Genomic DNA, 72089 nt, shown 5'->3' on the forward strand with positions numbered 1-72089 from the left:
CATTCGACGATCGTGTTCAGAATTTGTTCAGACGTTGCAATGACGTAAAATCAAAAGAACAAGTTATGCTTGTCCCTTGGAACCATGGGTAAGTTTAAAAAGTTGTCATTTTTCCGACCCATATCAATAATTTCTTTGTTTAACATTTGAGCTATAATTTTGCTGTTTTTCTTATACAGTGAACATTGAATGTTGCTTATTTTGGCACCATATGCATATCATGTTTATTGTTGTGATCCGGTGAATTCAGAGCTAAATAACCGTGAGGAGATTGTATCAGTGATCGTCAGCGCTTTCAATCTTTTTTTCTCTATGAATCTTCCTGATGTCGAGATCCCTGATACTCTACGCATTAAGCAACCTCAGGTAAGTAACTTCAGCATAAATTTTTGAACATTTATAATAATTAAGTAGAATAATATGTATGCATTTTTTAAAAAGTTTCAATTTAATAATAAATTACTCATATTTTTAAATAATTAGTGTCCACACCAACCGGACAATGTGGCATGTGGATACTACTTAATGAGGATGTTGAAGGATTTGATTGAACATGCGAGTCCCGGGCATTACTTGAGAACGGTATTATTAATTAAAATTTACAAATTATTTTTGAAACTATAAATGTAATCAAATAATTAATTAATATATTTTACTTTATATTTCTTGCAGCTAACAAGCACATCATATACAGAGGCACAAATTGATGAGTTGCGACAAGAATGGGCGACATATATGTTGCCGATAATCCAAAGTTACCGACCTCGTTGATAGGTTTTTTTTTTATTTTTTAACTCTTTCTTCATACACAATGCAATATTTGTTCATTTTGAATATTTCTAACAAATATTGTATTTCTTGTATATGTCTAACAAATATATTTTTTTCTTTCAATTTAATTGATTATTAAAATAATTTCAATTTAAATTTAGATTAAAATAATATTAATTATAAATTTATTTAATATTTTTTTTTAAATGTGGGAGACTTTCAATGTCTTCCATTGGGAGAGGTGGGAGACTTCCCACCTCTCCCACTGGGAGACGTGGGAAGTGACTCACCTCTCCCAATGGGAGACGTGGGATGTCTCCTAGGGACTTCCCACGTCTCCCATTGGGAGAGGTGAGTCACTTCCCACGTCTCCCAGTGGGAGAGGTGGAAAGTCAACGTTTGACTTTTCACCTCTCCCATTGGGAGACGTGGGAAGTGAGGCACGTCTCCCAATGGGAGACGTGGGATATATACCTACAATGACCCTAGCAACAACGTCTCCCCAATTGGGAGACATTGTAGACTTCCAATGTCTCACAATTAAAGTCATAAAACCTCTATTTTGTTGTAGTGTGAGGTCGAACCTTAGAAGATAGGAGTTGTCGCCGGAGAAGAAAGCTATCACTGGAGAAGGGAGTGCCGAAGATGGAACCAATTGCAGAGAGTTACGTGCTTTTGGCGAAGGCTTTGATCGTGTTTCATGCTTGAGCAGCGGACTATTGTATTAGTAATTCACTACAACAAAATAGATGTTTTATGACTTTAATTGGGAGACATTGGAAGTCTACAATGTCTCCCACTTAGTGAGACGTTGTTGCTAGGGTCATTGTAGATATATATCCCACGTCTCCCATTGGGAGACGTGCCTCACTTCCCACGTCTCCCACTGGGAGAGGTGGAAAGTCAAACGTTGACTTTCCACCTCTCCCATTGGGAGACGTGGGAAGTGACTCACCTCTCCCAATGGGAGACGTGGGAAGTCCCTAGGAGACATCCCACATCTCCCATTGGGAGAGGTGAGTCACTTCCCACGTCTCCCAATGGGAGAGGTGGAAAGTCAACATTTGACTTTCCACCTCTCCCGTTGGGAGACGTGGGAAGTGACTCACCTCTCCCAATGGGAGACGTGGGATGTCTCCCACATTTAAAAAAAATAATTAAATAAATTTATAATTAATATTATTTTAATTTGATTTAATAATTAATTTAAATTGAAATAATATTAATTTAAATTGAAATTATTTTAATCTAAATTGAAATTAATTTAATAATTAATTAAATTGAAATAATATTAATTTAAATTGAAATTATTTTAATCTAAATTTAAATTAATTAAATTGAAATAATATTAATTTAAATTGAAAGAAAAAAAAATATTTGTTAGATATATACAAGAAATACAATATTTGTTAGAAATATTCAAAATGAACAAATATTGCATTGTGTATGAAGAAAGAGTTAAAAAATTAAAAAAAAAACCTATCAACGAGGTCGGTAACTTTGGATTATCGGCAACATATATGTCGCCCATTCTTGTCGCAACTCATCAATTTGTGCCTCTGTATATGATGTGCTTGTTAGCTGCAAGAAATATAAAGTAAAATATATTAATTAATTATTTGATTACATTTATAGTTTCAAAAATAATTTGTAAATTTTAATTAATAATATCGTTCTCAAGTAATGCCCGAGACTCGCATGTTCAATCAAGTAATGCCCGTTCTCAACTAATCGTTTATTATCCTAAATAATATCGGGCAGCATTTCCCCTATAATAGTGACCTAACCATCTGCATGTGAATAGCAAAACAAACAATTCAAACAACATACAATAAGTTTCTTCCTTATAGAATGCCTATATAAAATTAATTGTTTATTATCCTAGATAAAATCGGGCAGCATTTCCCCTATAATAGTGACCTAACCATCTACATGTGAATAGCAAAACAAACAATTCAAACAACATACAATAAGTTTCTTCCTTATAGCTCCGCAGCACACAGTCAAATTTCTCAGAACCTACTTCACTAATACACACAAGTTCTCAACCTTCCGTTATCACCGCAGCACACAATTTTAATCTCAGAACTTACTTCACTATGGATGAATATTTAAGATATTCAAACTCTTCTAACATTTGTTTAATAATATTAAAAGTAGAAGTAAGAGAATATATATTTATCTCTTGCAATTAATAATTCAAAAGCTAGCAAAATTACTTCAAGTAGTAATCGAATTCGGTATTAAATCCACAAACCAATATAAATAAATTAATAAATAATAAATAAAATATCACTAAATATCTAGCAATATATAACTTATTATTATAATTTTAGAAACTTAATTACCTCAAATGTGTGATTGATAGATATAGAAGTTTTGATGCAAAGTACTCTCTAAAATCTCACCACCAAAATCACAACCTACGAAATTAAATTAATTAATATGTTAAACATTACTAAACAAATATCACTAAATTCCTAATAAGTAATTGATTGGTAAACAAATAAAAAAAAACTCCAATGAGCCACTAATTATAACCTAAACAAAAAATCAATAAAAAATTCCATAACCTAAAATCTCAATAATCAACAAAAACATAAATTTTTTCATATATTTATATTTTTAAAATTATTTAATAAATTTATTTTAACATAATAACTATATATATATATATAACAAAATAGTTAGAATTTAAAAAAAAAAGAAGTTTAAATATACATACAAAAATATATCTAAATTTCGAAATAAATAATGATAAAAATTAAAAAAAATCATGAACATATATATTATAATGAAATATATACAATGTGATAGGTTAAATTAAAAAAAAACTATGAAATCTTAAATCTATAAAAAAACCTCCATGGAAAAACAAATAAATCTAACAATGTATAGAAAAAAATGCATAAAAATGTAAAACTAACACAAAATCATGTATATTACTCATCCTAATGCTAAACCTATGATTTTTTATCAAAATAATTAACTAAAATTCATAAAAATTAAAAAAAACTAACCTTGAAAACCCTAAAATCGCAGCCCCTTTCGTGCTCTCTGTTTGGTGTGCTCTCTCTGTTTGGTGTTATGAGGAAGAAGAAGACCCAAAATTCATTAAATGGCCAGGGGGACATCCAATGTCTCCCACTGGGAGACGTGGGACACGTGGCACGTCTCCCACTGGGAGACATTGAATGTATAGAGGGGTACATCCAACGTCTCCCACTGGGAGACGTGCCACGTCTCCCACGTCTCCCAGTGGGAGACGTTGGATGTACCCCTCTATACATTCAATGTCTCCCAGTGGGAGACGTGCCACGTGTCCCACGTCTCCCAGTGGGAGACATTAGATGTCCCCCTGGCCACTTCTCAACCTATTTCCAACGTCTTCCACCATTTTTAATGTCTTCCAATTGTAGTCATTAATAAAAACTTTCAATGTCTTACACCATTAGACATTTAAAACCCCTGATAAGTTTTAATGTCTTACACCAATGATGTAAGACATTGTAGGGAGTCATTGTATATCAAATTTGTTGTAGTGATTACATTTGTGCCCCTGATTGTGCGTTGTGTTTTTGTTTAAATTTCAATTGGCCTATGTAGTTAGTTTTCCCATAAGCTAAGTTTTTCTTAATTAAAATTTTCCATACATATTATAAGAAGATTAATTCTCATATTTTTGCACAAAGATGGCTAAAAAGCCATATTTTTTAAAAATCCCCAATAATAAAAAGGAAATTTTATTCTTAGTATCAAAATAAAATAAATAGAGATCGAAGAATATTTCAAATAATAAAAAATACAAAAAACAACTAATTCCCATAATAACAGCCAAATGACACGGATCTCACAATATATTCGTTCATACATTATTACAGTGGAAAAAGATTTAAAAATATTTAATTGCTTAGCAGTGACTAAAACCTAACACATGTATTAATTAACTGTTTTATAACGGTATAATTATAATCTTATTTTCTCTTATTAACCATAACTACTACAAGTGCAAATCTGATTTTCTCATCCCCATTTTCCTTAATTATTCTCTTATTCTGGTTCTTTATCACATTTATTTATGTCTTGGTATACTTAGACTGAACCAATTCAAATTTTTTCTTTTCTTTTCCTCCAAACAGATTATGTGAAAGAAAATTGTAGAAACTTTGGTATCTAAGAACTGAGATAATTCCTTTCTTTGTTTATAAAGGTCCAATGGGTGTGGCGATCTTGATTTTGATCATCTTTTCTCTCATCGGCTCCTTTTCTTCACCTTCTTGTAAGTATATCGTTTCCTTTTCATGAATTATTTATATATATACTTGAATTATTATTTTAATTTTATTTTAAAATTGATTATATTGCAGATGCGTATGATCCACTTGATCCTTATGGTAATGTAACAATCACATGGGATTTTATTCTTCAAAATGGCAATACCTATGACGTGAGTTTTATTTTATTAATTTTTCGTTTCCATTGACAAAAAAAAATACTCAATTAACTAATCACTTTCTCGATCGGTTCTGATAACTATATTGTAAGCTGTTTAATTATTATATATTGAAGAATATAATATTTAGTAGTGTTGGAAAAATTGTTTCAACTCTAACAACACCATGATTGAAACAAATATAGAAGAGGAATGTTTCCACTCTAACAAGTTAACAACACCATGAGTGAAAGCAGACAAACACAAAAACAACACATTAAACATATATATACTCGAACATAATGGCTGGCCGATACAAATATTGGGCCCTTTATTTTTATAAATTTTAATGATTTTTTCATCAATCTATTGTAATTTCAGAATTATTACAATATTAATATATACTTAGCTCAGCGTAATATATTGTCTACATCGATAGGATGAGACTTATTATTAATGTATAAAATACAAATTAGAGCCCATATACCTAGAAACTCTAGTGATCCTGACTCGAGTCTCTTTTCTCACTCTCTAAGACACCCCTCAAAATCCTCTCATCTTTCTCCTCACACATCACCAATATTCCAAATATGTTTCATTGCCAATAGGACTCATCTTATACAAATTAATAGTTACTCAAACTCGTTCAAACTTATGTGATAACTTATAAAACAAAAATAAAAAACTAATGATAGAATTAGCCAAAATAGGAAAGCAATTTGAGTCAATACCCAACAATCTCCACCTTCCACCATCTTCATGCTTGTTGGAGCCTTGATAAATCTACTCAGAGTGCTCTACCTACAACAAATTAATGTCTTCTCTTGTGTGTTTTCTCATCAATTTTATTCATCTTCATTTTACATCAAGATATCATGTAACCCTAGAATTCCTCATCGGGCTACCATGCAATATTATTGACACCTTCATAGAGAGTGAAAACCATAACGTTACCATATAACTACAAAATAACAATTGTATTATTATCATATAACCATGCATTTTACTCTTTTCACTATTAATCACTCTATCGAGCACTTGACCAGAAATAATTCTACAATATAACCAAAGAGAACATAATCTATTGCGTACTATGAATGCACATGAAACCACTCGAGAATAATCCACTTACACGTACGCCCCATCTCCATCATATATAAATATATATATATATATATATATATACATACTAGGTAGAAGTAAGCTGTAATGTACGTTTGCTTAATTTTAAAATTATAAACATTATTTATAATTTTAATAAAAATTGATTGATTGTTTATTTTTTTTAAATATATATATATATACTAGATACAAGCAATGTTCAATATGCATTTTTGCTTAGTTTTATTTATAGAATTTATTAATGATTTTTATTAAATTTATATTAATGTCATATAAATTTTGAAATAAATATCCTATTTTAATGAAATAATTTATTTATTTCTGTTTAAGTTTATGTTTGTTTTAGTTTTTAAATTTAGGAGTGACAACAAGAGATTATATATTATATGTTTAATGTAATATTAAATATTATACATGAATTTTAAATTTAAGTTTATTGCTAGTTTTTTAAAAAAAATTAATTTTTTGCTAATTCACAGTAGATTATGTTACATGTTTAATATGATATTATTCTAATAAGTAGGTTTAAGTTTAATTAAATTTTATTTAAGTTATAAAAAATTTATTATTTTTAAATAATGATCATTGTAAAATATTTCAAAAATATCATATTTTAATTTGTTTAATTATTTATTATTTTAAAATAATTATTATGGTAAAATATCTTTAAAATATCATATTTTAATTTGTTTAATTATTTATTATTTTAAAATAATTATTATTGTAAAATATCTCAAAAATATCCTATTTTAATTTTTTTAATTATTTATTTTGTGTTATTTAAGTTTAAGTATTTACAAACTACCGTTAAATATAAGAATATTTTGTTAAATATAAGAATATTCCGTTGAAGTTAACATTAAAAAAATAAAAAACTGTTAAAATTAAGAATTTCCGTTATCTACACACTTATTATATAAAAGAGAAAATAGAATGAATTATAGTTCTATAGTATATATATAAATATGTATATCAATAATCTCTACATATATGATATCTAAATACAACATTGACAGATATATATATATATATATTTACATAGTTACATGACATATATATAAAATACAATAATCTTTAAAAAGAAATTAATAATAGAAAAAGTCATAGTGTAGATAGTAGTATATACACATCAACTATTTTTAGTTTTTAATATATTACGCAATGTCCTTTGGTGAATTTAATGAAGAAAAAGAGCTTCAATCACTTGATAAAAAATAAACTATCACACAAATTTATAAGATAAAAAAATGATATGTATGTTTTTACTATTTTTAAATAAATATGATTTAATTATTTAAAATATCTTTAAAATATCACATTTTAATTAATTTATTTTATTTTATTTTTTTAATTTTATGTTTGTTCTAGTTTTTGAATTTGACAGTGACAACAAAATGTTATATATTATATGTTTATATAATATTAAGTTTAATTAAAAAAAATTAAGTTATAAAATGTATAGTTTTATTATTTTTAAATAATTATCATTATAAAATATCTTAAAAACATCATATTTTAATTTGTTTAATTATTTATTTATTTAAGTTTAAGTCATGTTATTTACAATCTACTGTTAAATATAAGAATATTTAGTTAAAGTTAATAGAAAAAAATAAAAAACCATTAAAACCAAGATTTCCTTTATCTAGACACTTTTTATATAGAAGAGATATTTATACCAACATCACTATATCAGCTTAGATTTCTTCGATTGACCTACTAATATTAGAATATTCACCATAAGCTTTGTTATATATATGATATTTACCTGAAACCCTTGTTGAGAAAAAGCATATTCCCACTCCAAGTACAACACCAAGAACAAACTTAAACACCATACATAAGGCACACAACGCTACTAGAAAAATGAAATTTCATGTCAAATAAAAATGATGAGTAATTAACCTCATTATATCGGTTATAATAAAAGAATTATGTCATTTAATTGAAATGAATTGGCTAATTTAGGCTAATTTGATGACAAGTAGTTTTTATTGTCCTTCTAAAATCAAATAGAAATATTCTTTTGTGAATCCTCAAATAACAAGAATTTTTTTTTCAGATAACAGTATCAATTAGAAACAACCAATTATACCGCCACGTGGAGAGGCCAGGTTGGAGAGTTGGTTGGGAATGGAAAGGTGAGGAGATAATATGGAACATGTGGGGAGCTGAAGCAAGAGAGCAAGGGAATTGTGCCAAGTTCAGTGGTGGACAACTTCCTCATTGTTGTGGTAAGAAGCCAGAAATTGTGGATCTCATGCCTGGATCGCCTTACAATCTCCAAGTTTCCAATTGTTGTAGAGGAGGATACTTGGGTTCATTCATTCAAGATCCCACAAACCATTTATCTTCTTTCAGAATGATTGTTGGAGCTACTAATAATGGCATAAATATGCCTGAAAACTTCACTCTTGGTCTCCCTGGCTACACTTGTGGAAACCCTTTTCAAGTCTCTCCTACTAGGTTTTCCCAAGATGGTGGTCGACGATACACACAAGCTCTTGGTATGTATACAATCTCTTTCATTTTTCAACTCTAAACATCTTATGAAATTACCTCTCCGGAGGGGCTCCTTATTTTTTAGCCAAGAAGTATTTAGAGAGTCATTTTTATTCATCTCGCTCCAATCGCATGTCCAATATGTAATTAAAATAATTATAAAGTTACTTTTCATTATAATATTATAAAATCATTAGGAAAAAGAAAAAAAAAAGAAGCTTCCCCTACATTTGGTTTGAGTATTTCCAAGCTCCTCTCTGAAATAGTTTTTTTAGCTATGATAGAGAGTGAAATCTAAAAAAAAAAAGCACTCCAATCACTCTCTTCCCTGTATTCATTCTACAAAATAGAGACATAAAGGAACTAGCTCGATGTAAAGACCTTTTATTATAATAATATAAAAAAAAATTAAAAATAAAAAATAAAAAGCTCTCCACATCTGGTTAGAGCATTTTCAAGAGGCTTTTCAAAATAGTTTTTAGACAATGATATTGACAAAAATGACTCTTTAAAACAACTTTTAAGTCACTTTTAAAAAAAGTTAGAGATTGTTTTTTAGCTCATTAGTCACTCTCTATTGGAGAGTTAATTTGAAAAGTAGTTGGAGTATAGTTATTTCAAGGGATCTCTCTAAAATAGCTAACCTCAGAGCCCATGGATTTGGTATTAGAGCACTTTCATCAGATGCTTTACTTTATTCTTTAAAATATTTTACCAAAATATTAGTTTTTTTTGTTATTTTACCTTTAATTTTAACGTTACATCATACATTAACTTCTTTATTTTTTTATATCAATTTATATTATTATTTATTGTAATTTTTGTTATTCATTTAAAAAATATATTTTACTATCAATATCAATAGTATTTCTACATATTTTAATGTTATCATATAAATATATCTTATTTTTAAATTAATCAAAATTATTCATATATCTTTTCTAGTTATTAATATTATACAAATTATAAATGATTTAAATATATTATTATATATAAAATATATGTTATTTGTGGTGGAATAAATATTTAAAGATTTTCATTTTTGCAAGTAGAGAAAGAATATATATATATATATATATGTATGTATATATAGCAGTAGGGGGATAGAAAGTGCCCCTACGAGATCATTGTTTATTTATGGTATTTGGAAAAATTATAACTAAGTTGTCTTCTTTTGACATTGTATATTATAGTTATAGCAGACATCCCACTAATTTTCAGAAAAATCCAAATAATTTACAATGTCCAAATAGTTTGTTTTCCACGCGTATAAAATTTTTTAGTTACATGTGTACAATTAACTATTTGAACTCTGATTTGGGTACTATAAATTATTTGGAATTTCTCGAAAATTTGTTGGATGTCTGCTATAACTATAATTTACGCATTCATGAAAAAAAATTAATTATAATTTTTCCAAATGCCAAAAATAAAAAACGCTCCTATGACATTTTCTATGCACCTACCACTATATTATAAAAAAAAAAAAGAGAGAAAAAAATAATATAATATTTTTTAGTATATAAATAGTAGGAGGTAAAAATTTTGTATTTTAAAACATCTGGTTTGCTTTAGGTTTTGAGCTATATTTAATATTTTTAGCTATTATAGCTCATTATCAATGCTCTTAGTAGAATTATTGTGCCAATTTTACACATGCCACTATCTTGTCAAAATATAACTTAAATATTTCTATTTCGATGGTCATGTAGGAGTGTTTTTAAAGCCAACACTGATACGACATGTCTATGTAATGTCACAAACACTTTATAACTAAAGTTGTAATCATATATGAATCGAGTCGATTAATTAATGTGCATCAGCTGATACAAAATATATGTGCATGTTTAGGGATGCATTTGATTAGGCTTAACAAACTTGATTAATATTAACTATAATAGTATATAATTTATGAAATAATTTTAAATTTTAATAATATAAATTTTCAAATTAAATTTATATGTAAAAATAATAACAAGAGTTATATATATTAGCTATAAGATGTTCAACAAAATATTGTATTTTTCTAAATTAATACTATAAAATTTTTACAAAAGTTAAAATAAAATGTTAAACAAAATATTGTATTTTTCAAAAAAATACAATAAGTTACAAAAGTAATAAATTTATATTAAAAAAAATCAAAATTAATACCAAACAATACTATTTGTATATTATATATATATAATTGGATGTTTATGAATGTTAAACACAATTGGCATGTTTTATGACAATATTATCATGTTTTACAATTCAATTAGAAAACTCCCTCAACTCTTGAATTACCAAGAAAACAAATAACATTTTATTAAAAATAAAGACTTCATCCACAAATATTCATCATATTTAATTGAGTATCTCAAACGAAATATAAAGATCAAAATATTTTATTCAAATTAAACTAGTCAAAGAAACAACATTGAATCAGGAACAAAAATGGTTAAATACATTGCAAATTAGGGTACATGTCCATCACAAATTTTTAGTCAATGTCCTTTGTTGATTCAACAAATATCATCAAGAACTTGATATAGACTTACATTTTATTTCTTCCTCACATCATTAGCATACATAGATACGAATTTAGATGAGATGTTATAATTTCATTGCTTGGTCTTTTCACTTACTTTTAAGATTCTTGGACTATTTAATTTGATATATTATCACAACTTTTAGAGCTTAGAGTCTCCACTATTTGTATGGTGAAAGCATGGTCACCCGCAACAATGGCATACCCTTACCGATACCAATGACATATATGACATTGCTTATTGTTGATGTCAAAAAATTGTCTTTCTATTTCTTGAAGTGTTCCTTCTCGAAAATTCAACTTAACAATCTTCTTTGATCAAGTTCTTGAATCTTCGATGACTGCTATGTTGCATGAGGTTTCATGCAAGAAGGACACTCTAATACTTAAGTCAGTTCAAGTTCATAAATGAATTCAATCATCAACTATTTATAGACAAAATATGAAGTAAAGAATCATAAGGAAAATCTCCCTGCGATTGGCGGACCAACTAATTTTCCCGTCTAAATGCCTTCTTGCATTTCTCTTATGCAGAAGCTAATCAGAGGACCCCCCCCCCCCCTTCTGATCTCCAGCTTCTGTAATTGTTCCGCCTCCTACACCATGAAACGATGTGTTTCATTTATCCGGTAAAAGGAAACAATTCGTGTCGAATATTTTGGGCCCAAAAATTGCCCCTCGGCCCGTGGCTTGAAAATTGAAAATAAAACATAAATTTTTAACTCATGGGTTGACTCTTTGATTAACACATATTTTCGACTGAAATTCAAATTTGGGGCATTTAATGGTTAACTAATCATCGCTTAGCTTGGCATGCATCACTTCAAACTTGATTGGCCAGTCAGATTTTGTCGTGCTCTCACGAATGGTTCACTACCTTTGCACAAAACTGAAAAGGATTCTCCAAACTCATCTCACTTTACTCTTCATTTTGCCCTAAGAATTTCTTAGAGAAAATTTCAAACGTCGACATTTCTTTGCTTAATTAAAAAATGTCTTCCAAAACGCCCTCCGTTACAATCAACATGAAAAGATACCAATCCATGTTCAAGCACCTTCGTACCACCTGCGACATCCCTGACAATGTTTCAATTCGCATGCTTTTTTATGAACATATTAGAGAATGGCGATACAAAGATGTAGTGAAGCCAGGGGAAATTGTGCTCAACTCCAAACACATTGAGTGGGTTCATTTTCCACTCCCAGCTATTCTAGTCTTGATCGTTTCTTCTTCCAAGGCATATCTGTTGCCATTCATTCCCAACGTTGTGCATACTATCGTGGGAGATCAGAAGCTCGGGGACTTACGAAACGCGAATATCCAAGCGGAGGATATTTATGCCTCTTTTACTAAGTCTAACAATAAAACTTTAGAGAACAGACCATGGAAGACGTTCTACCTGTCTTCGAAGAAGGATATGACCTTCTTTACTGACTTCGACAGTTCCAATAGAAATAGGGACGACTTTTTATTTGTTGTTGATGGGGAATGGTACCTGAGGTTTCTCTCGAAGGAGGTCTTCCCACTTGCTAGTACCTTTATTAAAGGTGCATGCTATGTTTAATCTTATTCCTTATTTTTTTCGTCAATCATTATTATCGTTGTGCTTTACGCCCTTGAATTTGGTTTAGGATAGCTTTTGAATTGTTATACGTACTTTTGTAGATTTTTTCTGGCCAATGTTGATATAAGCCCAAATAGAAAATCTCAGTTAACAAGTAAATGGTTTTTTCATGAGTCAAAGGATTCAATTATAAGTATCAGGGTCGTCCTCAATCCATATTGTATACAAATTATGACTCGCCTTTGTTTTTCAAAAAAGATTGATAGAAGCACAGTTCAAATTAGATCATTCTAGGGTGATAAATCAGAAGCTAAGCTTCTTTCTATATGTGAGAAATCTATGAGAGATTTCCTGAAGCAGCCTCCTACCTCTTACACCTTGGCGCTGACTGACACTGAGATTGATAGAGCCTCCGAGACTTTCAAAGCACGCACTAGACAACAACCTACTCCTGATGTCTAAACGAAAGGAAGTTCTGAGTAGGCACAATCCTCAAATGCATCACCTGACAAGTCGTCTTCCACTTCAACATGTAGATCTTCTCGTTTGAAAAATGGGGTTCTGTCTTCTAAAGAGGTTCTATATGTGCATCCTCTTCAACAAGTTCCTTTACCCAAGGAGAATCCTAAGAAGTGAAAACTTTTCCAAGCTTATTCAAATGATGAGAAAGCCCTGGCACCAAAGTTTAAAATTGTCAAGCCAGCAGCTTCTATTTCCTCAAAGGCGTTGTTTGGTAGTTTTGCAAAAATGCCTGCTGGTGGAACTGGTAAGTCAATTCCTGAGGCAACTAAGAAAGCTACATCATCGTTCGCCCCTCAGAAGCTGTCAAATGTTAGTGGGGGGTTCCACTCTCAAGGTGAAAGCCTCTGAAGCTTTATCTCAAAGTCCTGCTTCACAAACGTCAGCCCCTGTTGTCTCAATGGGTGAGTGTCCTCAACAGGTTCACCCTTCAGGTTCTAGTGGCAAGCATTGAGCTTCTGCTATGCAGAAAAGGCATCTTTTAGATGATGCTTTTGGGGATGATGTACATGTGCCACAAATCAGCTTTGGTCTGTCTAGTGAGAGCTAAACTCCTGCTGTCGTGCCCCGTGATACAAAAATTGGAGGTTCTGATGCGACAATATTTATGGAGCTTCAATGCTCAGAGCCTGATCAACCTATGCTTGTTGAATCAAGGTCACCTCTCAACTCTGGTGCCATCCCTTCTGATGGTGGGGATATAGAATTTCCATGTCCCCAAGTTAGTTGTTCGATAGTGGAAGCTACCACTTTATCACTTCCAGAAGCTAACTGCTCTGAGGGTGGGTCAAGATCATAAGCTATGATCCCATCAATAGTTTATTTTTTAACATAATGAGGGGAGATTCCTTCAAAACCTGACCTAGCTCCTTTGAAGTTTATCTCTGTGTTTGTCTCCCCGAACACATTTTTAGATCAACTTGGGTCATTGGTGATAAAGATGCCTCATTTTCTTCCAAGTGATCTTGGTGAAGATGGGGATGACTTACCGATTTCTCGGCCTTTGATTCCTCGATTTCTATAACTAAAACTCACGGTGATGAATTCTGATAGTGTTATCGTTGCCTCTTCTATTGTTGTGGTACCAGCATTGTCTACCCCCTTGAATCTGCTACAAGCCATAGTGGAGCAGATGCAATAGTAAACAACGAAAAAATTGTATTGCTTTCTGAGGCGACAGAGGGCAACATAATAAAGGCAGTTGAGGCAACGATGTCCTCATCGATGCAAGTACTAGAGGACATGTTGCATATTAGTCAACTGTATTTTCCTATAGAGGCGTTGGGTGCGCTGAGCACGCAGGGTGACTTGTTGCAGCAGGCGTCCGATCATATCTGGATGGTAAGGGTCTTTTGGTTTGTAGATGCTGGTTTTTAACTTGCATTGTTTGAGAAATAGTTACGTTCAATTTTTTATGAAAAATTCTTATTTATGCTTTGTGGCAGAGTTACTTGTGTGCATCCACGACCTAAAAATAGTAGTCAATAACTTTGGCAAACAATGCGAAAGCGGTAGAGTTGGGTCCCATGCTAGAAGTGATGAGGAGGGAGAAAAAAGATGTCGAGGAGAAGTGTTGGAAGTTGTGGGAGTAATAAATAAATTGGAAGGAGCTTTAGCATAGGCAAACGCTAGAGTGGCTGCCAGTGACGCTAAATTATTGGCATCTGTAAATTAGAAACAAAATTAGACAAAGCAAAAAAGGATCTGCTAGACATGACAAATAAGTGGCTAGAGAGACAACAAACTTGTCGGAAGCAGGAGGAGCGTATAGAAGGTTTAGTGAAAGAGATAAATGACCTCCAACAGGACGTAGTGAGTGCACAAATGGAGGGAGATCAAAGGGCTGATAAAAGAAGGTGGAGGACTTAGAATTTGGTAAAACGGGTGCACAGAACCAGAAGCTAAAGGCAGAGTTGTTGTTGAAGAATATCCTGAAAGAAGCAGAAGGTCTGCATACTAATATGAGCAGTACAAAAGAGAAACTATTACGAAGTGAGCAACATCGTAATGAGTTACTAAAGGTAAGTGGGTGTAATTGATTTATGTGTTGTATGGCATAGTTCCTTTTTTTTTATTACTATGCTATACTGATCAGAGGGGGTCATGTTGCAGAAGTTTAAGAAGATTAAGGTTGAGGCTACCAGGCAACAAATTAGGGATCAGGAGATTACAGAACGAAAATATATTCACATTGTAGAGGTGGATATGGCAAAGTGTTTGGACAAGGTTCTACGAAATACCAAACAGGTGCCAGAAGATAAATGGGTCATGTTGGAAAAGTATTGCGTAGATGTAGGAGTTGAGATTGGAAACTATGATGTGGAAGCATATCTTAAGCAACTTGGATGCTTCTCGATCGAATATCCGCAATAACATTTGGATATGTTGCAGCAAAATGTTGATGTGCTGGGATTTTTTATACTTGACCAGTGGGAACCCGATCGAAGAGGAAGATGAAGAGGAATTTGTAGCCCCCGCTGACCCAAATGGTAAAGAGAAGATGCAGGAGGGATCTCTTGATGTGAAGGTTGTAGCACAAAATATTGGGGGTGGAGTGGAATCGAGTGAGCATTCAACTTCTGACATATCTCCAACTGGTGGAAACAGTGATCAAGGTGTCGTATAAGATTTTGTACAGAGCATGGTTGTGCATTTGTTACGTTTGATACCAGGAGTGTAAATTTGATAGACATCTAATACAAACCAAATTTTGATTAATGTTAGAATACATTTTTGTTTTTTTGCACAATTTCAGTTTGTGCTGCAAATTTATCGTGTTATGATAGAAGATTTCATAGGTTGTTTAGGTCATATGCCCAAAGATACTCTTGATAACCGTACAAGTGGTGGGAGAGGTTGCCCAGTTAAGTTATGTTGGTATTTTAGTGAGTGTAATGTATGTGCGTAATGTGGTATAGCCTCTGACTAGAGTTAATGTACATGTGAACATTGAGAGTGGGTGAGGGTGCCATTTTTTAGGCGCATATTCGTGAGACCTAAATGGTTATACTCAACATGGGCATTGTCAGAGCTTGTGAATGGTAGGATTCCATATTATATATTATGTGAACGATATGGAATAGGTCACCCGAAGCTAAAGAGTGCCACGAAGGAGTATCTTAGACTCATCGAATGGGCCTCATAATGCTGTTAATTTATTTGTACAAATTTAAACACCAGGCACTAAGTATAGTGCTATATAATTATCTTTATTTTTTAAAGTGTATAGTAAACTGTAGTGATAAATAAAGAGTTTTATTGATAAATTTAACTGAAAATAGTAACATAGAAACAATATTTTTCCTTACGAACTTAGAGGGGGTAAAGAGAAATTTTTTCCTTGCAAACTTGGACTGTGTGGTGCAACATCTGTGGCGGAGGTGTTGTGGGGGTCCATGATCGAAGGGCCCCGACAGTGCTTATGAGCATGGGATGGAGGCTCAACAAGGAGGAGCGAGTGAAGGTGTGCTTGTGCGCGCTTCTCTGTCATCTGCTAAGGGGCATGACCTAATCTTAGATGCTCGCTGGGCATGGCACATGCGATTAGTTCCCTGATAGAGCCCAGAGGGGAGGTAGTAGCTTCTTCAACTTTCCAATACACCCATACCGTGTCTCATGCATAATTTCTTATTGGGGAGAGCCACCCTAAGGGAAGGGATCTGCCAATAAATGGAGAGAGTGGAGAGGGTGCGACTTGGAAAGCTGGAAAGTTGCCCTCTATGCTTGGATTGCCAAACCTTCCTAGTCAAAGTAGACTAGGCTGCAAAATGGAAAACCCAAGGGCTCTATTATTATAGACTGCATGTAGGAGGCTGGTGCGGCATCTGCCAACATTTTCCTGTGAGGTTGGGTGAAGAGGACTTTCGTAAGTTTTCTTCAGCTTGTGGAGGTAAATAGGAAATGTTGATTGCAATTTCGCCAAAGTAGGGTAGGAGTTATGTTGCTTCATTCGTGGAGCCAATGTATGTATTAAGTGACTTGAGTAGTTGAAGTGGTTGTGCTAATAACTTTATTTATATAGATGGAGTAGTAACATGATTACCGAGGTGAAACAATGTGAAACAAATAATTGAATATTGTGGTAGTCACGAGAAGCACTATAGAGAATTTGTGACTTATCTTTACTATTGGCAGATGTCACATACGGATCTGCAAACATGGTACATGCCCATGTGATAGCAGAAGGGCTTCTGAAGATTCATTTACATAAAAAGATTCGTCTCGTGATTAAATTGAACGGTATTGTACGAAAAGGAAATAAAGAGAATACTATAATTGTATATTTGAATAGAGAAAATATGCAAAAGACCTACTATTTGTATTGATTAAAAAATAGTACATTGTATTACATCAACAATAATAATGTTTTAGAGACATAGAGTTCCACGTGCATGATACTTTTCGTCTGTTTTGTATGTCTTTAACAACATAGGAGCCTTTCCTCAGAGCTTCTGTAATTTCATATGGGCCATCCTTGTTGGGTTCTAGTTTCTTTTGGTTGCTCGTTACTCGTCAAAGAACCCATTCTCCTAGTTTGAAAGAGCAAGAGTTGACTCACTTATTGTACTAGCGTTCAGCAGTCTTCTCATACTTTTCATGCCTGATCTAGTCAATCATTCGATACTCAACCAAGAGATCAAGGTTGTGTGATAGCTGGACATTGTTGATGGTTTGATCAAAGGCTATCTAGGTGTGAAGTGTAGGTAGGCCCACCTCTGCAGATATAATCGCTTTTGTCCCGTAAACCATAGCATATGGTGACTCTCTTGTCGAGGCTCTTTTAGTCATGTGGTAGACCCACAGTACTTTTGGCAGTTCTTCTAACCAAGCACCTTTTTTATCTTCTAAATTCTTCTGTAGATTGGCAAAGATGACCTTATTGGAAGTCTCTGCTTGCCCATTGCCTTAGGGGTAACTCATAGAAGCGAAGCTTAACATAATATGCAATGTATCACATAACTCTTGCACTTTAGCGTTCTGAAATGGTGTCCTATTGTGAGCGACCATTTCCCAAGGGATCCCGAATTGACAAATAATGTGCTTCCAAATGACACCCACAGTGTCTGCTTTACTGACGATACAATAGGCTTTTGCGACTACCATTTTTGTGAAATAGTCAGTAGCCAAAAGTGTGTAGCATTTTCCTTAAGATGCTCTAGGTAGTTCGTCAATGGCATCCATCCCCCATTTAGTGAATGGCCATGGGGCAACAATTGAATGCAGTAACTGAGCTGGTTGGTGAATCGTTGGAGCAAATTTCTAAAACTTGTCACACTTCTTAGAATAACCCCAAGCCTCTGTCATCATATAAGGCCAATAATATCCTACGGTTAAGGATTTGTGGGGGAGGCTTCTTCCACCTGTGTATTTCTTCGAGTAGCTTCTGCGTCTATCGACCGAAGGCATCGCAAATATGGTCCATTAAAAGATCATATATATTGAATTCCATTAATGATGGAATAACACTAGGCCTTAAGGCGCAGTGGTTTTTCTTCTTTCTTGTCTTGGGGGACCTCTGTAGTGGAAATATATTGCATTATGGGGTTGATCCAACAATCAGGTTATGTCGAGATGGTGCAAGCTTCGGGATAGTCATAGGTGTGATTGATGGAGATTTCTAAACGTTGGGTGTACTTGCTACTGGAGGTTTTTTTAGCTAGAGTGTCTACTCTTTGGTTTAATTCTTGGGGGATCTGAGTGAGTTCAAAGAGTAGGAAGTGAGATTTCAGAGCCGAAACTTTCGTCAAGAGGCTAGCTAACCGAAGTTCTCTCATGTCAAAATTTACAGCTACTTGTTTTAACATGAGTAGTGAGTCACTGCGCACTCTTATTCATTTGATGCCCATGTTCTGTGAAAATTATAACCCTTATATTAGTTCCTCATACTCGACTTCGTTATTCGTAGCATGGTGATCGAAGCGGAGAGCTTCTTCTATTTTCAACCAGGAGAGAACTTCTAGTACTTCACCAATACATGCACCACGAGAATTGGAGGCTCCATCGGGGCTCATGTTCTATATCCCTTCTTCCTCCATAGTTTGTAATTGGGGCAATGTCTCAGGTTAGAGCAACTATACTTCAACTAAGAAGTTAGCCAACACATGCCCCTTCTTTTCCTTTCGAGGCTGGAATTGAATGTCATATGCCCCTAATTCAATGGCCCATTTAGATAATCGTCTAGGCAGATCGGGTTTGCTGACCATTTGCTTGAGGGGGTAATTTGTATACAATGTGATGGGGTGTCCTTCGAAGTACTATTTCAGCCTCTTTTTAGCAGCGGCTAGAGCCAAAACCAGTTTTTAAGCATGTTATATCGAGTTTTTGCGTCAAGTAACATCTGGCTAGAATATAATACTAGCTTCTGCTTCCCTTCATCTTCTCTAAATAAGACCGAGCTTGCTGCTACATTGGAAACAACAAGGTACATAGAAAGTTCTTCATGCGGATGCAGGGGGCTTAAGACGGGTGGCTTGCTTGGGTGGTTTTTCAAATCCACAAAAGCTTGCTTTTGTTCGTCCCCCCATACGGCATTTGAAGATTTCTTTATGCACTGGAAAAATGATTAGCATCATCAGACATGCAGGATATAAACCTACTCAGCGCCAAAAATTTCCCAGTAACCTTTTGAACATCACAGACGGTCTTCGGTTCTTGTATCTCAGACGGTGAAGTGATCTGAGTGGGGTTAGCTTCTATAGCTCTTTTACTAACTACGTAACCCAAGAATTTTTCTGAGGCTACCCCAAAAGCATATTTATCGGGGTTGAGTTTCATTTGGTATTTGTCAAGGACGTTGAAACATTTAGTTAGATCTGAGACGTATGTAGTGCTTAATCTAGACTTGACGACCATATCATACATATATATATACTTACATGATGTGTGTAGTGCAGAGAATATCTTGTTCATTAGTCGTTGATAGGTAGCTCCAATGTTTTTGAGCCTGAAAAGCATGACCTTATAACAGTATAAGCCTCTCTTTGTTGTGTGAATCATGTCTTCTTTTTTCATCGGGATCTGATTATAATCTGAATAAGCATCCAGGAAAGTCATTCATTCATATCCTACCGTTGCATCAATCATTTGGTCTATTTTTAAAGCAGGTAGCTGTCATTCGAGCATGCTTTGTTCAGGTTCATATAATCAATACAAACCTGCTTCTTACCATTCTTCTTGGGTACTACTATAGGGTTGGCAATCCAACTTGGTATAATCATTCTTCAATGCCCTCAATGCTTAATAATCATTCAACTTCATAATGGATTGCTTGGTTAACTTCCGGAGCGAATCGGCATGGTTTTTGTTTAACAGCAGGAAAATATTCAGAAATGTTGAAGGTGTGAGTCATGACATCTGGATCAATACCAAGGATATCTTGCGGGGTCCTGTGAAAGTTCTCATACATGTTTTGAGGAATTTTACGAGGTCATGCTTTTCTGCTTCTGGCAGTTGGGCATTTACCAAAAATTTTTTGGCGGGGTCATTTGGATCAATGCAGACTTCTTCTAATTTGTCAAGTGTTGTTTGTGGCTTATCATTATCTTCTTCTATTTGTTTGAGATAAGTTGGTAACCTGCCCTTTAATTGCTATTTGGGATTTGTGTCTTCAGAAGTAGAGGCGCTCACATGATTGATTTCTAATTGATCCAAAACGGGTATGTTTTAAATATTTTTACTCGCAAGCGCACGAATCGTATATGGAATATAGTGTTCGTGTAAGCACGAGATCGAACCCAAATGAGTTGTCTAAAATAAAAAAGAAAACTATTTTAAATCAAGATTAATAAATTCTAACTTAGCTCCAAATATTGATGAAAATTTGTAACAATAAAAATAAAATAAAAGATAATAATAACGATATTAAAGACAATATATATAACTAAATTAATAATTGTAAACAAGATGGTAGAAGGTAGATTATTAAGATAATAGAATCCACAAAATATAAGTTCAATAATATTTAAAAGTACATTGATTCCCAAGTTTTAGTAATAGTAGAAATTAATCAAACCGTTTCCTTCAAATTAGATATTCTATTTAAGCACAAGTTTTTATAAAAATATAAGATCAATATTCACTTTTAAAAATTATAATTTCAAAGCATTTAGTGTAAATCAATCTAATGAAATAACACATAAATCAATGAACATTATTTATAAGGCAAAACATAATATTTTTGTTCTAAGCATTGGATGTGTACAATTTAATGACACATCTTACACAAAGAATATTATGCTTTTGCACTAATGAAGAACAAAGTGTAAATATGTTCTAACAATAAAAAATACAAGATATTTAAGATGAAAGAAGATATTTGAAAAAGAAAAATCCATAAACTTTGTTGCACAAATAGGAAATCAACATACAAAATAAATATTATCTAGTTACATATTGTTTCATCATCACCTTAATAATCTTAAAAAGATTAGAAACTCATAACTAGAATAGAAAATACAAACAAAAAAAATTACAAACATAACTAGGAAAATTTGGAGGAAAACCCCCAAATTGTTCCTCTAAAAATACATAGAAAATTAACCAAAAAAAAGAAGAAGAAGAAGAAGATGAAGAAGAAGAAAATTGAGAGGTCTTGAAAGTGTAGAATGTGTAGTGTAACCCCTTCCAAAAAAATGAGCACCAAACTCCTTTATTTATAGCAAAAAAAAAGTATTAAAATAGTCAATTTAAATTAATTAAATTTATTAAATTAATTTAATTAATTATAATGTGGCAAATATGAGTAAATTGTAGAGAGTAATGATGATTTTTGGGGTAAAATGTGTAGAAAGTGGGGTAAAAATGTAACATTTTTAGACAAAGGAGACAAGGTGTAATTTATGGGCTCAAGGCAAAAGGAAGCCGAGGAAGGTGGTTGTTGGCAGGCTCACGGTTGTGGCAGCTGCTGAGAACGCAGGGCAGTGATGGGCCTGGTGGGCTGTCGTGGGCTTGGGTGCAGCTGGGCAAGTGAAGGGCAGGCGGCTGGGTGGCATTGGGTGGCTTCCTGGTTGGAGGAGAAACGATTGGAGGTGCCAGGTGGAATGGAGGGGCTGGGCAAGAGGAGGCACGGGCCTGGCTGAGATGAAGCAAGCAACTGGCAGGCCGGTTTGATGGCAGCAGGGGCCCATCGGCTGGGAGAAGCAAAGGGCTCGGCTGGGACAGCTGGAAGCTTGGGCTGAAGCTACTTGGGCCTTAGTTTTCATAATTACTATTTTTTTTTTCTCCATTCTTTTCCTTGAAAATGCCACATTTTCCTTCATCATTTTCCTTGCTTTTCAAGAACCCGAAAACAACATTGTTTCCTACACAATAATTATAAACTAAATTAAAATTTAATATTTTCACTAATAAAATATACCATATAACTTCCATGAAAATATTAAGTAAAATTTAATTTACATAACATTGAATTCCAATAAAATCATATTTTTAGCATTCAAACTAACAATACTAATTTTAAATAATTAAATTACAACATAAAATAATAAAATATCTATAAAAACATATAACAATCTAGAAAATTACAATAAGACTAATAAATGCAAAATTACTTAAAAACTCAATAAATTACTTAAAAACTCATACTAAACAACAATTAGCATAAAAAATGTGGTAAAATAACTCTATTTTGTAGAGTTATCAATTTCTTTTAGAGTTAGGTAACATTTCTGAGCCTCTTTTTGACAACCCTTGATATCAATCGTATAGCGCCCATGGATCTATTGGCAATGCATGACTTGGTGCAAAGTGGATACGACACCTTGCATACGATGATACAATTTCTTCCCATTATTGCATTGTAGCTTGTTTGACAATCAATGATTTGGTAGTTGACTTCCGGGGCACGTTCTGCTGTGAACACATTCAAATTGATTGCTCCTTTCGGATAAACCCTGAGGCTGTTAAATCCCAAGACTAGGTTGTTGAGGGCCTTATAAGGTGTTCTTCCAATCCCATCTTCTGGAAGGCTTCCAAGAAGAGTATGTCAACTCTGCTACATCCATCCACTAAGACTTTGTCCAACTGGAAGCGATCCACTTGTAGTTTAATGACCAAAAGGTCATCATGGGGTAAATGGATGCCTCGTAAGTCAGCTTCTGTGAATGTGACAAGGGTCGCTGGATGGCAGTGTTCCTCTGCAGTGATGAAATTCACTATTTTTACAAGGGCCCGGTACCTCTTAACTCTTTCTTCCATATACCTTTGACACTTCGTCTTTCTTTCATCTTCTGTAGAGGGTTCTACAGTTTCATGTATCATTGGTACCTTTTTCAGTTGTTCTTAAGTGCTTGAAGCAGCGATTGTGGGTGTTGGCGCAGTCGATCCTGATGGAGTCGAGACAGTGACTATTGGTTGCGCAGAAGCAGAGTTGTGGCTCCCTTGATGCAGTATGTCAAGCACCCATTCCTCATCAAGGCTTGGATCTGATTGTAGAGATTGCGACATTCAGAAATCGTATGCCCATGATCTTTATGAAAAGTGCATAATCAATTTTTGTCTTGGCACTAAGGTGGAGTGGTGATCTTGTATGGATCTCATTAAATTTTTCGATCTTTGTTTCCCTCGTATGTAATTTCTTGTGGTACAGTGAGCTCGTATGTGAAGCTTCTTTTCTTCTTCTTATTCCCCCTTTGTGAAGCATTCTCACTGTTCTTCCTCTTATCCCTCTTGGCTGGTGGTGGAGGATTGTCTGCTGCAGGTTTGGAGATAAGTGCCATCTTCTTTTGCCCTCATTCTCGTGCCTCCAGAGCTTGAAATCCCATTCTGCATGAACCTATATCTCTGCCATGTCGTATGGGGGATTCAAGATGAGGTTCTCATGTAAGAGGCACCTTTTGGCTTGTACTCATCTTTGACCTTTTGATGAAAATATTGGTCGCGATAATGGGGTCGACGTCATGAATTTGGTGCACCAAATTGATGAATCGTTGCAAGTATGACCTTGGATGCTCATTTTCTCCCTTGTTCGATACGGTAAAGATCCGCTGTAATTCTTATGGCCTCACGATTCGCGCTATACTATTGTAAGAAGACATTATGAAAGTCATTGAAGTTGTCGTTTGATCCTGGTATCAGTTGGAGGAACCAAAGGATTGTCGGGCCGGAGAATGTAGTGTAGAATACTTTGCAATGGATGGCCTCGTTGTTGACTTCCAAAGCCATCATCTGTTGGAATTGAGAGGTTAGCCTTTTCCATTGAAAGTGGTCAGGGATAGAATCACAAAGTCCCTATGTTGCAGCTCGTTCTAAATCCATTCTGTAAATGGGGATTTGACAGATCCTTTTGTTGCTAACTCTGCCAAGTCCAAGCTGTGTTGTGGCCTGGTCTCCGAGAACTTCTGCATCACTTCCCGCAACATTTCCTCTTTCCAATTCTCAGGTTAATGGGCAGTTGGAGCCGAATTTACATTATGGGCACCAGACCAATTCCTCCCATTAGCGTTGTGCCAACCTACTTCTGTAACGACTGAGTATATCCTTTTTTCTCAAAAGATCGGGTCTTTGCGAGTTCCTCGCAATCCTGCATTATGCTTTGATGATTGGGGCTGTGAACCTGTCAGAGACGGTGGTCTGGTCAGCTGACTTTCCATTCCATTTTTCAGGACTTCGTTGTCGAGCAATTCAACAACACCATCAGTGACCGCACCCTTGCTATTTTTTTATTCTCCTTAATCTTGAATCTTCCGTAGTTCAGCATTCTCTTTCTTTAACTCGGCGATTTCTACTTCCATTTTTATTTGTGTTTCTTTCAAAGCATTAATAGCGTCATCAGAATGCTGTTGAGTTGCTTCCATCAATCGTTGTTTTTCGGGGCTATGGCTTCTCATTCAATCGATCATGTAACTAAGTGGATTTCGTTCATCGGAAGGGTCGTTCTCCCCAGAATGGAAGATTGAAATCAAGAATCGATTTCTCTTTCAAGTGTTTCCCACAGACGACGCCAATTGTTGATGTTAAAAAATTCCCTTTCTATTTCTAGAAGTGTTCCTTCTTAAAAACGCAACTTAACACTCTTCTCCGATCAAGTTCTTGAATCTCCAATGACTACTAAGTTGCCTGGGGTTTCCTCTAAGAAGGGCACTTTGATGCCTAAGTGAATTCAAGTTCTTAAATGAATTCAATCATCAACTATTTATAGACAAAATATGAAGTAAAGAGTCATTGGAAAAATCTCCCAGCGCGGACCAACTGATTTTCCCGCCTAAATGCCTTCTTGAATTTCTCTTATGTAGAAGCTAATCAGAGGACCCTCCTTCTGATCTCCAACTTCTGTAATTGTTGTGCCTCTTACACCATAAAACGATGTGTCTCATTTATCCTGTAAAAGGAAATAATTCGGGCCGAATAAAATTTGGGCCCAACACTTATCATTGACTTATTCACTGTGAATATAAGGTAAGATGTCATATTGAGACATCCAACATTTCTTGTCCACGCAAGGAATGACAATTTGAAGTTTTTTTTTTTTTTTTTAACAAATGCAGATATAGAATAAATTTTCAATGGTGTTTTGTAATACGATAATTTTTTTTAATTATTTTTCACACTATAAAGAAAATAAAAATTGAGGGGCCTTCTAAGCGACTATGTGGCCCGGTTAAGGCTGAGTCGACTATTTGAATATTAAATCACTATTTATGAATTATTTAATAAGTGAATTTTATTTTGAACTTTTTTTATGTTTAAAGTATAAGAATTATGAAATTTTAAATAGTAAAGAGTTTCTTTTGTTAGCTTTCGTTAAAATTTATAGGATATAACTTCTTTCTGCTTTAATTGGTACTTTAAGTCCAACAATAATTTTCAATTGCAAAAATGATAAGTGAGTTTTAAATTTCATGAATTCTAAGTTTTTAAATGCTAATAAACCAATTAATTAACTTTTATGCTTGTAGTAATATCTCTTCTATATAATAAGTGTGTAGATAACGGAAATTATTGGTTTTAATGTTTTTTATTTTTTTTAATATTAACTTTAACGGAATATTTTTATATTTAACATAATATTCTTATATTTAACGGTATTTTGTAAACATCACTTAAAATTAAATAAATAATTAAAAAAATTCAAATATAATATTTTTGAGATCTATATAATAAGTGTGTAGATAACGGAAATTTTTGGGTTTAATGTTTTTTATTTTTTTAATGTTAACTTTAACGGAATATTCTTAGATTTAACAGAATATTCTTATATTTAACGATATTTTGTAAACATCATTTAAAATTAAATTAAATTAAATAAATAATTTAAAAAATTCAAATATGATATTTTTGAGATATTTTACCATGATAAATATTTAAAAATAATAAATAATTAAACAAATTAAGATATGATATTTTTGAGATATTTTACAATGATAATTATTTAAAAATAATAAATAATTAAACAAATTAAAATAGGATATTTTTTAGATAATTTACAATAATAATTATTTAAAAATAATAAAATCATACGTTTTATAACTTAAATAAAATTTAATTAAACTTAAACTTACTTATTAGAATAATATCATTTTAAATATATAATATAATCCACTATCAATTAGCAACAAATTGTTTTTTTTTTAAAAACTAACAAGAAACTTAAATCTAAAATCCACATATAATATTTAATATTACATTAAACATATAATATATAATCTCTTGTTGTCACTCTCAAATTCAAATACTAGAACAAAAATAAACTGAAAAAAATATTTAATTAAAAGATGATATTTATTTGAAATTTATATGACATTAATATAAATTTGATAAAAATAATTAATAAATTCTATAAATAAAACTACAGAAACGTGCACGTTACTTGTATCTAGATAATGGTATTACTGTAATAATAAAACAAAATGATATTTTTAATCTAATTTTATTTTTATTTGTATTATTACTATGTAAAAAGTATAGAATTTACTATAATAATATCACATCTACTATTTATAAAGTTATATACAATATATACTATTTTATTAAACATAATTATATGTTACAATCTCACCAATTAAGACACTTTCCTAATTTATATATATATATAACTTTCCATATTTAATGTTATAGATTTCAATTAATAAATCCAATAGCAATTATATAATATACAAATTAATTATTATATCAATTAAGTGAGATATCATAATCAAATAGAGGTCAATTCCATGAAATTTGAATCATCTTCAGAAAAACAAAAACAAAAAATTATCTAAATAAAATTATTTAATATGATAAACTAATATAGTGAAAAAAAACAATTCTATTAAAAAATAAACATAAACGTATTCAACATAAAAGTACTTATTAAACAAAAAATTAACAAAAACGTTTATATAATTATAGCATGCTATTTTAATGTATTCTTTTAATTTTATTAATAAATGTTAAAAAAATGACAACTATGTATAATTATAGCATATTCGATTAACTTAAATATTTTTGTTTATTTTACTACACCATGATAAAAATAAATGAAAACAATGTTTAATAATAATATTATTGTCTAACATATACGTTACCGTTTATTTGATTAAAACACGATGCACAAATATAACAACTGTGTATATTTACTACAATGGTATCTAGGAAGTTCTTTGTAATTATAAAGATTTTGAGGTAACTGTATCAACAACATTTAATAGCCACATCTACAAATTTAAAGTAAAAAATAACAATTGAAAGATAAATAAATTTGTTTAAAGTGCAATATATATTCATTCATCATTGACAAAATAAAATTATTTTCCTAAAAATAAACATAATTGTGTATTCATAGAAAGAAATTATCATAAAAATAAATATAAACATAATTGTATATTCATAAAAAGGAAAAAGAAATAAACATACAAAATAATCCATAAAATAAAAATGACATCATGAGTACAAACATAAAAATAAACAAACTTGTTACTAACAATAACCAAAACATTAAATTTAAAATAAAAATATACTATTCAGTTTAGAAAAATTAATAAACAGTAACGCTATGTTTTTTTTTTTTTTTTTGAAAGAGATGGAAAAGAGAGGGTTAGGGTTTGATTTATTTTTTGGCAAATATAATTTAGTTTTTTAAAAAAGAAAGATAGTGTGAAAATGTAAGTAAAATGAGAAGTTATTCTTATGCATGCAAATCCCATATTTCACTATTAACAATAAATCATATTTAAAAATAATATAAAATAAAATAAAAAATAAAAAATAAAAAATCTAATTAATTAAAAACTAAAAATTATTAAGAATTGTATATAAAAATGATTTCGTATTATCAGTATTAATATAGTAAAATAAAACATTATTGTAATGAGTTATATAAAAATTACTTATAACTATCCACGTGTCGAAAACACCAAGAATGTACCTAAGAATATCCGTGAAAGTTAATTTGAAAAGTTACTTTTTTCACTATTAATATTAATATATGCATTTGTAATAGCAATAAAAAGTGAATAAAAAGTCAAAATTAAGAATGAAGAGATCAATGTGGCCATTTTAGTAAATATATTAAATGAGAAATTTGCGGCAAAAATACCTACCATTACTCTTTTGGTGTAGACATTAGTCCCCAGGTCGTTAAGTGTATCAAGCAGTATATGTGGTTGCACCCGATTGGGTCAAATTAATTTTAATTTATTAAATATTTTAAAAATTATTAAAAAGATTATTATTTTTTTTAAATCTAATTAATTTTAAAATAATAAATAAAAAAACAAAAAATTAAACTAATTAAAAATTTAAACCTAAAAAATAAAATTTAATTAAACGAAAAATCATCATCAACATTATTATAAACTCATATATATATATATATATAACATTATCATCACACTACAAAAATCAAGGCCTATACCGAGAACAAATGTCATCGGTATAAGCCTAAATGTTCTCGGTAGAGGTTATACCGAGAACATGTAATCGGCAGTAAGTCCTCGGTACAGCCGCGTCGGTAGAGGCAAACTTCTACCGACGAAAATAAACATGTTCTCGGTATAGGTTGTACTGAGAACAATGTCATCGGTATAGATTGCAAAATGTCCTCGGCACAACTAACCCAAATTTGTCATATTAATGGGATATACCGAGGACAATGTCTTTGGTATAGACTAAACTGGATTTTTTTTATTTTTATATTTGTAATGTTTATTCACTTATTTATTTAATTTGAATTAAATATAAAACAATAGAGTAAAATTAAAACACTTATATTAAACATATAAATAAAAACATAAGAGTATGTTTGCTGAATCAAAATAAAGAGTTATCCTAAGCATGATAATGTCATAGTCCATAGTAATAAAATTCATACATAAGTCCTACTGAGTCGGTGCTCCAACATCGGGATCATCGGGTGGTGGTGGGGCACATTGAGATCCCGGGGTGATACAATGAGTCCGGACATGCTCCTCTAATTGTCGAACACGCTCTCTCATCTCAGACATCTCTTCATCTCTAGTTTGTGAAGGATGAAAATCAAATGGAGTTCGGTCCCTTATGTTAAGGATACGTCCATATCCTTTCTGGTAGCCCCGTCGTTTTTCGAAGACAGTTTGTACCAAAGATATGTCTTCATCTTCAGGCGCACTCGAAACTGGTGTGGAACTCTCAGTATCAGTTGTCGTGTCTGCTGTGTGTCACGATATGCACACAATTCCTCCTGTGATACAATGTATAATGTAATTATGTATTGTAAAAAAACAATTAAAATTTTGAAAAATGTTTAAAAAAACTTAACGTACCCAAGTATTTTTTGCTGTCTCTGTCACCCACTCTGTGCCTGATTTATGGTGAGTATCCATCCAGCTATTCGGGATGGGCTCAAGTTGCCCAGTCTCTAAATTGCGTTGTCACGTACATATATTTTTATAAAATTAATAATTAAACGTAAATAAGAAAAACAAACTAAAAAATAATTAATTAACTAACTTTTTTATAGCGTAGCGCTGGGATTGACTGAGAACCTCCATAGCTAAGCTCTTTCAGTTTCTTCCTATTTTCCTTGTTGACCACAGAACGTTTCTGCAAAAAGTTATCGTTAGTAATATATTTAATTAAGATAGTTAAGTTTAGCAAAAAATTAATACCGTAATTTCTGGGCGTCGAAAAAATTCAATGGCTTTTTGCCACTGCGTATCTGTGCAACCACCATACCGATTTTGTGGCCCATTAATTGTTAAATGCTCTTTAATATCGTACTTCCAGTCATAATACTTTTTAGCACACGATGTATCAATGCCTCTCAAGATCCCAGGCATGTGCCCTTGTCCATATCTAGTATGTCCAATATCAAACAAATCATCCTAATTTACAAACATTTATTAGTAAATATGATATATAACATAAAATTAGAATTAACATAAAAATACATAAACTACTTACCTCCAGATGTGCAAGTATTCTTTGTTTCGAGGCATTTGGTACTTTTGACCATTGAGGACAGTCCGGATCTGTGTACTGTCGAACAAGTAATCCGAGCTCTCTTGAGAAATTTGAGCTGTAATCTCCGATCTCTTTATATGTTCTCCCTCGGACATACCACTCGAGAGGGAGAGGACGCCCCAACTGTTCCTTTTTTTCCCGCGTGTTCAATCCTTTATGGTGTCCACGTTTGTTTGGAGGCGTTATTGTATGCAAATTCAATATTTTAAAATTAATATGGATTAATTATTAAAATTTAAGGAGTATATCAATGTGTAAAGTATTACCTCGTTCACAATCAGTTGTGATATCTGACGGTCCACGTGGAGGATCGCATCCTCCACCATCACCCCCGTGAGATCGAGCAATAACATCAGACATATCTGTCAAATTAATCGATATTAAAATTACATTTATCGGTTAAAAATAACTATATAAAATTAATTATTGTTAAAAATAATTACTTCAACATATTATAAAATTACCACTTAATAATCACTATAATAATCTTCACTATCATCATCGGTTTCTATGTGTTCATCTTCCTCTTCATCATCTTCATATTCAACTTCCTCCTCCTCCTCCTCTTCCTCTTCCATTTCCTCCTCCCTCTCCTCCTCAATTGGAACATTATCTATCTCAACAAATTGTAATGGAGCCCCCGTACGTTCAAAGCTGATTTGTGGCAACGATCCAAGATCAATGAATAATTGGAAATTAGAGGAACTAGTGTCGTGCATAACATCTACTTCTACATCCTCTGATTGTTCTTCAACTAGTGGGATGTCCCACACATTTCTGTGATGCACTTCTTGGACGACTTTCCAATGAGATTTATTTTTAAGGTCATCAATGTAGAAAACTTGGTTAGCCTGAGTTGCTAAGATAAATTTATCATCTTTGAAGGCCTCCGAGCTGGTTTTGATACTCGTTATGTTTTGCTCAAGCTTTAATCCTGAAGACTGATTAGTGTCAAACCATTTGCACTTAAATAATACAACAGAACAACCAGAAAGATATGACATCACTAAAACTTCTTCTAACTGGCCGTAATAAGTATTATTTTCGACTCCCGCTACAGAGACTCCACTATTTTGAGTTTTGCGATTCTTGTCCCTGTCATAATACAAAAATCTTACTCCATTTACAACACACTCAGGGTACGACGCAACGTGAGTTGAAGAACCGTTTGCTAAAGAGATTAATTCTTCATGTACTTCCAAGGTACCTGTTTGTCGAAGATGATAAATCTTATTATAAAACCAATTAGGAAATTCCTCTCTATGTAATTGGTCTAGGTTTTCAACACCTCTGGTCTGTAGAATTTCCCTATGCTCTCTGCAACAAACAAAAACAACCAATTTAAGAGCTACTAATAAGTGTTATAATAAACATGCAATGAAATGATGAACTACTTTAATTACTTACTCAAGATATGGCAAGATCTCATTGCAGTTATTTAGAACATACCAATCTGTTGTTTTCTTCACTTCATCTTCCAAAATTGTCAAGGATTTCTTACCGATTGGACGACCCTGAGATCGAAAGACCGACATCTTTTTAAGTGATGGACCAACATCTACATTTCGATCTGGACGATTGAACTTTGTCTCAACACCTTTCAAGTACATGGAGAAAAATATTAATGCCTCGTCAACCACATATCCTTCTGCTATTGACCCCTCTAGACGTGTTTTATTACGGACATAATTCTTCAATTTTTTCATATACCTTTCAAAAGGATACATCCACCTCATGTGAACCGGTCCTCTAAGTATTGCTTCTTCCGGTAAATGTATTAGTAGATGGACCATGATATCGAAAAAAGCAGGTGGGAAAATATTTTCTAACTTGTAAACAATCTCAACAATTGAAGTTTTGACTTTTTCTAAATCTGAGACTTTTAAAATTCTCGCACAAATGAGCTTGAAGAAAGTGCATAACTCAATAATAGTTGTACTTATCGATTTCTCTAGGAATGCATGCACACCAACTGGCAAAAGGCGTTGCATAATGATGTGACAATCATGCGATTTCAAACCAGTGATCTTATTGTCATTATCAATCACATTTTTCCTTAGGTTAGATCCAAAACCATCTGGAAACTTCATTGATTTAAGAAATCGACAAAACTTTTGGCGATCTTCAACAGTGAAAGTGAATTTGGCCGCAGGCTTTTGTATCCGACCATTCAACTTCCTTAGCTGTAACTCTGGTCTCATCTTCATCTTCTCCAAGTCTACTCTGGCACTAACTGTTGTCTTATTCTCCAGCCCAACTATTGTGCCTACTAAACTGTTGCACACATTTTTCTCAACATGCATAACATCTAGATTGTGTCGCAACATTATGTTGGCCCAATATGGGAGCTAAAAAAATATACTTTTTTTCCGCCAACCTACTTGCTCTTTTGTACGCTTTCTTTTTTGGCCACCATAACTGACATGCTTACCAGGAAGAGAATCGGGTATAAAACTCATTTGTGTGAACATTTCTTGCATGGTTAATGGCTTTGGTGGTAGTTTTTTTTCAACGAAACCATATGTCTTCTTGTCCCTTCTAATGGCATGTTTGATTGGTAAAAAATGTCTATGGCCATAAAAAGCAACCTTCTTTTGTAAATGAATAAATGGTGTTGCCACATTGCAAGTAGAGCAAGCATGATAACCTTGACCAGTCCATCCAGAAGGATTACTCCTTGCTGGGTAATCGTTTATAGTCCACATCAAAACTGCCCGAAGAGTGAAGAAACTACCATCGACTACATCTCGAGTCTGTACACCGGTCACCCATAATTCTTTTAACTCACCAATGAATGGTCTTAAGAAAACATCAAAATCTTTTCCTGGCGAATGAGGTCCCGGAATTAATAAGCTCAACATGAAATTAGTTTCTCTCATGCACAACCATGGTGGCAAGTTATATGTTGTCAACACAACTGGCCACATACTATAAGAAAGACTCATATTACCAAAGGGATTGAATCCATCTGCAGCCAATCCAATACGCACATTCGTGGGTTCCATTGCAAATGTTGGATTATTTCGGTCAAAGTCCTTCCAAGCTTTCCCATCAGCAGGATGACGCAATACACCATCTTCTTTTATACGTTGCTCGTGATGCCATCTCATATGTTGAGCAATGTGCCTTGATGCATATTTTCGCATTAACCTAGGGGTTAAAGGAAAATAACGCATCACTTTATGAGGCACTTTCTTGCCCTTGGTGTTCTTGTCCACCCATCGATCCTCCCCACAAATAGGACATTTGTTTTTTCCAGCATGTTCTTTCCAAAACAGTGTGCAATCATGCTTGCAGACATAGATTGACTCGTAGCCCAATCCAAGTTTCCACAACAACCTTTTCGCTGCATAATGCGATTTTGGAAGCTTATTTGGGACTGGAAATGCATCATGTAACAACTCCAGCATTCCATCAAATATTTTGTTGGGAATTTTGCCCAACACTTTGAAATGCATTAACTTCACTAGGAAATTCAATGATGTGTAATTTTGACACCCGACGAATAATGGAGCCTCGATCTCAGCAAACAAATCGTTATAATGTTGCCCACCCCTGTAGTCTGTTGTAGGTATCTCTTGATCGCGCTCATTTTCTTCATATTCGTCATTGTCATTTTGCATAACATCATTGAGAACATCCATCATTTCATCTTTATCATTTTGATCTATCACTTTCCTCATTGGTATTATTTCATCCTCTCCATGCCAATGTCAATTGGTATATTTCCATAGAAAACCATTTACAAAGAGATGATTTTCTAATACATCAATCGTCTGAAATTCAACGTTGACACACCTCCTACACGGACATTTCACCAATCCCCTTGAGTCAATGCACTGCCGAGCTCTCTGGAGAAAATCCATCACACCAGCCTCATACTCATTAGATAATTGATCTGTCAAATTAATCCAGCTCTTGTCGATCGACATTATATGAATGTAGCACTGCACGGAACACTAATCATCAAACTTACAATCAATTTGTATGTGTGTCCTAAATCATAGAGAGGCAAATTTAAGAGTCTTCAATGACTCACCCTCTCTGAACGGGTCTAAGGCTTCTTGTGATGAACACTAAAAAAGTAAAAAATTATCACTAGGTGATAATAGCACACTATCATATCTTTGGTAATAATTTCTTATTACCAAAGAAAAAAACAAATAAAATTAAATATTGTTTTTATAATGTCTTATGCTCTTTGAAGTTAATTATGTTGTTTTATGATCTCTAACTATAATATATTTGAGTGTAAATATTATTAAAATTATTTAAATTTGACATATTTTTTCTAACTTCAAATATTAATTTTAATTTTAATAATGATTAAAATTATGTTTAAAATTGGTTTTCTAATAATATAATTGTTAATTTTATTTAATCTGAACTAACAAATATTATTTTTGTACATATTAATTCGGTATTTATTAAATAACATATTTTACTTATGCTTTATTGAATAGTTTTATAAATTTACACAAAATTTCTAAGATTTGTTTAAAAGTTATTTAATTACTTTAAGATTTATTACTTATTTAAATAAAATTTCAAGATTAATGTTTATTTTTATTTAAATTTGGTTGCATAATGTTATTGTTAATTTTATTAAATCATAATTAAAAATATATTATACTACTTATCAATTTACTATTTCTTAAATTAGAAATTTTATTGAGTACTTTTAATTCTATAAAAAATTTGGCAGCATAACAACTGTATTTTCATATATCCCAAAATTTAAAAACCTGCAAATAACACATAAAAAAATATCAAGTCCCAGAACATACACAAAGCAATACAAATACATTGTAAATGACTATATAATTTATAATTATTACTCTAAATTTTATTAATTATTCAACTTTCTATTTAAAATATCATAATTCTACTAAAAATTAACAACAAAAACAAAGCATCAATATTCATCAACACTAAGAATAAAAAAATTAACAACAACAACAAAATTCAAATTAAATAAACAAAACTCACTCTAATAATCAAACTTTATTAACCAAATCTAATAATCTAACACTAAAATTATTTAACCCAATCTAAAAAACAAACACTCAAATATTATATTTTCATACAAACATATTTTTATAACTAAAAGTCAAATTATATAGCTAAAAAATAAACTATTAAATTAATAAATTTTCATACTAATAAATTAATTATTTATCCATAAGATTACACTAACTAAATTCTAAAGATATATATGTATTTTACTAAAATACTACACAACATTATATCCTCTAAATTGGATATCACTAAACTTTTAACTAATTTTCATTTCTAATTATTATTCTTACCTATTTTAAATACATAATAAAAAATTATATATATAATATGACAAATAACAATATATTAACAATATTAAAAAAATTATACATAAAACCCCAAATATATTTATGCCAAAAATATTAAACAAACCAAAAAATTATAAAGAAAATTCGTGATACCTGTAAAACCACTTGTGAATAATGCAACACCTGAAGAAAAAAATAAAGAAAAAACCCCTTAGAGAAGACCAAAACAGAAAAAAAAAAATTTGATAAATTTATACACAAAATAAAATGAAATATATATAAATACATACCTTAATAGACCCTATTGATGACTAAATCTTCTTTGGAAGGGAAGATTTATCAAAAAACTAGCTTTTGGGGGCCGAAATCCAGAAAATGGAAGAAAAATGGCGGAGAAACCGATGTGGGGTTTTTTGTGTTTCAGGGAAATGAGCTCTCTGTTTCGGGGAAGACGAAGTATATAAATGACCTATACCGAGAACATGTTCTCGGTATAGAGTCCTCGGTACATCAACTAAAATGAAAATATACTGCGTAGCTTTGGCACGGTTCTGAATTGTTTATACCGAGAACGTGTTCTCGGTATAGTGTTCTCGGTGTATGCCTTATTTTTTGTAGTGTCAAATGTGTACTTTCAAAACTAATGAGCAACATGAAAACCCCATCAATATCTCCATAATTCCATCACCAGTTCATATAATCAACGAAATCGACACAAATCAATGTTCATCATTTCATCACAAATTTATACAAACAAATATCCTCAAAATTTCAGAGCAGATTTTAAAAAATTCCATTTACATAAATCCCAAATTTGAGATCCTTGGGAACAACGAACGAAAACAAATCTCAAACCAGTTTTACATTGCCTATCACCAAATTGTTAGATTCACTGAGGGTTCACGAAGGTCGATTTATTCCTTGTCTAACAAGCTTCATTCTTTGTCACCCAGTTCCCATCGCCTAAGCCATTGTCATTCCTTCCTTTTGATTTATCTATTGGGTTTTACTCCATTGAAATTTCTAGGTTTTTCCTCTCTCTTTTGGAGGGTGTTTAACTTCTGGGTGGAGGTCGGGGTACTCCGGCGTCAATCCTACATTGTAGAAATTTTATGAAGCTTTTGGATTTGGGGTCGACGTTTTTTGGGTTTGGGGCCCCCCTTACAAGGCTTCAATGGCTTCGTGTATGCATGGGATGATGAGAAGGAGAAGAAGAAGAAGAAAGGGAGGGTTGGCATTTTGGATGAACGAGAGGGATGATGAAGTAGGGTTGGCAATTTGTGTAATGAGACGATTATGGGAAACTCGAACATGACATAATTATTAAACTTGTCGAAAACAAGAACAGAAACACGACACGATTAATTTAGCAGGTCACACGACACGAACACGATATAATGCGACTATGACACGATTAATGTGTCATGATACAATACGAAATTGACACAATTAATCATAACTATATAAAAATTATGAAACCTATGATAATTATTCGTGTTCTCGTGTCGGCAAGATTATTAAATGTGTCATCCAAACACATTTATTTCATGTCGTGTAATCATGACGTATTCAAAAATTGTCAGCGCTAGGAAGAAGGGGAGAAAAGGAAAATTAAAAAAAAAGTTAAATTTTTTTAATTGATTTTTTTAAAATTAATTATATTTTAAAAAAATTCTAATGATTTTTAAAATATTTAATAAATTAAAATTAATTTGACCTAATTGGGTGCCACCACGTGAATACCTTGACATACTTAACGACCAACGGATCAACGTCTACACCAAAGAAATAATTGGGTTGTATTTTTGCCTCCAATTTTTTTACATAAGCATATAAATGTAACAAACCAAACTACATATGTAGTTTTGCCACAAATTTGCCAATTTTGAGTCAAATCCGAAAGTGATGAACGTGTACTTTATACAAGCATTAGTACTAAGAAGACAAAAACAAAACAACTCGCTCTAACTAGAAAGCATATGGAATGTTTTGATTGATGTAATTTATACTTCACTAATAGTGACAAAAATAAACTAAGGCCACATTTTTAAAGATTATACTTTGTTTTTTTGGTAAATAAGAATCATTGTATTTGCTCAAAAATCATATCATGTACATTTTACAGGCCTTCTAATACCCCTATACTGACTTTACAATTCATATATCTATCTTTACAATTTTTGAAACCACTCCTTATCACTACTTCTTGTTTTCCTTGGCATTGACAAGATTATACTTTGTTTATTTATGAATTTGTTTGTTTTTACAGAGACGTGGAACTTGAACTGTATGTACTCTCAGTTTCGAGCATCAACAACTCCAAACTGTTGTGTTTCATTATCTGCATTTTACAATGATACTATTGTTGCTTGCCCAAAATGTAGCTGCAACTGCCAAGGATTGCCTGGAGCAAAATGTCTCGCGTAATAATAATGATTGTGATCATTCTCATTATTTTATTTTATCTTCAATTTTCCAGGGGAAAAAACTTTCTTTTTTCAACATATTCTTTGTGAACATTTTGTAGGCCTAATAGTGAAATCTTGCAACTTCCACACTCACGTGACAAAGAGGAAAAATGGTCAGATTTAGTGAGGTGCTCAGAGCACCTGTGTCCCATTAGGGTTCACTGGCATGTGAAACAAAGTTACAGAGAATATTGGCGAGTGAAGATCACCATCACTAATATGAATTTTTTTAAGAACTATTCTCACTGGAACTTGGTGGTTCTTCACCCCAACTTACAGAGTCTTACTCAGGTTTTCAGCTTCAACTACCGTTCCCTCAATCATTATGGAAACATAAGTAAGTGAAGTCTAATAATATTATTACCTAATGTCTAATCATTATATATGTTTCATCATAATTATAGTAAGGACAAGATTGTCAATGAACGAAAAATATAAAGAACATCTACCATGAAAATTCTAAAAGAAATTAACATTTTGAAACCAAAATGATATAAAAAAAGTATCCCATTCCAAATTATTTGACTTTATATATAAAAAGTATTTATTTAACTTTAGCCTAATATATATTCTTAGTGTTGATAGATACTTTCATTTTCAGTGTATTTTTTACTAATGATTTATTGCACTAAATTCTTTTGTAAAAGTACCTTACCCAAACAAACTAAACTATTTGATTAAAGATCAAACCATTAATTGAAATACTAAAATATAATCTATAAATTTTGATATGTATGTTATTACTTCCACAGATGATAGTGGAATATTTTGGGGGATTGGATACTACAACGACATTTTGCTGAAATCAGGGAAGAGTGGGAATGTACAAAGTGAGATGTTACTGCACAAAGATTCTGGAATTTTCACCTTTACAGAAGGATGGGCTTTTCCAAGAAAGATTTCTTTTAATGGAGATCAATGTGTGATGCCTCCTCCTGATCAGTACCCAACACTCCCAAACATGGCTCACACTTCCTTCATAAGGCCTTCATCAACTTCATTCATCTTCATATCATTCTTTGCCCTATTAGTTTTGTTAATACTAATAAAATTTATATGATTCCGTAATAATTTTACTCTTATTATATCATTTTGGCTGCAGAAAAACAAATTTGTTTAATTTGAGATCATAATTTGGTATTATAAGCAATTATTATGTATATGTGTGTTTTGTAAGTCTATGATCAATTTAATAAGATGGAAAGCTATCTAGGTCAAGATTAACCTAACACGTGGAGTTAAAGACCTTAGATTGTCTAATTTCTATTTCTAATAAGGGTATGTTTGGTTTATAGAGTTGAATATGATTATTGCATTGCATTGGAATATGTTGAATTGGGATTAGGATAAATTTAATACTATATCTTACGTTGGGTATAGTATTGGATTCGATAAATATTATATTGATTTTAAAATATTAAATTATTTTTATATTAATATTTTAGTTTACTTTTCAAATAATTTAATTTCAAAAAAATAATAAATATAGGGTCCACTACACTAGAATGTATAATTAAAGTAGATCGTAATAATATTAAAATTAGTAAAAAGGGAAGTTGATTACCTTTTTCCTCATCTTTTTTAGGGAAAATACATCAAGAAAAATAGATCAACCAACCTAAGGAAGTGGCAAATTAGTGATAACAGCTGAATAAGCAAATGAGAGAACTCCCCCTTCCAACTAGCAAAACCTTTAGAAGATAAAGCATATTTTGCAATATAGTGAGCAACAAAATTTGTAGATCTAGGGGAAAAGAATAATCCTAAAATTCTACAACTATTAGTTTGAACTTTAATATCTAACCAACACTCCAGATCGCCGCATCTCAAACTAGAATTATTGATAAACTTGGTAGCTTCGAGGCAATTTGACCAGATAATTAAAGAACTTGTGTAGCTCCAACTCTTTTGCAAGTTTAACACCCTCACAAATGGCTTGCAACTCAGTCACAACAGGTTTGAATGGTCTTGGAATAAAAGGCGACTTAGAGGCTATCACCCTTCCTATATAATTTCATATTATCACCCTTGTAACATTCAAAACAACATCAACATTCACTGTAAGCTAACCTTTAGGCGGGAGAAACCAATAATTCCAGACCAAGCCATACGTGGATGTTGTTTCAGTACTGCACTTTTGAATCCTAAGATTTGTAATCTTTTGAAAAGCTCTTTGCCCACTCCACCAGGTCCTAAAAATTTGAACACGTTCTATTATGAACAAAGCAGTTTCTGCTATACCACAACTGCCAATAATTCACAGCAGAAAGACCAGTCACGAGCAAAGAGTTTTTAGCCAAATTAACAAAATTTCACAATATCTGAGTTGTTCGCCTTTTTAACAACCATATGAAATCCACATAATTTATTAGTTTCTTTAACAAAGTTACAACCCCAAATAGCATGCCTAATATCTTCATCATGGTCACTTGTACAGTACTTACATAACTTACATAAATTTCAAATATCAAGACATATATAACAATTCATTCATATCACATAACACATAAATCACAAATTTTACCATATTACCCATGAACTAAGGCCAAAATGACTGAAATACCCCTTATAAGTTTGTTTTTAGTAAAAAGGCTTCATTTGGCTTTAATACTAAAATTTGTAATTAGGTGTGTGTTTTTAGTAAAAAAAGCCTTTGAACTCCTTTTATTTTACTTAGGGTTTATACCTTTTTAGACCCTGTATTTTTTCCGATTACCTGTTTTGACCTTGTATTTTAAAAAAATTATTTTTGGACCCTATATTTTGTAAAGTGTTCAAATAGACCCCTAAACTCAATTTTAATGAAGGAAAAATTAAATATAACAACATAGTTTTTAAGCAGAATGATTTTATTTTTGTTCTGAATTGTTAATTTGATGAATTATTTGTGATTTCAGTTGAGAAAACTTTGATCAAAATCGGTTTTAGGGTTTTATTTGAACAGTTTTACAAAACATAGGGTCCAAAAAGTAATTTGTCAAAACACAGGGTCCAAACAGGTAATGAGACAAAATACAGAGTCCAAAAAAGTATAAACCCTTTTACTTATTCTGAATTAATGTTTTGTGTTTGTCTTTTGCTTAGGTCTATATGTTTTTAGAACCCCCTTTATTTTAATGCCTTGTGTTTTTAGTAAAAAAGTTTCATGAACTCCATAATCTCTAGACATTTTTTTTTTTTTCATTTAAAGCTTTTCTTGACCTGAGAAACTAAATATATGTAAAATTGTGTTATATTTTTGTTGATGTAGTTGTTTTTATATTTGAGGTCTTTCTATTAAATATGGATAATGAGGAAAATTTAGAGGAGATGATGGACGAGTGGTTAGAGCATGCAGAAACTAATTTTTTAAGTTCTAATGAAGAAGCACAAGCAAAAAAATAAAAAAAGAGGGAGAGAAGATAAGGAAGAAGAGCAATGATAGATAAAAGGAAGATAATGGAAAGAAAACTTCTAGTGTGTGGAATCATTACACTATGGTGCCCAATATCCCAAGAAGCCAAGGGTTGCATGCAATTATTGTGGTATAAATTATGATGATGACACAAAATTGAACGAGACTAGCACATTATGAGCGCATGTGGAGAGAAAATATAAAAAATGTCCTTTCAGTGATTGGGTTAAGCAAAGTACGAAACAACAATCAACCCATAATAGATTTACTAAAAATACAACAACTTGCAACGGAGAAAAAGTTGCCTCAAGTGGATTGCCATTAGGATTTGATTGAATTGTTGTTAGGAAAGTAGTCGCTGAATATATCATTATGGATGGGCTACCTTTTAGGCACGTGAATGGAAAAGGTTTTCAAAATCTTCTCAAACATTTATTTCCCACATTCCAATTCCCATCAAGATTCACTATGGCGCGGAATATTTATCAAAAGTTTCTAGATCGGAAAAAAGAAGTTGAAGTCAATTTTGGTAAAGCATATAGTGTCATTGAGTATTGATTGTTGAACATCAATCTAGAATATTAGTTATTTGTGTTTAAATGCACATTGGGTTGATGATAATTGGACAATGCAGAAGAAGATTATCAACTTCATCAAAGTTCCTAGACATATAGGAGACCCAGTGGGAAAAGAGTTAATATATTATCTTATTGAATGGGGTATCTCCAAAGTTTTTGCAATGACTGTTGATAATGCTACTTCAAATGACGTGGCACTAAGAAAGTTGAAGGGGCACTTGTTGGAGAAAAAGACAATACTATTCCATTAAATGGTGAGATGTTTCACATAAGGTATTCAACTCATATTTTGAATCTGGTAGTAATTGATTGTAGCGTCCCAAAACTTCTTAATTATAGAATTAAGTGTTTGGATTAGCGTGGCGGAAGGACACGTGTGGTAATTGAGTGTGAATTAATTTATTTATATGATTATATGATTTAGTATTCATGATTATGTGTATTAAATATGTTTAAAGACATGAGAAATGAGCATTTTCGTAATTTTGACCCGTTGATGGTATATTTGTAACCATTATGTGCTATGTGCTTGAGACTACATTATTATGTGGATATATTTGTGATTTTTCGGCACGAGTTGATCCGTTCGAGCGATTAAGTAGAAAGTCAAAATGGAGATAAAATACCCGACTCAGGTCGAGCCTAGGGTTATTATGGGAACTTTTGCATATTTTTGGAATTAGTGGTAACTAAAGTAAATTGGGGAATAGTTTTGTTTGGTGGATTAGTGATTTAATTGGGAATTTGAGGCTTAGTGGAAATTATAGGCAAATGACCATTTTGCCCTTGAGGTGTGTTAAGATAGGGGTTTATAGGAAGGGGTATATTGGTCATTTGGCCAATTGGTAAGGATTTGGCTAAGCCTGAACACTCAGCCTTCATTCACATTCAAAAACTCTTTCTTTCTTTAGCTCTCTAGAAGTTCTTCTCCTTCTTCTTTATTAACTCAAGCAAGACCAAGCACCTAGAATTTTGAGGATTGCTAGAAGGGGTTAGAGCTCGAGGAAGGGAAATAGCAGCAGTTAAGGATCATCTCTAACTTTAGAATTTCGGATATTAGAGCAGAGGTACGATTGTTTTCAAGTTTTTCATTTCTCATTTGGGTGTTCTTGGTTCTTCATGGGATTCTTGGGAAATTGAGATTTCGGTTTTTTTGTGATACTTTAATGTTGTTCGTGGATTGTATTATTTATTTAGGGTTGAAATTATGTATAAATTGTGTTGGAATTGAGTTTTGGGTCGATTTATAGAAGTAGGAAATCGTAGAAAAACGCAGATTTTTGGGTTTGTTGTGGTGGCGTTGTGACGCCTTTGGGTGAGCGTCGCAACGCGGATGCATTTCCTCGAGAGCAGGGTCTGCTCTCTGACTTATTGTGGTGTTGTAGTCCTTTAGGATGGCACCGCGGCTCAAAATGAGTTTCTTTTAGGCGCCAACCTTGTTTTAGTTTATGATTTTCGAGTTTCGTATTTAGGCCATAACTTTTGACGTTCTTTATATGGTTAGAGACTTGTGAAAAACCCTGCAATCCTAGTACCTAAGCTTGGTGTTAATCAATTTTGACCGATTGTGTTTAGGTTTGACTAAAGGTGCTTGAACGGGATCGCACTTGGGTTTTTTTGCCGCTATTTCTGGAATCAAGGTAAGAAAATTGGCATATGAACATAGAGCATGTTGTTTTTTTATGCATATTAGCATTGATTTATATGTGGATGATCAGTACGATCTATATTCGAAAATCGTACGAAACGTGGGCCATGAAGGCAGAGTCAAGTTGAGGGTGCAATACCCACTTGCCCGACATGGACCGTAAGCTTGGTTCTGGGAGGCGCACCTCACTCGGGATGGTCGTTCGGCAAGGTTTCTTGATTGGTCGTGTAAATGGTTTATGTATTTGAAATGAGATTATTTGTAAATTGTGAAATGTACATTATGATTTGTGTGATTGGAATGAATGCATTTATTATATGTGAATTATGTTGTTTATTGCTTATGATTAATTGTATATTTATTATTCCCTGTGGGGTTTTCTTGTGGGACCTTGGCTTGCGGGGGCTCTATGGTGCAGATAAGGGTAAAGGAAAGTTCAACTAGCCATGAGTCAAAGGGTTATAGATCGGCACTTACATGTTCGGCCTGCTTGGCTGCGACGGTCGAGATATTTTGTGGGATTCGGGGTATAAGTCTAGTTTTGTTGCCTAGCTCGATTATTTGTAAACTTTGTTTATATTCATGTTTTGATTAACTCTTTTGGGATCCCATGTAAATATTTAAAGTCTCAATGAAATATTTATACCTTTTGACCAAAAAATTTAGTTCCTAAATCGTTATTTAATTTTAATTACACTTTTGAGTCCAAATGACTCACTTAAAGAGTTAAGCACTATTTTAAACACAGTGTAATAGTCCTAGACTAGTATGGCGCTACATTGATGGCCTGAAAGAGTTGAGTGAAGAAATTTCAAGTATTTGAAATGTGGTGAGATATGTGCAGTCATCTCCAACTAGACTTAAAAGGTTTGATGAAAGTTGCAAGGATGCAAAGATTGAATCAAAAGCCTTGTTATGCTTGGATGTGGTTATTAGGTGGAATATCACTTATAAGGGTCGAAGGGAGGCAAAACAAATTCATTGAATATGTTGAAATTGACTGAATAACCACTTTTAGAACCTTTTTGCCACCTATAGAGAATAATTTAGGCCACCTCATTAACATCCATAGTAGACACCATTGCCTCACGATCTTCTCTATGAACTTTCATCCTGAAATATACTGCATATTTAGAGAATTTTATTGATTGGCCTAATCCTTAGCTAACCAACCAATAATTTCCTTAAAACGATGACACACAACAACCAAGGCTTTAAGGAAAAAGAGACTATCATCAACAAAGAATAGGTGAAAAATAGATGTCATTGTGCTACCATAATGAATACCAGACAATAAGCCATTATCGTAATTGCTACGCATAAGGGATGACAGCCATTCGACACATAGTAAGAATAGAAATGGGGGAGGGGATCACCTTTTTGAAGGCCCCTCTAGAACAATATGAGCAGTAATTTCACCATTAATAATAAAAGAGCATTCAACAGAGGAGATACAAGCAAATACTTCTTGAATCCAACTCTCATTAAACCCCAATTTTCATACCATAGAGAAAAGGTCATTCAATCTTATTGTAAGCTTTGGACATGCCCAATTTGAGTGCTAGGTTGCCATTATTTCCTTTTAATCTTCTTTTAAGAGCATTGCCACATTCAAAGTCAATCAAAGCATTATCTATGATGAATCGTCCTGGTAAAAATGTGTTTTGCTCCTCACCAATAATATCACCCAAAATTTCTCTAAGCATATTAGTCATAGCTTTTGCAATAATTTAATAAATTACATTACAAAGACTAATATGCCTAAAATCAGTGGCATACAAAGGGTTGCCTACTTTGGGAATTAGTGCTAGGGGTGTTCTCGGTGCGGCTGGTGTCGTTGTTTGTCAATTTTTTGGACCGCACTGCATATGCGTTTTGAGAAATTTTCCAAAAAAAACAAACCACACCGCATAGATCTCAAACCATATAAATGCACCACAAAAATGCAATGTGGGCGGTGTATACCTATCGTAAAATAATTTAACAATTAAACATTATAATTAATCAATATTTATAATAAATCTCATAACTAAATAGTGTTTAACAAAATAATAAATATACAACAAACTAATAAACCTTTAGCAAAACAATAAAAATACAATAATCCAATGACAAAGAAAAAATGTGATATAAAAGTAAATGTTTTGATTAAGTAGGAATATATATGATTATATTATGAGAATTATATATATGAGAATTATATGATTATATGATTAAGTATGCATGGTTATGTTGGTATTAAATGATCAAATCAAAGTTAGGCAAAGAAATATATAAACTCATTTTAATAAATATTAATACCAGTCAGGATCATATACATATATAAATATTAAATCACATAAAAAATAGATCAAGGATTATACACAAAATAGATCAAGGATTACCTCTTGTAGCCTATCAAGTATCATTGAATCTTTTTGTATAAAATCAATGATCTTCCAATTCAGCAATCTGAAAGCTCACACCCTGTTCTTCCAGACCAATCCTCAAACACACAAGGACGTGTGTGGGCACATAGGATTCAAAAGGTTGATTTATGTGACTCTCTATATGTACTCAACACATGAGATCTAGAGAGGTTTGACTGAGAGAATGTTTAGAATAGTTTTCAGGTTTTTAGAAAACTATCACTTTAGAGAGAGAGTCTATATTTTTATTCTCAAAAAAATAAATAAAGCTTATTCTAAAAGTCACGTACTATCAGACTTATATAAAGATATTTAATCTAATTAAATAATCTTTATTTTATTAAAAATATAATTCAAATTAAAATTTACTAAATAATTATATTTAATTATTTATTTAAATCATATTTAAAAGGAATAATTAAATAAATGATTAAAAAAAATTATTTGAAATTCAAAATTCAAATCTCATGGATAAAAATCCCTCAGTTAGGCGCCACACACTGTGCTGCACAGTGTGTGTAACCCAACCTAATCAGGGTTTCTCTGATTTTCTCATTTGTTTGTTTAATCATTCTTTAAGACAATATATTTATCCTAACATAAATATTAGTTAATTCAAACTTAACTTTATCTTAAAATATCAGTTTAAAATTAAATAAATAAATATCATATTGTAAATAAGATATTTATTATTCTCTCTTTTCATATTAATCCAATCAAGATTAATATTAATTTTAACCTATAGTTTTTCAAAATAAAAATTATATAGTTAAATAATTAATTAATTCACAATTAATCAATTACCCATAATTATTTCATTGCCCTAGAAAATTAATTCCTTTGCAATTTAGTCCTTTCTCTTTACAATTCTTTCTTTTGACATCCTTACCATTGACAGTGTAGGACAGAGGTGATCTAGGGACCATGGACCTATAATACGAAGCTCTAATAAACCAGATTATTAATTAAACTCTTTAATATAATAATCTTATTTATTAATTCCATGATTACTCCACTATAAATATGGAATTGCACTCTAAGTATTTATAGAATTATATTTATAGAGTTTTCTCTTGTAGTCCATTGATATAATTAATATATGTAGTTCTGTCCTCCATTATTGGTTCGTTAATTAGAGCTGGTCTAAATTACTGTTTTACCCTTCTAATTACCCCTTGATCCTTAAGTACCATTAATTCACTAGCGTATAATTAATCTACACTCTAATTATAAATTTGAGTTCAATAACTATTTAGTTCCAGAATTAACTTTTAAGGGAACCAATATTCAATCCATTAGGAAAGCATGGATTTCATTATTGTAATTCATGTTCCCAGCCATTCATGATATTGAATCTCCAAAACAAAATTCATTAGCCTCATTATTCTAAGAGACATTAACCAACGAATCATAAGATCCAATAAACATAAACAAAAGTTCATGAATACAAAATATTTAGCCTGATCTACAAATGATCATCTATTATGATAAGAATTATATATTTACGACAAACGATGAGTTTATAAAGATAATTAATTCTCATCGGTCCTGTCATATATAATCTCTATTATATACAACACATTTACTAAGATAGATATCCACATCGGTAATCCGAATCTAGATTACTCGCATCTCGTATGCTTTGCAAACCGTATTAGTAACCATGACTATTTCATTCATTATATATGATCTTAATTCTCTCGTACTAATGCAAGATCATATTCTAATAAATGAATAGGGAATTTTATTGATATTATTATATAATTAATTCAAACAATAATTATAACATTCAAATATAATAAAATTGTACTTTTATTTAAAACCAATAAAATGTCTTTACATGCTTTTAGGGCATCAATCTTAACAATCTCCCACTTGCCCTCAAAACAAGTGAGGCATCTCCCTTAATCCCATATTGTGCACATGACCCATGAACGACATTGCAGAAAGTGTCTTGGTAAACGGGTCAGTCAGGTTCTGTTCCGACGCTATCTTCATAACAATCACATCACCTCAATGTACGATCTCTCTTACTAGATGGTATTTCCTTTCTATATTCTTTCTTCTCTTGTGGCTTATCAGTTCTTTGGAATTAGTTACTGCTCCACTATTGTCACAATACAAGATTAGTGGCTTATCCATGTCTAGAACAACTTCCAGATCAGTGTAGAACTTCCTCAACCAAACTGCCTCCATAGTTGCTTCACAAGCCGCTATGTAGTTAGCTTCCATGGTTGAATCAACTATGCTGGATTATTTAATGCTTCTCCAGACAACAGCTCCTCCACCAAGTGTGAACATTGACCCAAATGTCGACTTTTGACTGTCTTTGTCAGATTGGAAATCATAATCATTGTATCAAGTGCGGTTCAGCTCACCCCTTGAATATACAAGCATATAATCTCCCGTTCTCTTAAGATACTTTAAGAATGTGCTTTACTGCAATCCAGTGCTCCAAATCAGGATTTGATTGATAACGACTTACAATCCCAACTACATAACATATGTCGGGCCTAGTACACAACATAGCATACATTAGACTCCCAACAGCTGAAGCATAAGGATACTTTCTCATATCCTCTTCCTCTGAGGTGTCTTAGGATATTGTTCCTTGGAGAGAGTCATTCCATGTCTGGTCGGTAACTGACCTTTCTTGGAATTCTCCATGGAGAATATTTCAAGCACCTTATCTATATAATTAGCCTGAGAACGTACCAAGAGCTTGTTCTTCCTATCCCTTAGGATTTGGATTCCCAGAGCATAGCTCACCTTGCCCAAATCTTTCATTTGGGATTTTTCGGCTAACCACTTCTTCACATTTGACAATGTCTCTACATTGTTCCCAATGAGGAAAATGTCATCAACATAAAGAACTAAGAAAATCACCACTTCTCCTTTGATGTATTTATGCACACATGCTTTGTCAACATTCTGTTCAAATCCATATGTTTTAATTGTTTTATCAAAAGTGATATTTCAAGATCTAGATGTTTGCTTTAATCCATAAATGGATTTTAGCAACTTTCACACCTTTTGATCTTCCCCTTTCTTTATGAACCCTTCTGGTTGTACCATATAGATAATTTCATCAAGATAACATTCAGAATGGTTGTCTTGACGTCCATTTGCCATATCTCATAATCATTGGCAGTCGCTATGGATAAGAGGATGCGAATGGATTTGAGCATGGCCACAGGAGAAAATATTTCTTCATACTCAACACCTTCTCTCTGAGTGTAATCTTTGGCTACTAGCCTCGCTTTGAAAGTCTCTACTTTCCCATCTACACCTCTTTTCTTTTTGTATATCCACTTACACCCTATGGGCCTAACATCTTCAGGTGGATCCACAAGCTCCTAGATAGAATTGGAATACATCGATTCCATTTTTGGCTCATGGCTTCTTGCCATTTCTCCTTTTCAAGATCATCCATTGCCTCTTTAAAGGTTAATGGATTGTCCTTGTCTTTATCAGAAACAAGGAAATGTGCCTCATGTCCGTAGCGAACAAGTTGTCTCACAATCCTCCCATTACGACGTTGCACCAGGGTTTCTTTTCTAGGAATCATGGTTTCCTCAGTTTGTTGTTTATCATTTAATGATGAAGATGATTGTGATGGAATCTTATCAGCTGTGAGTTCCTCCAATACTTCCTTGCTCTGAGGTTTATAGTTATTGATATAGTCATGTTCAAGGAAGGTTGCATTTGTGGGAACAAATACCTTTTGATCCTTGGGACTATAGAAATAACCGTCTCTTGTCTTAAGAGCGTAGCCAACAAAAATGCACACTTCTGACCTTGATTCAAGTTTCCTTGATTTCGGTCTAAGAACATGAGCATGACAACCCTAAATGCGGAAATGGTGCAAACTAGGTTTGTTTCTATTCCACAATTCCAGTGGCGTTTTTCTAATTGTCTTAGATGGGAATACATTCAAAATGTAAGTCGTCGTTTGAAGTGCATATCCCCAGAATGAGAGAGGAAGTGAAGAGTAGCTTAACATAGACCTGACCATGTCCAACAAGGTCCTGTTTCTTCTTTCAGAAACACCATTTTGATGTGGCGTTCCTGGTGTTGTGAGTTGAGATAGAAAACCATGCTCCAGCAAGAAATCTTTGAATTCTAAATCCAAATATTCTCCACCTCGATCAGATCGAAGTGTCTTAAGAGTCTTACCTAACTGCTTCTCAGCCTTAGCTTTGAATTCTCAAAACTTACCAAAGGTTACAAATTTCCCAAGCATTAAGTAAGTATGACCATATCTTGAGTAATCATCAATAAAAGTAACGAAGTACTCATACCCACCTCTTGCTTATACATTGATTGGACCACAGACATCGCTGTGTACAAGCTCCAAATGTTCTTTGGCTCTATTGCCTTTCGCTGAGAAATGATGTTTGGTCATTTTTCCTTCTAGACAAGATTCACAAACCGGAAGAGTTATAACTCTTAGTTCTCTCAAAGGTCCATCTTTTGTTAGCCGATTTATCCTATCTAGACCTATATGACCAAGTCTAAGATGCCAAAGATATGTGTCATCCTCGTTTGAAACTTTTTATCTTTTGTTACCTTGCGGTTTTGCTACTTTAAATAATTTTGAATTATTGAGCATTCGTTCATTTTAATGAAAGCGATAAAGTCCGAATATTCAATTGCATGTCTAAAGAAAAATTAAGAATAATCTAATTGTAAATAAAATATTCTAAAGTCATTACATGCAATAAAATTCCAAAATAACTAAAAAGAAAATGAACTAAACATTATTCAAACAACAATAAAGTTTTCTTTTAATAAAACTAAAGAATTTTAAATAAAGGGACTTTCTTCAACGCTTTCTAGAACTAGACGTTATTCCTCTCTTCCACTTCATATTATTCATCATCGACCTTCTTGAACCATTAGATTCATCCATCTGCACAGAAGAATAAACATCGTTAGTGGACCTTGAGTTAAGAGCTCAGAATGAAAAATCTCTTTCCACTTTGTTATAAAAACAAATAAATCATATTTACCTTTCTTATTCTTCATAAATTCAACGATTATTTCATGCTTGGCCAATAGGATTTCATTCTCATAAAACCACTTATCATATATGTCTCCATACGTAGCATGGATGGTCTCCCATATATCATATGTAGATTTAAGGCTTTGTAGAGTATTTTTGGTCTCTATATTTACTGATTGGAGTAAATAATACATAGCCATATGATTTATTCTTAACCACTTGGCATAGTCAAACTGATCAATCACTGAAGCATCTATTGGTGGTTCATCGATTGGTGGTGTTTTAACAGCCTCCATCAAAATCTCTCTTAACAATAATATATCCATATCATGTCCCCAAAAATACTATATTTTCATCATTAAGTTCATCCGCTACATTGCAGTCGTTTTGAGACATTTTAACTGAAATAAAATACAATAATACTACCATTTGAAAAAATATCAATGTTTTGAAAAGTAAGCATGATGCATGAATGCAACAATTAAAACACCTAAGTTAACATTTACTTTTCCACAATAAAACTACCTAATAAATAAAGTGTCGCCTTAAGGTCGGTCAAGTTAAATTCAGATAGCTTATAAGACAATCTTATCTTTATAATTTAAAACTTAAAATAACTCTTTATTTTCTCTTTTAAATATAAAGTACCGATGGTTTGGGAAAGATGCAATTATCCATCGCAAAAGCTTAATTGCATCTTTGTAAGAGTAACCCATTATTTCATAATTCATGACTTAACTTAGAGAGTGTCTCCTTAGGGTCGGTCAAGCCTAAAATACATCACTTCTTCCTATCTTCGTAAGAAGTTAACCTTGGTATTAATATGTCTAGAAACTTTCCTTAGGGGGACGGAAACAAACCCGCCTCGAGGCCCTATTCAAATCTCATGGTGTTGTACTAATAATGGAGACCATAGGTCACATTGAGATGTTCTCCTTCTCCCACTTAGGATTTTAGATTAAATGTGTTTTATTAAACTAATCAATTAATTCCAAATTAATTCCTAGTTTATTAATAACCCTATGAATGTAATTAATTACAAAATACATTAATAATTATAAAAGAGTTTGTTTCTATAATTAATGTGCTCTAAATAATTACTCATTACATTCATCTAACTTTACTAAAACACTTTTTACATAAAGTTGGTTATCATAAAGGCCTATAAAATATATTGCCTTTATTATGGTGTGAGTTACCAGGTTTTAACTAATTTATACTTAACAGTTTACATGGAATTGGTTTCTCCAAAACAATTAATATAAACAAATAGGACAATCCTAGATAATCATGTTTTTAAAATATGCATGATTAATGAGAAATTGTGTGGAGTTTCATGAATGGCATGTAATTGACTAATGCATGATCATGTTATCAATAAAAAATCAATGAAAATTTATTTAAATAAATACAATAATTAAATAAATAAACAATAAATGATGAACCGAGTACTTTTGGGTATTTCTAAAATTTACAGCCCTTAAAAAATTAGAAATAAAATTGCAATATAAGCCTATGTAGCTTTCAAGACTCTACAAGAATGCTCCTCCTCTCCATTAGGCTTTCTTGCTAATCTTTAAGAACTTTGTTATGCCCGTCCTATTAATTAGAAACTTACTTTGTAATTAATTTATTTAATTAAAACTAACTTTTAATTAAATAATAATATTGTCATCTTTTTAATTTAGTTGAATTTAAATAATTAAAGAATCAAATTCAAATAATTATTTAAACTTAAGATATTAAAAGATCTTAATCAACTAAAAGATATTTTATTTTCTAATAAAATAAAATAAGATAATTAAACTTTTAAATTCAAATAATTTAAAATTAATTAAATAAAAGATATTGCACAAAATTAGGAACTAGGGTTTGGGCACCAAGATTGGTGCCCTAGCCATCCTAGGGTCGGCGGCACCATTAAGCCTTAGGCTCGGGTGCATGGATGCAGCAGGGGCTTGGCGCTAGGTGTTGGGTGCATTGCAGGGACGCGCGCGACAAGAGACCAGGGTGCAGGGGCGCGGCTGGGCGTGTGCACGCGGGAGCAGGGGCTTGGGAGCCTAGGCGTGCGCGCGGGGTGTGCGTAGGGAGGCGCAAGGCTTGCATGCAGCTAGGGCTCAGGCCTGTCCCGAGGCTGGTGCATGTGGCTAGGCTTGGGTCCTTCTCATCTCTTGTGTACATAATTTTAAAACACATATTTCACAAATAAAATTTACTAAAAACCTATGCCCTTTATGGCTTACACAAGATCTAGAAAAACAATCAAATTCATATCTCAATAGCACCATATAATTAACGATCCATCATTCAACCGTACATTCAAAAAACATATCCATCCATTCAATATACATATTAACATACATATAACAAATGCAAGAAACCCACCTAGTGTTTAATACATATAAATATATGTATAGACTGCTCTGGTACCAACTCTTTGTATTAATTGATCAAATCAAAGGTACGCAGCGGAATATATAGACCCATTTTAATAAATATTAATACCAGCTAGGATTATATACATATATAAATATTAAATCACATACAAAACAGATCAGGGATTACCTTTTGTAGCCTATCAAGTGACCTTGAATCCTTTGATATAAAATCAACGATCTTCCAATCCAACAATCTGAAAGCTCACACCCTGATCTTCCATATCAATCATCAAACACACAAGGACGTGTGTAGGCACGTAGGATTCAAAAGATTGATTTATGTGAGTCTCTAGATGTACTCAAGATATGACATCTAGAGAGGTTTGACTATAGAAGGTTTACAATAGTTTTCAGAATTTTAGAAAATTGTCGCTTTAGAGAGAGGATCTATATTTTTATTCTCAAAAATAATAATAAAGCTTATTTTGAAAGTCATGTTCTATCAGACTTATATCAACATATTTAATCTAATTACGTAATCTTTATTTTATTAAAAATATAATTCAAATTAAAACTAATAAGATTTTTAAATTTAATTATTTATTTAAATCATATTTAAAAGAAATAATTAAATAACTGATTAAACAAAATTATTTGAAATTTAAAATTCAAATTCCATGAATAAAAAATCTTGAGTTAGGTGCCATAAACTATGCTGCACAGTGTGTGTCGCCCAACCTAATCAAAGTTTCCCTGATTTTCTCATTTGTTTGTTTAATCAATATTTAAGACAATATATTTATCCTAACATAAATATCAGTTAACTCGAAATTAACTTTATCTTAAAATATCAACTTCAAAATAAATATCATATTGTAAATAAGATATTTATTATTCTCTCTCTTCATATTAATCCAAACAAGATTAATATTAATTTTAACCTATAGTTTTTCAAAATAAAAACTATATAGTTAAATAATTTATTAATTCACAATTAATCAATTACCCATAATTATTTTCTTGGCCTGGAAAATTAATTCATTTGCAATTTAGTCATTTCTATAGATTATTTTCTTACCATTGACAGTGTAGGACGGATGTGATCTGGGGACCATGGACCTATAACACGAAGCTCCAATAAACTACATTATTAATTAAACTCTTTAATCTAATAATCTTATTTATTAGTTCCATGATTACTCCACTAAAAATAGGGAATCGCACTCTAAGTATTTATAGAATTATATTTACAGAGTTTTCTCTTGTAGTCCATTGATATAATCAATATTTGTAGTTTTGTCCTCCATTATTGGTTCGTTAATTAGAGCTTGTATAAATTACTGTTTTACCCTTCTAATTACCTCTTGATCCTTAAGTACCATAAATTCACTACCGAATAATTAATCTATAATCTAATTATAGATTTGAGCTCAATAATTATTCAGTTCCAGAATAAACCCTTAAGGGAACCAACATTCAATCCATTAGGAAAGCATGGATTCCATTATTGTAATTCATGTTCCCAGCCATTCATGATATTGAATTTCTAAAATAAAATTCATTAGCTTCATTATTCTAAGAGACCTTAAAGAGTGAATCAAAAGATCCAATAAACATAAACATGAGTTCATGAATACTCAGGATTTAGACTGATCTACAAATGATCATCTATTATGATAAGAATTAAATCTTTATGCCAAACGATAAGTTAATAAAGATAAATCGGTCATGTCATATATAATCTGAATCTACAACACATTTACTAAGATATCTACAACACATTTACTAAGATATCTATCCACATCAGTAATCTGAATCTAGATTACTCACATCTCGTATGCTTAGCAAACCATACTAGTAACCATTCATTAAAGATTTCATATTTTAATATGTTATTGACTATTTTATTCATTATATATGATCTTAATTCTCTCGTATTAATACAAGGTCATATTCTCATAAATGAATAGGGAATTTTCTTGATATTATTATATAATTAATTCAAACAATAATTATAACCTTCAAATAATAAAATTGTACTTTTATTTAAAACCAATAAAATATTTTTACATGCTTTTAGGGCATCAATCCTAACATATTATGTGTATTAAAAGAGGCATTTTTGTAATTTTGACCCGCTAAGGGTATATTTGCAATTATCGTATGTTATGTGCTTGAGACCACATTATTATGTGGATATATATATGTGTTTTCGGCATGAGTGGATCCGTTCGAGCGGTTTAAGCGTAAAAGTCATAACAGGGAAAAATGCTCTGCTCGGGTCAAGCTTAGGGGTATTTTGGGAATTTCAATATTTTTGGACTATTCATAAAATAAAATTAATTGGTAGAATAATTATGTTTGATGAGTTAATTTATTAATGTGGAGAATTGTGGTGTAATTTGAGGATTAGTGGAATTTGTAGGCAAATGACCAATTTACCCTTAGAGTTAGTAAGGAAAGGTTATTTGAGTTGGGGGGGGGGGGGGGGGTAAAGTGATCATTTGACCATAAAATTAGTGGGAAAGGACAAAGATTTTATGCCACCCTCTTGCACGTTCTATTGCTTCCCTCGTTCCTTATTCTTCTAGTTTTTTTTTCATACCTACCAAAAACACTTAAGCTAGGTGGGAATTCTTTAATTTTGAGGATTTTAAAGATAATCAAGCTTTAAGAGGAAACTTGGAGTTGCTAGAATACATCTACATCCTCAACAAATCAATCTTAGAGTAGAGGTATGAATTCCCCACCATGTTCTTTACATTGGTTGTTTTGTTCTTGATGAATTGTTGGGGGTTTTTGGTTTGATTTCGAAAATTAAAGAGTTCTGGGTTGTTGGTTTGTGTGTCAATGATAGGAATGGGTAGGATTTTGATGTTCAGTTGGTGTCTATGTTGTGTTTGTGGGACATTGAACTTAGTTTGGGGCATGAATCTTGGTTTGGTACTTGTTTGGGATTGATTTTCGGTCACTTTGGGTTGAAATGGGGTTGAGAAATTGCAAGAAAGCACATAAATTTTTGGGTTTTTTTGCAAGCCCATGCTTGACACTGTATGGTCCTTAGCTATTCCAGTTATGATGTCCCCTCTAATCCGCCCCAACTGTGGGTCATCTAACTGCTTCTCTTTAATGGTCTCCAAAAGAGTAGACTGTAAGGTGATGTTGGCTAGCTGACCCACTACTAACTCAATTCTTGCTCTTGCATATCATCAACCAACTCCCTGGATACCTGTCTAGCACTATATAACTGTCTCAGACCCTTCCGACTTAAGGCATCTGCTACCACGTTGGCCTTCCCTGGGTGATAGAGGATCTCACAATCATAATATTTTACAAGTTCTAACCAATGTCTTTGCCTCATTTTTAGATCCTTCTGGGTGAAAAAGTATTTTAAACTCTTGTGATCACTTCTCACATTTCTCACCATACAAGTAGTGCCACCACACCTGTAACAACCCAGATTTTCAAGACTCGATAATGTGGAAATATATATGTTTTCATTTAACAAAAAGTCTCAAAACCCATATAAAAAAAAACATTTTTAAAAAGTCGTATGGCCATACCTAACATTTAATTACAAACATATTTTATAAAGAGTAGAGTGAGCCTAGTTTAGGAAAATTACACAACATTTCCAAAAATAAAACGGCTTCCCAAAAGGTCGGTCCACATGTACATTTGCAAGGTAGACTTCAGCGCTCACTACTCTATTGTGCCCTTGTTCTTACCTCAACAGGAAACAACTAGGTAAGCGAAAATGCTTAGTAAGTTCAACCTTAAAACAAAAGCATGCAGAGAATTAGGGTTCCGGATCCATCCAGACCCTACACAATCAATTTCAATAACGCAAAAGCGTCCTGGCAAACTTATGGTCATGCCCGATAACCAATGATAAATTATTTCATATAAACAGATAAATTCCTGCACTCAGAAAATTCCAGAACAAGCAGATATATTATATCACAACTATATCTTATCAACAAATATTCCATGCACTCAGAAAATCCAAGAGCAAGCAGATATAATATATCACAATATAATTTGAGACCAACACTCGACAATTTCCAACAATTTGGGCATAACACGCCCCCCATCATAAATGCTAATCTGTAAGAGAAAACCAAGTCTCAACACTAAGATCTAGCCAATAAATATCCCCATCAAGGGTAACCATCATTTTATCTAGGGCATCGCTACTTATCCAAGAGTAAACCCTCACAAGGGTAACCATCAAGTTACCTAGGGCATCACTACATATCCAAGAGTGTAATCGAATTTACACGGTTTTACAGAGACTTCTATGTTAATCAGTGGGCTGGTGAGCAGTTGCCCCTAGGGTGTTCAACCTCACTCAAACTTGGAAACCCCTAGTATCTCTAGGCACTCTCCTTGAATGGCCTATATTCACAGCTGCTATCCGGGAATAACTTATCAGAGCACTTGCTCGGGTTCTAAGCGTTCACTGATTAAGTAAGCATGAGGGCCCCTAGGTCCCATTCATTTTGGCGCCCCTAGGTTTAACCAGCAATCCTCACCTCTTGGCTACTCGTCACAGTAATGAACCAGATATAATAAAATCAAGCAGTGTGATGGGGATCAGCCGTCTAGGATATGACAGATATCTATCGTTCATATTTTCTAAATCAGCACTCACTAGACTAACGTCTCTAAGAAACTTTCTACGACAATGTATATATGTGCATGTGTCCCTATACTAACATACAATACAATAGTCGTTTCATGTTACAGCCACACAATATAAGTTGATTTGGAGTCCTTAGCACTCAGCAGGTTTTCACCCTCCAACATTCAGTCCAGTTACGCTAGCCAATACTGTAGTTATCCATCCAGTATAATCGGATTAATTATGACACTCATAATTCATTATTATTATTTTGGGCAGTTTGGTCATTTTAATAAAAATCATTTGTAAGGATTAATGATCCTTATTTAGTTTTCAACCCATTAAGGAAATTCATACAAAAATATTTGAGACTAAACCCTAAGTCTCGGGGAGACCTATCCTAAGGTCTCGATACCTAGGCCCGAGTATCACAATAGTATTTTCCCACAATCCGCTAAAAAATCTTGTTCTTTAAACACGTCGTTATTAACCCGTACTTTCAACAAGTAGGTTAAATATATGAAAGATTTTAGCCAGTATTATATCCAGAAAATACTAATTAATTCCTTAATTATTTTTAAAGAAAATAAAATCTTAATCTTCCTTTTATTTTTCTCAAGGTTTTAATCTCTAAAAACCGTTTTAAGAAAATTGCCTAATTTGTCTTAATTAGGAAAATCGTTAAAAATTTCTCATCTTGACTAGTTAATCTTTCTGAAGTCAATTAATCAAGTTTACTTACTAGAAAAATAATTCACCCAATTATTTTCTCAAAAGATAGGGTTTTAAACCCTCTTTTAATGTATTAACTTATTAATAAATAACTTATTTTATTTTTTGAAAGAATAAAAATTCTTTAATAAAAAAATAATTCCCACTAAACTCAAAGTGGTATTTTAGGTCAAAATATATTTTCAAGACTTGCCAAGTTTTTATCTTGCAATAAGCAAAATTTTACTTTTTACCTTAAGTTCCAAAATCTCATTTTTGCACTAAGTGTGAAAACCCTATTTTTCAAATTTTTAACTACATATTTTGTTAGTTCATAACTTGAAATTTAATTACCCAATTTTTACCAAAATTTCCCAATTCCATTTTCGGTATGCTTTTTAGGTCTTTGTATAATCTTAGGTCAAAATGAGCATTCTTGATTGGTGAAATTATTTTCCAAAAATGGGATAAAAATGACCTTATTTTCAAGTCCTTATTTTTTCAAACTTTGACACTTTTCAAATCGTTCAGTATTTTCTTACCAAATTTTACAGTGGAATACTAGATTATGCCAATAATATGTCCACCAAATTTTAGAAAAAACTGGGTTCATTTGCCCTATACAGTGGTTGTCCAAATTTGGTCCCGAAATTAAGAATACGAAAAAACAGTTTTTTATCTAAACTTTGAAATAGCATAACTCACTCATTTTTAAACATTTTTTAGTGTTTCAAAAGCTCAATTTTATGTACTCAATCTCAAAAACATCACAGTACAATTAAATTTTACAACATAAATATACAGTGGATGCTTGACCCCTTGGAAGTCACAGCTCAAAATATGTATTTTGTTATAGGGTTTCCTACAAAACCCTTGGGGGGTTTTGGTCCCTATTTTCAAAAAATCAATAGACAAGCATCATAAAAATTATAAAAAAACTACCATAACCTTATTACATCACCAATAAGAAACTTTAAGCATTAACTATACAAAATAATGCTTAAAACTAAAAACCATACAATAACAACCATAAAAGTAAACTTTTTACTTCTTGTTGTTCTTGCTTAAGGTTTGGATCTTCCTATTAGCTTTGGCTCCTTCAAAACCCTTTCAAAACCTTAACCAACTCCCCCAACAGCATATATAATTAGCTATTAAAAAATCTATGGTTAAAACTTTACAAGAGTCTAGTTTTTTTAAACTTTACCTTAGGGAAACCCTTTCTAAACCAAGGCTTAGCTTCCAAGCCTACTTAGTGTTCTTGAGGTTGAAGATGGAGAGATGATGGACCCAAAACGGGTATGTTTTAAATATTTATAACTCGCAAGCGCACGAATCGTATTTATAGAATAGTTTTCGTGTAAGCACGAGATCGAACCCAAAGGAGTTGACTAAAATCGAAAAAGAGAAACTATTTTAAACCAAAATTAATAAATTCTAACCTAGCTCCAAAGATTGATAAGAGTTTTGTATAATGAAAATAAAATAAAAGACAATAATAAAGATATTAAAGACAAATATATAAACATAAATTAAAAGTAAAAATCAAGATGGTAAAATAAGATTATTAAGGATTAGAATCCACAAAATATAAATTCAATAATATTTATAAGTACATTGATTCCCAAGTTTTAGTGATAGTTAAAATAAATCAAACTATCATTTTTCTAAATAAATTTATAATTTTAAGCACAAATTATTTATAAAAAGATAGGATTTTTCTTCACTTTTCAAAGTTATAATTTCAAAGACTTTAGTGTAAATCAATCTAATGAAATAACAAATAAATCAATGAACATTATTTATAAGGCAAAACATAATATTTTTGTTCTAAGCATGGATGTGTTCAATTTAATGACACATCTTACACAAAGAATATTATGTATTTGCACTAATGAAGAACAAAGTTTAAATATGTGCTAACAATCCAAAATACATGATATTTAAGATGAAAGAAGATATTTAAAGAAGAAAATTCCATAAACTTTGTTGCACAAAATGATAAATCAACATACAAAATAAACACTATCTAGTTACATATTGTTTCATCATCACCTTAATAATCTTAAAAAGATTAGAAACTCATAACTAGAATAACAAATACAAACTAAAAATTACAAACATAAATAGGAAAATTTGGAGGAGAAACCCCCAAAATTTCCTCTAAAAATACATAGAAAATAACCAAAAAGAAGAAGAAGAAGAAGAGAATAGAGATGTTTTGAAATGTGTAGAATTTGGTATATTAACCTCTCTTCAAAATTGGACACCCTAAATGGTCTTCAAAACTCCCTATTTATAGCCACAAATGAGGTATTAAAATAATCAATTCAAATTAATTAAATTGATTAAATTAATTTAATTAATTATAATATGGTAAATAGGGGTAAATTATAGAGTATAATAATTATGTTTTGGGGTAGAATGTGTAGAAAGTAGGGTAAAAAGTGGTATTTTTGTCATAGGGGACAAATGTGCTTTTGGAAAATTTATGGGCTCAAGATAAATGAAGGGGCTGGTGTTGTGCCAGGCATGTGGGTGGCAGGGGCGCTGGGCTTTATGGGCCTGAGTGGAAGCACTTGGCTTGATCTTGGCTTGATCTTGAGGTGGCAGGTGCAATTAGCGTGAGGTGGCAGGAGCTTCATATGTGATTGTTGAAGGAGTTGAGGGAAATGGTCATGGTACGTTGGGGAGAAGGAGGCAAGTGCTGAAGGAGAATTGGGCTTGGGCCATGGGGCCTGATGTGGTGTGGAGTGTTGGGCCATGGCTCCTTTGGTATTTCAATAATACCACTTTGTTCTCTTGTTTCCCTTGAAAATGCCACCTTTCTCTTCACTTTCTTACTTTTTCAAGAGCAAAAAAAATACACAACTTCTCTACAAAAATAAACATAAATTAAATTAAAACAAAATATTTTCAATAATAAAATATACAACATAAGTTCTATGAAAATATTAATTAAAACTTAATTTACTTAAACATTTAAGCTCAAAAGTGCATCTTTTTATTCCTAACTTAACAATATAAATTTCAAATAATTAAACTACAACATTTTACAACAAAATAACTATAAAAACACACAAAAGTATATAAAATCATGATAAGACTAATAAATTCAAAATTACTTAAAAACTTAAAAAATCAATTAAAAACTCAAGAATTAAGCAACAATTAGCACATAAAAAGTGGTAAAATAACTCTATTTTGTAGAGTTATCAAGAGAAAACTTGATAGAGAGTTTTCAAATAAGATGAGAGTGATTATGAGAGAGAGAGGGTCGGATTTGGGGGGGTTAGAAGGGTTTAGACTACTCTAAAATATCCTAAAACACTTGAGTATTTTTACTATCCACTTGCCCTTATCCCTAATATTTAAAATGGGATTTAAATTTTAATTAATTTTGTTGACATCATTTAAAACCCCACATGGCCGGCCACCTCTTCCTATATATGCATTTATATTATTTTTTTTATTTAATTTTAATTTTAAATTTTTTTTATAAAGGTGAATCAATATTTCCTAAGAAGAAAAATCCAAATTGACTTTCGATAACATTTTTCACTCTTATTAAGTTTTAAAAACAAAACTTAACATATAATAATTAAATTAAATGTGTCTCACATTTAATTTAATTAATCACACAATAAAATTTAACCTAAGGTCCATTCATGGAATAAAATTCCCCATTTTGGTAAAATTAAGCATTTAACACAAAATGACCTAAAATTTCCATTTTCTCTTAGGTTTATTATTGTTGACCAAACTTTAATTTTTATGAATGTATTTTATGCTCAAAATATATTTTCCATAGTTTTTAATTTATTTTTCGAGATTTTTACCCGATCAGGGTTTTCGTGTCGGTCCAAGACCAAAAGTCTTATCTTGAATTTTAAATCACAAAATTCATAATTTGGCTAGCAATAACTCATGGAATAATCTTGAAACAAATATAATATTATTTAAAATAATATTCTTAACTTGGGGAAAAATACCGACCCGAGTCGTTTAAAGGTACCCGAAAACGCAGGACGTTACAACACCTTCAGTGCAAAAACCACTGCTGCAAATGTGTGAGGTATCTCTACTTATATTCCTTCAATTGACGTGATGCATAGGCAATCACCTTCCTTGTCTGCATAAGTACACAACCCAGACCATGCCTCGAGGTGTCACAATAAACTACAAACTTGTCCCGATCTGTAGGAAGGCTAAAAACCAGAGCGCTGATCAAAATATTCTTGAACTTCTGGAAGCTGTCTTCACACTTGTCTGACCTTACGAACTTCTAATTATTGCGTGTAACTCTGTCAGTGATGACACAATCTTGGAAAATCCCTCCACAAAGCGTCTGTAATACCCTGCCAATCCCAAGAAACTCCTAATCTCTGAAGTGTTCTTCGGTCTTGGCCAATCTCTGACCGCTTCGATCTTTGCTGGATCCACCTTAATCCCATCCTTACTGACTATGTGACCTAAGAAAGTTACTTGTGGCAACCAAACCTCACATTTCTTGAACTTCGAATACAGCGTGTGTTCTCTCAATCTCTGCAGTACCAATCAGAGGTGTTGCTCGTGTTCTGTCTTTGTCTGAGAGTATATCAATAAAGACGATCACAAACTGGTCCAGGTAATCTTTGAACACTCTGTTCATTAAATCCATAAATGATGCCGGGGCATTAGTCAATCCAAATGACATCACCAAAAACTCATAATGCCCGTACCTGGTGCAAAAAGTTGTCTTCAATATATCCTCATCCCTGATCCTCAGTTGGTGATAACCAGATTAAAGATCTATCTTAGAGAATATTGTTCTACCCTGCAACTGATCAAACAAATCATCAATCCTTGGTAGTGGATATCTGTTCTCGATAGTCAACTTGTTCAGCTCCCCGTAATCGATACACATCCTTAGAGAACCGTCTTTTTTGCTCTCAAAGAGGACCGGTGCGCCCCATGGCGAGAAGCTGGGCCTGATAAAACTCAAGTCTAGTAACTCTTGTAGTTGAACCTTTAGTTCCTTCAGCTCTGCTGGAGCCATCCTATAAGGTGCCCTAGATACTGCCTCTGTCCCTGGTGCCAATTCAATTACAAATTCAATCTTCCTATGTGGAGGTAACCCTGGCAGATCCTCTGGAAATACATCCAGAAACTCACAGACTAATCGAGTCTGTTCTGGTCCCATTGGCATGACCTGAGTGGTATCCACCATGCTAGCTAAGAAACATATGCATCTCCCCTACAATAGGTCTCTAGCTCTAAATATTGATACCATAGGTATATGGGGTCCAAGCACAGTGCCAACAAATACAAAGGGTCCTCACCCTCGAGATCAAAAGTTACCATCTTCTTCTTGAAATCTATCGTTTCCCCATACTTCTCTATCCAATCCATACCCAGAATTATATCAAAATCAGTCATCACCAATTCTACCAAATCAACTGATAATTTCCTGTCATCCACTGTAACTAGTAGTGATCTAACCCATCTCCTAGAAACCACTAACTCCCTAGTAGGCAACATGGTTCCAAATCCCACAGGATATAAGTCACATGGTCTACATAATCCATCTATAACCCTACTAGCAACAAAAGAGTGTGTATGTAGAGTCCAAGAACTTTACGTAGCTAGTTAGATAGCGGTAGTAGTAATAGTAATAAGTAGTATTTATAGTATGTTTTTTACTGTGGATTTTGGTCCAAGCCGGGACTTAGTTGGACACTCGTAGCAACACTTGTAGATTTTATAAGTTTAACCTATAGTTTAAGAATATTAATTATAACCTAAGGTTTAATTTATATGACTGGTTATGAAGATGATAATTATTATACTATAAGGTTTAGATAGACCCAATAAGATATTAACACTTGTCATGTGTATGTTTAATGAGAAATTAAGTATTTTTGAGGAATAAGTTTATTAAGAGTAATATTTGAAAATCCTCGAGTCTGCCAGCAGCTTTGAAATCGTTAAAGGACTTAATCAAGGCTGTTTACTCAATTCAAATTAGGCTTAAAAAGTGCAATTACGTGTATAATATTTCAGCGTATGCCGATATATCGCAGCTCTAGTGAGCGATATATCGCCACAAGGTGATACGAAAAAAACGTAACTTCGCACGACAACTTCGACGAGCCTCGAGAATATCAGTCCAGGTGATATATCACCTAGCAAGGGCGATATATCAACTGCAGTGCATGATTTTTTAATAATTTTGAAACCGAGCTCATTTTAATCCTTAACCTCTTGATAAGTCCAGAATCTTTTTGACCGAGTCTTCAGCCTCTGCTGAACGATTATTCAAATGTTTTTCAATTAAAAAGCCATTATTTTATTCAAGCTAAATGAAGATCTTTTCATTCTTGAACTCTATAAATAGGACCTAGTAACCAGCCATTTCTTCATTCATCAAGCTGAGTTCAGAGCCTACAAGCTGCTAGGATTACTTTAGAGTGTTAAACACTTGGGTTGGGGTTATAAGCTTTATCTTCTTAAGGTTATCAAACACTTGGGAAGTAAGTTTTATAGTGTATTCCGGTTTCGAGGTGTAGTTCGGGTATAGCAATTTCAAAGGTATCCCTATTCTTAGTTCCGTTCTGTATTGTTTCATTAAGTTCTTATAGTTTTTCTCTACTCAATCTCCTAACTCAGTATTCTTTATTTCTGATTAGGCATCTAAGTTCTTTGAACTTGAGGTTCTCGTTGGTAAGTATTTTCTTGATGGTTTAGTTCATTCTTTTCATCTCTTTTCTTTTAGAATACTCACCTCTCTATTAATGGTTTTTAGGAGTGTTCCAAAATCCCAACCTTGTTCTCATCATCCCGGTATTTTGGTAAGGAAAATAGGATAGTTCTTATGTGATATGTGCTATGTTTATATAAAAGTGTTATGATTATGCTATAGTATGAGTTTATGTGTTATGATATATGCATGTTTTGGGGCATATAGTTGTTATATAACAAACCCTAACATTTTTATGTTTTGGGCTTATAGTTGTTATATAGCAAACCCAAACATTTTTATGTTTTTGGGGCTTATAGTTGCTTAACTAGCAAAACTCATTGTAGTTTGAGGCTTATAGTTGCTTAGTTAGCAAACCCCAATAGTTACCATGTACATGGGTTATAATTATGATATATGTGTTATAGTATATGATATATGTCCATAGTTTATGTGTATGATTATGTTCCATGCTTGTAGTAGATTTTCCTTGCTGGGCATTAGGCTCATTGCCTTATGTTTTATATGTGCAGGAAAGTAGTTATGGCAGCGGGAAGGTTATTGGCAGCTTGGGAATGTGTATTGAGGGAGAATGGAATCGGAGGACTGCGTGAACGATTCGAGGATGAAGTTGTTTCTAGTCATTTGAAATTATGCTTTACATGTATTTTCCTCACTTTGTTTTGTAACGAATTTTAACATTTAAAGTTATTATTATTTAATATTTTCAAAACAATGGGATCCCATATCCTAAATTAATTTTCATGTATTTAACCTTTTCTTTACAGTTTATAATAAAGTTATGGTTATTTCATATGTATGTTTTCTTAAGATTAGTGTCTCTATATAGTAGTTATTAATGGTCCAATGTCTAGAATAAGTTGGGTCGTTACAGTGTAGCACCTGAATCAATCAAAACAGTATAAAAGGTTCTAGCACTAGAAAGTTGACATGTAACTACTGAGGGACTAGCCTCAGCCTCTGCCTAGGTCAAGGTGAACACCCGAGCTGGCGTCAGGTTGTCCACCTTCTTTGGCTCCTCCTTTCTGGCTCTCAAGCAATCCTTCTTCAAATGCCCCACACTACCACAAACAAAATAGGCCTTCACCCAACATTCCCCAATAGCGCCTCCTGCACCTAGCACACTCTGGGAATGCTCTCCAGGTCTCACCGCCACTCTGGCGGCTCATTTGTATGCCATGTGGCCTCTTATCTAGCCCTGGAGCTGAAACTGTATCCAAAGTCTTCCTCTTCTGATCACCGGGGCCTTCGCCCTACCAAAACCTTTAAATGGAGGTCCCGGCCTCCTAGAATCCCTTATGGCTGCATTGTCACGCTAGATCTTGTTCTCTGCGCTCTTAGTTGTAAGCGCCTTCTCCACAGCTTGTGCGTAGGTAGTCAATCCTACACAATAGTAATATGAACATCCCGGGCTATCATAGATTGTAGCCCCTGAAGAAACCTATCTCTCCTGGTCTCATCAGTGGGCACTAGATCCCCGGCAAACTTTGCCAATCTATCAAACTTCAAGGCGTAATCATTCACTATCATGTTACCCTGAAGTAACTTGCTGAATTCCTCAGCTTTCGCAGCTTTAACTGCATCGTTGTAGTATTTCTCATTGAACAAGGTTCTGAACTCTTCTCATTCCATGGTGGTCACTGCTTTGGTCTGGGATACCACCTCCCACCATATTCAGGCGTCTTCCCGAAACATATAAGTGGCATAGGCCACTCTCTCATTACCGCCTACCCTCATAAAATCCAGGATAGTGGTTATCATGGTCATCCACTTCTCATCCTTTAGTGGACCTGAACCGCCCTCAAAGACTGGAGGGTGTTACTTCTTGAACCTCTCATATAGGGGTTCCAACCTATCTCCCCCTGCCCGGGGCTGCATTACTACTGGTACCTTTGATTGTATCACTGCCGATACTGTGGGTTCCCTGCTAGAACATGTTACTGTCTCAAGAGGCAGATCTCTTCTTCCTGCCTCTCTAACCTGGCTTGCATGTCAGCAAGCACCTGCCGCCAGTTTTCTGGAGCTGGCGGTGGGGCCAGGCACAAGTGATTCCCTTCACTAGCCTATAACTCTTGGACACCCAACCTCTCTGACCTTCAAGGATTCATACTGTTACTCAATCCACCCTACAGTGATCAAATCGGCCATTAGGTAAGTGTTGTAGCCTAATTTTAGCACGAGTTCACTCACTCAGCTCGGGTACAGCTGTCAAGTAAATACGTGGAAAAATAACCAAGTAGAATATCTGGTTGTTAACCATGTGAGCAGCTCAAGACTCGTAGTGGTCAAATCCAGTATTAGGTGTCCTGGACTTATTACGAGCTGGGAGTCAGATAACTATCAAGCACGAGCTCGGAGTCAGATAGCTGTCAAGCTTGAGCTTGTATAAGATATTCAGCTCGTGAGGACCTAGATATAACGCATACAGAAGGATCCCAAGAGACTCAGGGATTATTTATACGCTCATTAATGACCAGGCTACATCATATTTATGTCATTTATTACTCATGATAGCAGGAACATGTTTATTATGTTATCAAATCATATCCCAATGTAAAAGGGAATAATCTCTATTAATTATATAACATATGTATAATTACGGGGTGTGTGGACGCGGTTACCCAAACCTGTCCATGGAATTTCCCTATAAATACTAGGAACATTGGACAGGGAAGGGGACCATTATTCTGTATTACCAAAACTCAGCCAAAATAGAGAGAGAAACAGTAAAAATATTGACTCGTGGACTAGGTGGATTTTAACCACTGAACCATGTAAAAGTTTTATGTTTTTAAGTGGATTCTTATTAACTTCATTACGGTTTATCATTAAGCACTAATCTACCCTTTTTATTTCTTAATATCTCGTTGGCGAAAAACCGCATCAACAGTTTGGTGCTTTCATTGAGAGTAAATTAGTGCTTCATAAGTTCCAGTCAATTTTGATCATGGTGGTCACTCGTTTGATGCACGATAATGAGGCAGAATAGCTTGGTGGGCAGGAGGCCCATCATATTGCTATTCCTAATGAAAGGGGTTTGGATGTTCAGCAACGTCCGGGAAAACAACCGGCAGGTCAGGGCGATACTGGGAGTTCGACATCATTACCGCCGAACCCTAACCCAAGTTATCTAACTACCATCGATATGGAAAACATGCAATTGAGGAGCCATCTCGCTAGAGAAAACAGGCAGATTGAGGAGGTTTTGGTTTGGTTACCCTTCTTGCAACCGACGTTAATGTCGGAAAGAGGCAAAGTGGCTCTCATAAGTCCCACAGGAATAACCGATCTAAACCGAATTGATTTGTCAGAACCGCCACTCCAAGTTATGTGCCTTCAAGGAGACACCACCAAAATGTTCAGCCCACTGACCATCACAGGGGTCATCAGCATGTCAGTCGATCGGTCAGGACTGCAACCCCAAGTTCGGTGCCTTCTTCACAGATCCCCATAAATGCCCATGACAATCCACGAGGAAGGGCTGGGATAGGCTCATAAAGGTACAACGCTCCAACAAATCCCTGCGTGCCACAATTGGAGCACCAGACACAGAGACCTATGGACGTTGGAATAGAACAGAGGTGGGCTAATTTAGTCTGTCCTGATGGAACGAGGATAGCCTCACCAATAAGGCATCCTCCGTCACCTGTAAGACATCCGACACCACATCGTACTCAAAGAGAAATTCCACCTTATGGGGACAGCAGGAGAAATCCTCCCCCATCCGCGAATAATTCTGCCCCACGAACGCGTGTTGAGAATCGAGGCCCTCAATCTCAACTGTGAGTTGTAAGCTTCACAAACAGAAGTTATTGGACAGAAAGCCATCGTGGTGGCAGGTCCGAGAGTGACCTAAGACATCATTTGAGTTCAGCGCAGAGTCCTCGGTATAATCCACAACCCGACTTGCGCGATCATCTGAACTCAGAGAGAAGGTATCCAACCCGGGATGAAGATATTAGCTATACTCGACACGAGGGAGGACCGTCCATAGTACATGAAAACAGGAATTCCCCGCCTAACCAACTTGAGCTTGGAGGGACAATACCCGTCAAACATGTATGATAGGATGGGAGCTGTTGAACAGCTCCCAAATAACCTAGGGACTAGGGACCAAACCCTTGAGAGACTAGCTCTAATGGAAGAACAAATGAAGAGACTCTTGTCCAGGAAGGAAAAGGATTATTGCGACTCAGACAAGGAGCTTGAGCCTTTTGCTCCAAACATTGCAGCGACAACATATCCTGTAGGTTTTAGGATGCCACACATGTCAAATTTTATGGAGATGGAGATTCGTCCGATCACCTCGGAATGTTTAACACCATGATGATGGCCCACAATGTCAGGCTCGATCTAAGGTGTATTCTGTTCCATGCAACTCTGGTCGGGCCTTCTAGACAGTGGTTTAAAAAGTACAAGAGGCATTCCATAAGCTCGTGGAAGAAATTTTCTTTCGATTTCAAAAAAGCATTTTGAGCTTCTCAGGCAGCTCGAGTTGAGGCTGATTCTTTGGCCAACGTGAAGTAGCAACCTGGAGAGACGCTGAAGGCATATCTAAGCAGATTTGCCAATGTTGCTGCACGAGCTAGGGATGTTGATGACAGCTCTAAGCTCACGGCGATGAGGATGAGAGTCCTCATCGGGGGTGACCTATGGCAGGAACTCCAAAGAAAAGAAGTTAAGAGCATAGATGAATTCTTGGCCCAAGCTCAAGAATGGATAAACCTGGAGAAGATGTGAGCTTCTGTCGCAAGAACTAGCCATACCCTTGTCCAACCCGTTGGAGCAGCAACGAATGTTGCAGCTACAGCTCAAACCGTTGTCCAGAATAACCAAGGGGGGAATAACAAAAGGAATGGTAGTGGTGAGGGCGACCAGAGTGGGTCCAAGAAAAACAAGTCCATTGAGAAGTTCAAACCTATCTATATTACTTATACTGACCTAACAGACACCCGGGAGCACAAATTTCTAGCAAATTCTAATCGCCTTCCATGGAAGAAGCTAGAACCGTTGAGGAACCAGAGGACGAAGAAAGACCCCTAAAAATTCTGTCGATTCCATAATGAGATTGGTCATAACACTGATGACTTTCGGCAGCTGAATGATGAAATTAAAACTCTCAACAGAGCTGGACTATTGTCCCAGTACGCCCGAAATCGGGTGGTTCCTAATCAACCCGCCAGACAGAACCCTCAATTTGTCCCTGAAGCTCCAATAGGTCAATCCAGAGCACAGGAAAAGCAGGTTGAACCTCCTTCGATAGTGGGGGGAGATATAACCACTATTACGGGAGGACCTCATTTGGCGGGCACGAGCAGCGAGGCCCAAAAGAGGTACATTAACTAGCTAAAGGCTCATAACGGGGTGGAGTTCATCCCGTAGCAACGATTATCGAAACAGTAGCGATTAGAAAAGCAGCCAATTATTTTCATAGAAGAGGATGCTAGCCACGTCCAATTCCCACATAATGATCTGCTGGTAGTAACCGTTCATCTCGCCAACCGAAGGGTCCGAAGAACACTAGTAGATAACGGAAGCTCTGTAAATCTACTTTTCAGGTCCACCCTGGAAAAAATGGGGTTATCCGTAACCGATTTGAAGGTGACCTCGATGACCTTGTACATGTTTTCGAGTGAAGGGTCAGTCGCCATCGGGACAATTGAACTGGTGGTGACATTGAGAGAAGAGTCACAAACTGTTTCCAAAGTACTCGAGTTCGTGGTAATCGATTGTCCGGCTGCATACAATGAAATTTTGGGTCGACCTACGCTGATGACATTTGAAGCCATAACCTCTATCCGCACCTAGCAATGAAATTCTCCTCAGCTACGGGGATATGCATAGTCATAGGCGATCATCTCGCTGCCAGGGAATGCTATAACATTTCTATGAAGGGAAAATCAAAACCTGGGCAGCAATTGATGGTCATAAATGACGGAGGTGAGGAGTCCCAGGAAGTAGAAGTTACTCATGG

General features: G+C 33.5%; 1 protein-coding gene across 1 annotated transcript; it reads left to right on the forward strand.

Moving 5' to 3' along the window:
* The first annotated feature begins 4986 nt into the window (after positions 1-4986).
* LOC133785059 (COBRA-like protein 6) lies at positions 4987-39853 on the forward strand. Its single transcript, XM_062224322.1, has 6 exons — positions 4987-5050; positions 5139-5218; positions 8388-8832; positions 38432-38585; positions 38690-38967; positions 39383-39853. The coding sequence occupies exons 1-6, from the start codon at positions 4987-4989 to the stop codon at positions 39688-39690; spliced, it is 1329 nt and encodes a 442-aa protein (XP_062080306.1). The 3' UTR covers positions 39691-39853.
* The last annotated feature ends 32236 nt before the right edge of the window (positions 39854-72089 follow it).

This window comes from Humulus lupulus, chromosome 6, assembly GCF_963169125.1.
Source record: "Humulus lupulus chromosome 6, drHumLupu1.1, whole genome shotgun sequence".
In the NCBI taxonomy this organism is placed as follows: domain Eukaryota; kingdom Viridiplantae; phylum Streptophyta; class Magnoliopsida; order Rosales; family Cannabaceae; genus Humulus; species Humulus lupulus.

Bases quoted from the DNA above. Each gene is read 5' to 3' on its own strand.
- LOC133785059 (XM_062224322.1), top strand. From the start codon at position 4,987: ATGGGTGTGGCGATCTTGATTTTGATCATCTTTTCTCTCATCGGCTCC. The intron at 38,586-38,689 runs GTAATAATAATG...AACATTTTGTAG, and splicing joins CCTGGAGCAAAATGTCTCGC to GCCTAATAGTGAAATCTTGC. The intron at 38,968-39,382 runs GTAAGTGAAGTC...TTACTTCCACAG, and splicing joins CAATCATTATGGAAACATAA to ATGATAGTGGAATATTTTGG.